This window comes from Magnolia sinica, chromosome 10 (genome assembly GCF_029962835.1).
Source record: "Magnolia sinica isolate HGM2019 chromosome 10, MsV1, whole genome shotgun sequence".
Taxonomy (NCBI): domain Eukaryota; kingdom Viridiplantae; phylum Streptophyta; class Magnoliopsida; order Magnoliales; family Magnoliaceae; genus Magnolia; species Magnolia sinica.
Window position 1 is genome coordinate 80923973 of NC_080582.1, and position 72089 is coordinate 80996061.

The window sequence follows — 72089 nt, forward strand, 5'->3', positions numbered from 1 at the left end:
CGGAGGATAAGGTCAGCGGTGTCGTATCTTCCACGAAAGAGTCAATCATGTTAATGTCGTGGAAATCGTCATCATCCTCTGAGTTGCTGCCGTTATTGAAAAAAATATTTGACTCCAATGTCAAATTTCCAAAAGACATAGTCATGACACCATTCCTTCAATTGATAATTGCATTTGACGTGGCAAGGAATGGGCGACCAAGAATGACAGGAATCTGAGTGCTCATGTTATTGATGGGTTCAGTGTCCAGGATGATAAAGTCTACAGGGTAGTAAAATCTATCGACCTGGACTAACACATCCTCAATTATCCCTCTTGGTACACGAACAGAGCGATCAGCAAGTTGTAGTGTGGTTAGGGTGGGTTTTAATTCACCCAAACCTAACTGTTTGTATACCGAGTAGGGAATCAAATTGACACTCGCTCCTAAGTCAAGAAGTGCGTGATCAATTCGATGGTTCCCGATTACACATGATATGGTTGGGCTACCGGGATCCTTGAATTTCTGTGGCACGTCTTGCTTCAGGATGGCACTCACTTTCTCAGTCAAGAAGATTTTCTTTTAAATAGTTTTCCGTCTTTTGGTCGTGCATAAGTCTTTCAGGAATTTGGCACATGAAGGTATCTGTTTAACGACATCAAGTAGAGGAATGTTGACTTTCACCTGTTTCAACACCTCTAGGATATCATGAGAGTTAGAGAGAGGTTTTGGTGAAACCAACCGTTGGGGGAATGGAGCAACTGGCTTCTCTAGAAGTTCCGGTTCTACTTTTTGTGGGGCATCACTGGATCCATCATTGTTGTCCTCTTCTGGTTCTTGAGGCTTTTCGGGCCTAACCGGAAGAGTTTTATCAATGATCTTCCCACTCCTAAGAGTGGTGATGGATTTAGCATGCCCCATCTGATTTGAAGAGCTGAGATCATTATTCTCGTACTGCGGTTTAGGATTGGGGAGAGGTTGTGCAGGAAGCATCCCCTTTTCTATAAGCGTCATACGAGAATCTATCTTTTTCATAAAATCTGTAATTCCCCGCATTGCCTGAGCCAGCTCTTGTATGGGATTTTGAATTGGTTCCTCTTGAGGTTTCACTTGATTTGGATTTTGATTGAAGAAACCTGGAGGAGTAGCCGTCTGTCCATTCCTCCAACTAAAGTTTGGATGATTTTTCCAGCCAGGATTGTATGTATTGGAGTTAGGTCCAGTAAAAGGTCTTTGATAGTTATTTACGGCATTGGCTTGTTCATTCAACACTCCTCGAAAGGCAGGTATTGTAGGACAGTTTTCAGTTGTGTGAATGTTGCAATCACAGATGCCGCAAACAATTTCATTGACCTTATCCTTCTTTCCTTCCATGGCCTCAACTTTCCTTATGAGCGTAGTCACTTTACACTTGAGATATAATCCACCTTTCTCCTTTAATTGAGTCGGCCTAGACGTGGTGTTCGCCATTGGGTAATAGTCGCATGATTGTATTTTTTCAGCGAGACTATCGAGGTAATCCCATACCTCGTCAACATCTTTGTTGATGAACTCTCCATTACACATTGTCTCGACCATTTGGTGCATGGAAGATGTCAGTCCATCGTAAAAAAAATTTGTAATGCGCCACGTTTCAAATCCGTGTTGTGGGCAAGAACTGACCAAATCTTTGAACCTTTCCCAACATTGGAAGAATGTTTCATCTTCCTTTTGGGCAAAGTTCATGATCGCTTTTCTGAGGGTAATCGTTTTATGATGTGGGAAGAATTTTTTTATGAATTCCCTCTGCATGTCGTTCCATGTGCCAATGGATCTAGGACGCAGTGAATGTAACCACGTCTTAGCTTTCTCTTTTAAGGAAAAAGGAAAGAGTTTCAGCCTAATTGTATCCTCAGATACATTAGGAAAACATAATGTAGCTATAATCTCATCGAACTCTTTCAAATGTAAATATGGACTCTCTGATTCAAGTCCATGGAATTTGGGAAGGAGTTGGATAACTCTTGGCTTGATGTCCATTTGTCCTGTGTTTTCAGGAAAAATCATGCATGATGGCATACTCACTCCTGCCGGTTGTAGATAATCTCGTAAAGTACGAGGCGGGGGTGCCTGTTGCACCTCATTTTCACCTCCACCCTGGGTGGAAGTAGAGGAGGTTGGTCTTCAGCCATAACCTCAGTTAACTCAGGGAATTTCGAGCGGTGTCTAGTCCTGCGATGGATAGTTAATCCCTCAACCAATCCTCCTTCAGTCAAGAGACGTCGAGTGTTGTCACGGGCCCACTTGGGCATGAAAACACTCGCAGCCCTCAATTAAAAACCTAATCCTAAGAAAGGAAAAGAAAATCTAGAAAGAAAGAGAGAGTTGGAAAGAAATTACCAAATTGAAGCCCCTAAGTTAAGGACCTGCAAAATAAAACAAAAATAAGTTAGATTCTAAAAAAGAGAAAAACAATCCTTTAAAGGGAAGATAACAGTAAACTGATTTCTAAAAGAAAGTGGAAACTTCTAAAATAAATTAGGAAAGTCCTAAACTAGAAAGTAAATTACTAAAAGAGAACTGAAAAATAGAAAGTAGGGAAGGAGCTTACCGAATTAGAAATTTCTATCTTAAAGGCCTACAAAATAGAAAGGTTAGTTTCTAAAAAGGGAAAGAAATAACCTAATTTCTAAAAATAAATTATTTCCTACAGAAGGGAGGATACTAGAATTAGAAAATTTCTAAAATTTAAACCCTAATTCTAAAAATAGGAAAAAGTAGAGAGATTAGGAAGGAATTACCAATTTAAGAACTTATGTCAGGATCCTACAAAACAGGAAAACAGGTTAAGCTCAAAAAACAATAGAATAAAATAAAATAAAAACTTTTATCCTAAAGTAAGTAAAATCTTAATCCTAACCTAATTCTAAAACTAATTAATTTCAGAAAAATCGTAACCGTCAGTCCCCGGCAACGGCGCCAAAAACTTGTTCACTCCCCAAGTATAGGGTTGTGATGTAGTAATAAACTCGGTAAGACCGAGGTCGAATCCACAGGGACTGATACCTGTACGTTATCTGAAACTAGGTAGAAATAGAACTAGCCTAAGATGTAATCAAAATCAAATGTAAATTTAAGGAATAATTGTGGAATAATTATCTAAAACTTAAGGAATTCAGAGAAAGGAAACTAGGGATTCAGAGGATCCACTTGTAGAGATCAGGGAGATCTTATGCCTGCATCAAGAATTATGGAATTTAAACTGAACTTACTTGATCTGGGTTTCAAGAGATGAAAGGTATATGAATTAGAATGGATTCCATCACAAGACCATGCCCATGAGACAAAGCAAACAACAAAATCAACCCAATTCACAGCCAATCTGAGTGATGAATGAATGTCAGGAAGAGTTCCATCATCCAACCATGTCCAAGGGGCAATGGTGGACAACAGAGTTTCCCAACTGCATAGTCACAATAAGGGAATGGACATGCTCAAAGCCATTGTAAATATATTGTAATTTAAGTCACAATAAATCATAAAAAAAACTTGAAAACATTCCATTCAATCACACTAGAATCAACGTCAGTTTGTCACATACATCCAGGCCATAGGATCAACCCCATCACGCCACAAGCTTCACCCCTTATCCCTAGCTAAGAGGTTTAGCCACACATGAATAGACTAAAATAAACAAATAAACCAAAGAAAAGGAAGAAAGGAAACATAGCCAGAAATTTAAGTAGAAAAAGAAGAAACAAACTTCTCCTCTCTTTCTCTCTCTCTCACGTTCAGCCCTCTTGCTAAAAAGACCACGGCCTCTGCTCCAGCACTCCCCTGCCGACGTCCAGCAGCCAACGTGCCAGCAACAAACTTTTGCTCCCTTTCCCTCTCCGTTTCTCTTCCTTCAACCGAGCACAAAACCAAAACCGAGCACCCTTTCTCTCTCCCTTCTCCTTCCTTTTTAAAGATCAAAAACTCCCTCTGGCGCTGCTGTGGAGTCCTGAAAGGATTAGGCTGCGGAAACAGTCCCTCCGCAGCCTGGAACGCACGTCCCTCTGCTGTGAGGTGCCTCACGCAGTCCGGGATTCCGCGTCTTGGTTCTTGTTCTTCTTTGCCTTCTTTCCAAAAGGACAGCGTCCTCTGGGAGATTTTTGGCCCACCTACATGATGAACGGTTCAGATCAGCCGTCCGACCGCCCTCAAGGGCGTACAACCCGTCGCGAAAGTCGGACGGCGTCCGGCTGCGAAACAGAGGGCGTTACGCACATACGCTGTCCGATGGTGGGGTCCACAATAGGCTTCAAATGATCAATCCAAGCCGTCCATTGAATTCCTCTCGGAATTTCAGTCAAGATGGGTTGGTTTTTGTTAAGTTTTGACGTGGTCCACAGATTTTTCTCGCTGCCGTCCATCCTGCGTTTAGACTGTTGAAATCTGATCCACGTTATTTTTCTGGAAAAATCCACCTAGGTGAGGGTCACGCCCTCCCTCTAGACTCAATGGACGGTCCAGATTGATGCTTTGGATGAAAACTGAGCCCCACTGCACAGAACCGGCGGACGGTGTGAATACGCTGTCTGTATTTGATTTGGAGAAGAAGACGTCGGTCAGCGTGCGCTGACCGACTTTGAGGAGTTCCGTGCACGGTTGGTGCATTTATGTACCGTGCACACATGATGCACATGCGGTCCTACGGAGATGTTCGTGAGAAATCCGCTCCATCCATCCGTATTGTCAGCCCATTTAACGCGTTGAGACTAATTTTTAAGCACATCTAGATAGCAGGCGGGCCCCATATCACTGTTTTGGTGGCTGATCTATCCGTTGAGCCACTTTTATTGGGATCTGAGGGCTGAAATTTGATGCGTACGGTTAATTCATGGTCCTCAGGCCACCTATGAAGTTTCGACTTGATCAGATGGTGGGAACCCTATGATCTTGCATTTTGGACATCTTTTAGGCCTGTTTAAGATGAGTGGCTGGACTTTCTCTGATCTCTGACATGTAATTCTATCGATCTTGGGTCTCTGGAGTCCGTCCCATGCTTTGAGAGCGTTAAGTCCATGCTTTAAGCACCCTTTTTGGTCCAGGCTCGTGAATACGCCCTGCATCACAAACATGATTAAATCAAGCTGTTAAATCGTACTATGTTCGTAAATCCAGGCAGTAACTGGGTCTGATATGCAATATTTGACCCTCAACAGTCCGATATTTAGATGGCCCTATGGGTCCATTTTGGTTGTTGAGGCGGTTTTGATGGGCTTCTGGCTATGAAATTTATAGAATAGGTACCCCATGACCCGATGAAGGGCCGTGCAAAATTTAAAGGCAATCAGACTCGGGGTTTTACCGTACAGGTCCGATCTGCGATCAACGGTCACCGTTTCATGATCAGTTCCAGATTTTGTGGACGAGCGTAGAAAAATACTTTAGGCTTTCATTGTAAATGTAGAAGAGATCCGACAGTTGTAAAACCTAATATCTCAGTTTCATTTAAAAGTGCCAGATTTCAATTCTAGCCATGGGTCAAGGCTAGGGTGAGTTACGTTTGGCAAGTGCCGTTTAGACGGTGCGAATAAATAAATTTTTACGCATCTACTGAGTACGTGGTCCACGATGGACCATAAGCCCAGTGAGATCTGCGGTTTTTTCAATTTTTTTTTAAAATTTTTTCTGACCTTTCTTAGCCATTGCACAGCCCGCACAAGCTGCTGCCAAGCACAAACAGGTTATCTGGCTTGACGGCCCGCACACGGTCCGATCATAACCAGAATGGTCCATCCTAATGGGCTAACCAGGGTTAATTTGTTGGTGGTACCTCACACACAAGCGGTTTAAGCGAACGGTCCTGCGGTAAATCCTACGTGGACGCCTTAGGACACTGTTCTAGTTGAACAGGACGTTACATCAAAGCTGAAGTAATAGGCGATCTCATCATGGATTACTCGGAGCTCCGCATATGTGTTGGAAGCTAGCTTGTAGCTTGCTGAAAACACAAAAATAAACTCACCATTTTCGCCCTTGCAAATGCCTCCAACCCCTGTTGGCCCTGGGTTTCCCCTAGCCGAGCCATCGATGTTGAGCTTGGACTAGCCCCTGCAAGGTTTCTCCTACTTGATGACTATAGGGAGAGAGCGGCAGTGAGGAGAAACAGAAATCCCCAGAAGAGAGCGAGAAGATTTGGTAGGAGGCGGGCACAGCTGGTCAGGGGCGCGTTTAACAAGCAAGGAGATCCAGCACTTCACCTTGACCACAATCTCAACCAACTACATAGCCTTGCCATCAAATTTAGCCGAGTTTCTAGACTTCCAAATCTCCCACAAAATCAAAGAGGGGGAAATCTTAAGAACCGGGGAGTGATACCGCTGCAATCCTGCTGGGTTCCACCATAGATCGAGGGTGTCTTGGATAGATATATTGGTGACGAAGGGAGTTCCGAAAGCTTGCCCAAAAACTTTCCATATAGCTGAAGTTGTCTCCCTGCTTAAGAAAAGATGATAGAAGGATTCAACATTATGGCCACCGGCTGCAATGCCATCGCAATAGACGCACTTGGAGGCCAAAGAAACACCACGCCCCTGAATGTCTACATCAGTAGGAATCGCCCGCTGCAGAATTCTCCATACGAAAAGACAAACTTTGGGTGGCAATTTTTCGTGCCAGACCCACCCCAACCAGGCCCTGCGCGGGTAGGCTGCCCTGCTGAGCTTCCACGCTGACTTGACCAAGAAAACACCTAATGCAGAACGGCCAGATACAGTGATTGGCTCTATCCAACGGGAGAAACCTCTCTGGAAAATAAAGTCTATAATACGCTGAGGAAGGAAGGCGAAGGTTGACGAAGGTAGGAGAGGCCCATTCTGCCCAAGCACCTCATTAACCGCGTCGAAAGCATGGACATGGCACGAGGAATGATATTCCAAGTTACACCCATTGCTCGGATTCGTAAGAAATCATTTAATGAGCAAACTGCATGGACACCTTTGCATGTATCCACTTATATGTGAATTCATTGGAATCCACGTCACTTATCTGAACCTTCCATAAGGTCCAGCCCAATCTTCTTCCTCTGCTAGTTAAAAATCGCTGCAATCCAACGCTCCTAAACATCCATGATAACCAGACCTATCTTCTATGAGCAAGAAACCGTTGGGTTGAATGCCCACCAATGAAACCTTCATGGGCCCATAGTCATTTTGTATCAAGCTAACATTTGATTTTTTTTTCCTTCATCCTAGTGAGAATAACCTTACGAACCGGTTCGATGGCATTTAAACATTACAGTGGGCCGTGAGAAGGCTTCAATGGGTAGTGTTTCTTTACACATTGTTTCCTCTGGTGTGGCCCACCTGAGTTTTAGATTTGCCTCATTTTTGGGCTCATTTTCTAACATGATTTTCTTAAACTGATGGATGGCAAGGATGACTCACGCGAGGATCCCAATGATCCCCATAAAGCTTTTGATTACTCCACTACAACTTACAGATTTTCTTTTCTTCGTTTGCCAATCTCTACAACTGCTGTAGGCAGTGTGTAACACGGACGCTGATGGTGACCTGAGTATGACTGAATTTGATTGAGCCACGTATCAGTTTAGCAACTTCCAAACATTGTTTGTCAGGATACAGATAAGTGTGGCCCATAAATCCCATCAAGTCACTATATACATCAATGGTGGCAGGGCCATGACACAACATGCATTCAAGTAAAAGGTAATCAAATTGGATACTGCCTCTTCTTGTAATGGGCTCAACAAAGGTACAGGTGTAAGTATAGTACGCTATAATTAAAAAAAAAAAATAATTTCGACAACTATCTGTCATTCAATAAAAAATTTTATGTTACATCTTGGAATTAAAAAAAATAATGCACATTGTGGGGACGTTGTGAATGGAAGGTCGATTATTTTGTGGGATCATCTTGCAGTGTATCTTTTATCAAACCCATTAATCAGATCAAATTCAATAAGATTGAATGAAAGATATAGAAATCAGCTAAAATTAAAAGAATAAAAACCATTGGAGGCCCTATGAAGTGAACTTCGTAGTTTAAGAGCAATTTTACATTGTTGATCAATTGATGGGCCTAAAAGAGTTTTGAATTGTAATAATCTTATGTATGTGTGGTGCAAATTAATAATGGTTCTCATGTGATTAATGGAGTGAATTTTATATATACAATATGTGGACCCCATTAGACTGGTCACATTGTCTGAGTCTCACCTGACTTGCCTGAGTCACTCACCCTACTTACCAAATCATTGTCCCCAGTCATTGGCTTGGATCTTTTTCAATGGTGGGCTCACCGTTCATGTTCCATATCTAATCATTAGGTGGTTGAAAAATGATTTTTCGGTCCATCTTTAAACGTGATTGAGTTTAATCGATCTATTCCCTATTTCGGGATGCACGTGGAATCTCTGTGCCCGCCCGCATATATAGGCAAGCAGATTGCATGGCATGGAGACATTCCTGTGGCCCTTGTTGTGGAAGCTATGGGGTTCACAGATATGCCTGTGACAAATCCACTTCATCTATCAGTTTTTTTAATAGCACGATAAAACATGAGTCTAAAAACTAGGTAGATCCAAAATTCATGTGGGCCATATGCCGGGATGAACACCCATCATTGGAAACTCATAGGAGCCACGAAAGTTTTGTATTATGATGATATTAGTTGTGGGGGAAACCAGATTGGCCCACTTTACGAGGAATACAACCCATCATAGAAGAAGGTGTACTTTGAAGCTGGGTCAATTACAATACTAGGACAAACTTCTCAAGCCGGTGAGACGTCGGCATAGAAACAAGCCCTGGGCCAACCCTTGAGCTGACTTGCTTAAAGGCAGGGTTCAGTAATAGGACTCACCCCCTGAGTTGATGAGATTGACTTCGACCTGAGAGACGAAAAATCTAGAAAGAATTCCACCTCGAAACAAGAAAAGAAAGATTTGATGAGATTCTATAACCGAATATCACATAGACCGAGGTAGGCTCGATGATACTTTCAGAAGTAGATCCCCATCTAAATAAGGACCCTTCAACGAATACAGCATATCCCCCTAAGATACACAACTCCAGAAGCTGGCTAGGCATCGATCCTAAATAAGGCCACTTTCATTGGAGAGAGGTAAGCACCACAAACTCTGACTCAAGTCACACTTCGACTTGACTTAGCAATTAGAGGAGCTGCTGACTGAATTAACCGAGCCGAGCTGGCCAGTCAGGCTCGAGGACCGAGCCGAGCTGAGTTCGAGCAGAGGCCAACTCGACTCGGTTCGATTCGATGTACACCCCTACTTTTCACTGATATTGATAATTAAAAAAGTAGGACTGAAAATGTAGGTAGTGATCCAACTTATCTATTTATTGGGAAAATTAAGAGCTCGAAGAGCTACCAGGAGGAAATTTCAGTTGATGGAATCAAAGGTTTTTCTAATGTGAACCTTAAGGCACAGTCTGGTGAGGCTCGAATCAAGATTGATCCCATGAAGTAAATCATGACTAAGCAGAATATTGTTAGAGATAATCTTGTAAGTGAGATGGGTCTCAAGTCCTTAGGAAAGGAGAAATTCGGATTTAGGTATTAGAGCAATTAAATTGTTATTTTATTACTTTAGCAAATTAGACGATTAAAGAAACTAAATATCACCTCACAGACATCTTTTCATTTCCAAGAATAAGCCAATAAACTTAGGAATGTAAATAGGTGCACAGGGAATTCCCCTCTTCTTGAGTAAGAAGATTGATGTTGTCCATTAGGCTTAAGTTGGCTTGAGACCCATAATGCTCACTAGAGTTAAGGATATTCTTGAAATGGTCAATTACAATGTCTTTAATTTCTATAGGGTTAGTACAAGTTATACAATTTCAATCTTTTAGTTCCCATATCTTCAATGAGGCTTGCCTAACCATAATCGAGGAATAAAAGAATTTTAATTGGTATCACCAAGATTAAGGCTAGTTAGCTGACATTTCAAGATTTTGAAGGCAAACTAGCGTTCGCTTCTCTTCCCTTTTTAATATTGGCGCTTGATGGGTCGGATTAGATATTTAATTAGATCCAACCACAGGCATTAGCCACGGTTTAAAAAAAGTCACTCTAAATTGCTCCAATGGCCAAGCAGAAAATTTCCAACCTGTCATATGTGTGCAACGTCCAACCCATTAAAAATATTGGCCCACCATCAGATCATCTTGTGCAAAAAGTGGGCCATACACCTCTGGCCTGCTTCATTAGAGGATCTCTTTTTATTTATTTATTTATATATATATATAGACACACACGGATGGGATTTACAGATGAAGGATTTTGAGATTTTGATTGAATTTCAATGGAACACACTGAGAGCCTCCTTGCTTTTGCCCATGAGGGATAATACAGTGGCCGCTATGTGACAGGAAGTGAGGCCCGCTTCTTGGATCTGGTCCTTCGGCGATCCATGATCGATGTATCGGTCTGGAAGCATCATAGCCCTCCACTGCACCATAAAACACATTCGGATCATGATGGTCCTTCACAGAAGACAGATGATATAGTGTGCAATCGTATCTGTTGGATCAGATTGTGTAGTGGAATAGACACACCGGGATTATGAACTGAGAGAAATCAATGGCTATGGCTTCTGGTGGAGCAGCATTCAGAATAGGTTTGTAATATACATGGTCCATTCATCAGGTGGGCCGGCCCATATTCCCTGCTGTGGTCCACAAATCAGTTATGGACCAAGAAAATGAACGGTTGTAGAGAGCGGCTAGCGTTACACATTTGATGCATTTGTGGCCCATTCATGAATGGAAAGGCTTGATTTCCAGCCCATCACACATACAAAGTGGGGCCCACCTGATTATTTGTATTATTTGGGCTCAACGATGTAACGGTGCATGGCCCATCAATCAGCTCCGAATTTCTAAGGGGCGGTGGGCCCATCATTCCAGCACGCATCGTGATCCAACGATAATTGAAAAAGAAAGGAAAAAGTATAGAGAAGGTGATAAAACTACCTTTAGATTTCCATCTAAGAGTCCATTCAAGCCCAAGAAATGTGATACATGTGATCCGAACCCTCCTATTGATCCTTCTTCAACGGTGATCAGGATCTCATGCTCGCGGGCCAGCCTTCTTATTAGCTCTGTATCCAACGGTTTGCAGAAACGGGCATCAGCAACGGTTGCAGAAATGCCAAGCTCTTTCAGAAGCTGCCCTGCATGTATGCAATTCTGCACTGCAGTTCCAAAGCCCAAAATGGCTACCCTACTTCCTTCAATCACCACCCTTCCTTTTCCCACCTGTTTTTAGATCATCAACGTTAGCAAAAATATTGTCCACATTTTCGGCCCATGAGGCCCACATGATGGCCGGACCAGATCTCACGAGAAAATAAATTGAAGTAGTACCTCTAATGGTGTTCCCTTGTTGTTTGGTGGGGGGAGAGATCCAATGCCGTTCCCTCGAGGGAACCGGAAGCAACTGGGCCGATCGTCGATGGCTGCAGCTGTAGCAACCATGTGCATGAGCTCAGTCTCATCAGAAGGGGCCATCACCACCATGTTGGGCAAGCATGCCATGAAGGTGGTGTCGAATGCCCCGCAATGGGTGGGACCATCTGCACCCACCAGGCCTGCCCTGTCCATGGCGAATCGCACCGGTAGCTTCTGGAGATCTACATCATGGACCACCTGCAATACCATATGATAGACAATGTTAGTGCTCTGAAGAGAAATGATCCATTGTCGAGTACTTGATCATCAATGATCATATGATCACTAGATGTAGAGCCCACCATGATCTAAGTGGGACCCACTTCTTATCATGATTAGATCGAGATGGACCCCGATTCAGTAACACCAGCCAGAATTGAAAAATGGGGTGACTCGATCCGACTCGGCTAAGCCACTTGACTCAGGACCAAGTGAATTGAAACAACCACCTCCCACATTTGGGCGCAGTTACCATCAAGTGGTTAGGATCGTAGGATCATCTGATAAGTCTATTGTTACTGATTTTGGCCCATCAAAGATTGGCCTCAGCCAATGAACGGTCAGGATCTTGTATTCCACCTTATGTTCCATTACACTTGATTGTACAAAAATCTCATTTGATATTAGCATTATTTTCCTTGATTAATCACCTGATCATAGCCTCGTTGTAGGAAAGAAGAATAGATTGCACAAAAGGGCTTGAGGCCCTCCGTTGCCAGGCCCGCCGCGAATGTCACTGCATGTTGCTCAGCGATCCCAACGTCGAAACACCGATCAGGAAATTGCTTCTGAAATAGATTAAGACCTGTCCCACCTCCCATCGCGGCATGGATGGCTACGATGCTATCATCTCTCTCTGCTTCGGTGATCAACGACTGGGCAAAGTACTGAGTGTATGTAAGAGTAGGAGTTTTGGGTTTCATTTGCTTACCCGTTTTGGGATCAAACTTCACAACACCTGTTAATTAAGATAAACAATATCAATAACTAGCTGTTGGTCAGCTGAGTCGACTCAACGAGTCTCGAGTCATTAGTGAGTTTGCAGTGACTCGCTCTAAATCCCACTAAAACTATGGTACCACTATTAGGTGGACCACATCTTGGGGTGAATTCGGCAAGAAATAGGAGCTCGAAGGAAAATGGACCACTTCAGGCTAGTTGTGGTGGGCCCATAATTGAGCTCTAACAATCCTTATGGCTCAACCCAAGCCCAGATCAAAGCAGCATTTAGACAGGCTGGCCCTGGCCAGAGAAGCCTAGTTCCAACCGCAGTTGCCACTCGCATATTAGAAGAACTCTAATGGTGAATTGATGCAATCCTCACCGTGCATTTTGTCAGCGGCCACTTCAGCTGGAGCATAGCCTTTTCCCTTCTCGGTGATGACGTGTATGAGAACCGGGCCCGACGTAGGTGTGGCCTTCACCTTGTCCAAGATATACACAAGCTCTTCCACATTGTGGCCATCAACAGGTCCTATGTAGTAGAGTCCCAGCTCTTCGAACAGGGATGCCCCGGGACCGGCCATCATCCCCCGTGTGAATCCATCGACCTTCGCGGCAACTTCATGCATCTTCCCTCCGATCGTCTTCGTAATGCCCTGTCCACCAATCCAAACTGTTACTCCAATCGTCTCAATTTCAACAATATTACGTTTGCACACATCTCGCACCCCATTCATAGTGATCAAGGCCGTTCATCTAACTGGCGGACCTTCGATCGGTAATGATAGGGACTACTAGATGAATGGTCTGGATCACCTATGGTGCAGTAGAAGAGTGGAGCAACACTATTTCATCTTAAGTGAGAGATTATCCATTACCTTGGCGACTTCTCGGAGTTGCCTGAACTTTCTGCTGGATTGGAGCCTTGTGAGGGCCTTACTGAGGGCCCCAACGGGTGGGGCCGGGCCATCTATGGTAGCGGTTGGAAGTGAAACTTGCCTGTTGTCATTCAAGATGATGATAAGATTGGAATCAAGATAGCCTGCATTGTTCATGGCCTCGTACGCCTGGCCCGCCGTCATGGCTCCATCACCGATCACTGCGATCACATGATTATCCTTCCCCAACAAGTCCCGGCCGACCGCCATTCCTGTAGATGAAAAAAAAAATGATAATTGAATTAGGCACAGTTTAAGCTAGTGGACCCACGACCCTGTGATTTGGACTTTCCACCTAGTGGACCCCATTGTGGATGTGCCATGTTTCTGATAATCTTGATGTTTTGCTGATCCTAACCATCCAATCTTATCTTTCAAATAAATGGTCAAGATAGAATTCAAATAATATCTAACATAATGTCAAGCCATCCAACTTAATCTGAGATAGAGTCGAGTTTCGACTGAGTCGCGACCAGATCGAGTTTTTCTAGTCTTGGTGAAATCTGGTCGATTCTATCTGACTCTCGTGACTGGAGTTGAGTTTTTTTTCGAGTTTTTAAACTATGTTGTAGCTCAAGAGATCATGGGTTGAACCTGTACTGAATCGTTGGGCCAAACAAACAATAATCAGTGTATAAAAACAAATCTCAACCGTTCAATCTGTGGACATGATTTTCAAGCCATACCTAGCCCAGCTGAGATGCTTGTAGAACTATGTCCAACTCCAAATGCATCATACGCGCTCTCATCCCTCTTTGGGAAGCCTGCTAGGCCTGATGTCTGCCGGATCGTATGCATTCTAGACCTCCTTCCCGTCACTATCTTATGCGCGTAAGCCTTCAATACCAGAATCGCCAGAAAACCGTCGAGATAATTAGTAAAAATCCAATGCATTACATCAGAATAATCATGAGGTGGGCCCACATATGTATGTCAAATGAGGAAGACAGGTCGCTCTATCATTAACTGTTCATTTAGTCGTCCACGTGGCTGGCCGAATGACTAGAGTGGCCTGAATTTTGGGCCATGCTGCATACATGGTGTGGCCCACCAGATAAGATCATTTGAAATTCTCATGAAAACCAAGCTAAACATGTTTACCTGGTGACCCACATCCCAGATGATCTTATCATTGGGCGTGTCGAATACATGGTGCAATGCCACCGTCAGCTCCACCACACCGAGGCTTGAGCTCAGGTGACCGCCCGTCTTTGACACCGTGTACACTATCTCCGACCGGAGCTCATCGGCCAACGTCTTGAGGTCCTGGACAGTGAAAATGAATCAGGTTTACGACGAAAACCCTAGAAATGTTTCAGAGCACTTAAATGCTAAGAAGGCCTCTACAATTACTTCGGTAGAGAGATTCTTCATGTGAATTGGGTAGTTGATAGTGTTTAGAGTTGGAGTTAGAGGCTTTTCTCCGGAGAAATCAAGCGATGGACGGTTCTGATGATGTTGGGGGCCATCTTTGGTGAATGAGATCGCTCTGCCGCTGCCTGAATTGCTGTCCTTGGCAGATGCAATGGTGTAGAACTGCACCCAAAAGAGAAATATGGATTGGGATATTAGCTCAAAAAGTTCCAAATGGAATGTTACATGTGAAAAACGACTTTTGTCGCAACAAATACATGAAAATAAAGGGTTTGCACGGGTGCGTTTGGTTGCACCAAATATCATGATATTTCAGGACTAAATAGTCTAATTTAGTGCAAAATTTCAAGATACTTCCTTAAATTTGGTACAGCCAAACACATCCCACGAAAAAATAAGAGTTCATCACGATTTTAAACCCCACAGTTTTCACTGCCGCAGGTGTATCGGCCCTTATAATGCATGAGATAACATACCGATAATGGATGCGGTCCGTGGGGCCCGCTGTGATGTATGTGTTTTATCCATGCCATCCATCTGTTTTGCCAGTTCATTTTAGGCCATGAGCCCAAAAATGAAGTAGACCAAAGGCTCAAGTGGACCACACCATAGGAAACGGTGGAGATTAAATGCTTGCTGTTGAAAACTTTTTGGGTGGCCACAGAAATTTTGGATCAAGCTGATATTCGTTTTTTGTGGGGCCCATAGAAACTTTTTGGGGGGCCACAGAACAACGGATAGAGGGCGTGGATAAAACACGTACATCAAAGGTGGGCTCCACAGAGTCGGACCGGGTCTCCAGGCAATCCGTGTTAACCGGAAACGGATTGGCTACTCCCCCTGCCACCAGCTCCGTGGCTGATGGCCGGTGCTCTGTGGGCCCCAAAATGATGTATGTGTTTCATCCATTCCGTTCATCCATTTTTACAGATAATTTTATGGCTTGATACAAAAAATTAGAGGGATATAAATCTCAGGTGGACCACACCACATGAAAAAAATTGATTGGATATCCACCATTAAAATATTACTAAGACCTACTATACTGTTTATTTGATATCCAATATGTTGATTAGGTCATACAGGCCCAGACGAAGAGAAAAAACAAAGATCAGCTTTATCCAAAACTTTTATGGCCCCAAAAATGTTTTTAATGGTTTACCCTCATTCAACACTGTTTCCTGTAATGTGGTCCACTTGATATTTGTATATACTCAAATTTTGGATTCATACTGTGAAATGATCTCTAAAAATAGATGGATGGCATGGATGAGACACATACATCATGGTGGGGCCCACAAGCACCGACCACCAGCCATTGGCTGGTGTCAGGGGAGTAGCCAATCCGTTTCCGTGTTAACCCATTTACGCATGGGACGCATGCATCATGTATACCACCCAACCAGCCACACTTTTTTGGGCTCGCGTCATAACATGAGCTGGCACAAATGATGGATGGGTGGATGTCAACCACACAATAGGATGGGCCCCACAGAACTTATTATTGCGTCGGGCTCTCTACAACAGTTGTAGGAAATTCATGTCCGGCATGGTTCTCTTCCAAGATAGATTTCTGAAATGGGGTTTGAATTCCCGCCCATTATATGTGTGCACTGATATATTCTTGTTGCTATTCTTTAAGGATTGAGTATGGAATTTTCTGTAATCGAAAAGGGAAGAAAATAAGGTGAAAATGGAGAAAGAGATTTAAACCTTGCACTTGTTATTGTGAAGAGATTTGCGGGTCGAGCCTAACTTTCTCAATGAATTCTCCAGTGCAAAACCGGATAGCACAAAGATACTGCTTTGCGTGAACACACCAGAGACAGCCATGTATCTACCTTCTACAGAGAGAGAGAGAGAGAGAGAGAGAGAGAGAGAGAGAGAGAGGTAAATGTGTTGGGATAGTGGGAGTGGAGGGGGTTTTAAAGGCAGTGATGGAGAGAGAGAGGAAGGGAATGAAGTGACCATGAAAGTCGGTTCCTCTCGCACGTTGGATTTAGAAACATAAAATATAAAAAAAGAAGTCAGCTTCTCTTATCGGCTCGGATCCGGCTCATCTCACTTTGGCTCAATTGAAAAATGCATATTATTTTTTAAAAAGAAACTTATAATTTTAATATAATCTGGCTTGGTTTTCACAAGACCTTTCCCTATATACCTATGGCTTATGATTTTACTAATGTGGTCTATAAAAGACCTTTCCTTATGTACTAATTATGGCTTACGATTTTACTGTTTAAGTGATGGTCTAGCTATATGTGATGCACTGAGAGATGATGGGCATCAATTGCCATTTTGTTCAAACGTTAGAGAATATAATGCAGTGACAGACGTTTTAGCCCGAACAAGAAGCTTGGGTGTAGGCCACAGGCTACTGCAAAACCGTTCTGATGTCCCGTGGAGGCTAGGGGTGGTTTCTCCATGGACAGGGCCGGTCTAGGGACTGCCCGATGCAGATAGCTTCTGATTGTTGACGTAGGGATGAACATGATGAGGTTGCGATCACCGTCTTCCTCTAGATAACTACTTCGAACCCACGAAGCTTCTCTAGACTCCACATAGAGACTTTTCAACTCCATGAGGAAAAAGTAAGAAAATAGAAATAATATTCATGAAAATTCGTACATTGATTGTTAGATAATAAAAACAAATTCACAACCCTTTAAATAGATATACCAAGCTTTAGAATAAGTTTCGGAATTAAACTACAACTAAAACTCCCTAAAATTCATAACTTACTATAAATAGTAAATTTACTATTTATAGTAATTATCTTATGTGGCTTAACCACGTTATTTTCCTAACTTTTCTAAACACTTTGCATGTTGTACACAACTCCTAAACAAGAAATTCGATCGTCAATCTGATGGCATCTCACAAATTTGACATGGGCAAACCAGCTATGCGGGATTGGTTGGCTAAAGTAGCTCATCCTATCCAAAATCATATATGGTACGTCAACTAACTCATTCCGATTTGTGAGATATGTCTATTTTAAGGTTCTGATGGTCTTGATGATTTCTGCCTCCCATCGGTCCTTCTCTGGTCCATCTTGGACATGAGAGTGTCCGCGACCCGCTCTACATCAGTCCTTTCCACTTCAAAAGAACTCATCCTGCTTCGGTTCATGATACTCGGTTAGGTGCGCCCGGTAACGATACCCGGATTAAAAGTTATGATTAATTTACGGTCCACCTTCTTTTGATCCAACCATGCTAATGTATATGTATCACGTTATACATCAATTGTTTAAAACAATATTGCTCAGTTGCTTTAGGATTTTTTTTTCTTAAATTGTATTTTTTAGGTTAAGGGATCCCTCATGAACGAGCACCAATTGAGGAATTTTATTTTTATTTTTACTTTTAAAGTTTGTTTGGGTTGGGGATGCAGACTAATACTTTGGCTACAGGGTGTTGTAGTTGAAGGCATGTTTTGTTGATCATTTGAGAGCGGTGCAAACCATCCAGGTAGAGAGTTCGGTCAACCGAGGGGGGGGGGGTGACTTTTTTTTTTTTTTGGGTGGGGCTATTTTGATATTGCATCAGCTATCTAAAAATATATAAAAAATCTGTTGTTGGGGCTTATGGTGTTGTCCCATTTAATTATATACTTTGGTTTGATGCAACTGTTTTTTTCTTGGCTACATTTTTTCTGCTGCCATTTGTAGGAGAGTGAATTATTGGGCAGATTTTGTTCCTTGGCATGTAGCTGAATAATGCATTATTTGGGTGTGATATCAGAACTCTGCCAGACAGTAGGCCTCAGGCATTTCTCTGAGTGCTGTTATGTTTTTGGTGGCTGAATTTTTTAAAGAAACTTTGCTACCTTTTGCTTTGGAGGAACGGGCGGCCTTATGTTGTTAACTATTGTCGTCCAAATGTGGAAGAGTTGGTGCCTTGGTTTTGATTTTTTTGCATGTGGCCGCTCGGTTGGTCTGATATGATCATGTGTTGTGGCTAGGAGACTGCCTGGTGGTGTGCTGTCCCACCTAAATTCAAAGTTTTTCTATTAAAGATTTTTGTTAAACTTCTGCTTATATACACTAATATGTAATGGTTCAGGTTCAAAAGATACCATTATTTATGCATATAATTATTTTATATGCCCATAATCATAATCATATTTTATTTTTTTAATGGAGGATTATTAAATTAGTTTTTAAATTTTCGATCTCTAACCTTTGTTTTGAAAACTTGTTTTAGTTGTTTTAATTCCACATCAGAAGTGAAGTGAAGTTGAAATGTGGTTTATATAAGACATTTCCCGTATGCATATTCCTTAAGATTTCACTATGTAAATGATGGTCTAATGAAGTGTGAAGCGTCGAGTGCACATGCATGCATGGGTAGTGAGTATTGGGCTATGGGGTGCCTAGGATAATTGTGGCATGTTTAATGGCCCACTTGGCACTTTCATGGGTTGTGGGTTGTAGGGTTGCTTGGGCGCATTGTAGCGCACTTGATACTTAGCATATTATTGTGCGGGGCTTGGCCAGGCTATTGGGCTTTTATTGTGACCCAATTTTTCTAGATTGATCTATCCATTGGGCCTCAAGCCCAATGAGGTGGATGACAGGTCGTAAAGTCTCCAAACTCACCTGGAAAGATGAAAATTAGTTTCTTAACCCAAAAGCATCCCACAATTATTGCATTATATTGGGACAATATTTGCATAGTTAATATCCTTTTATAAGAGAAGATGGAGATATGTGATGGAATCACTTCAACTTTGTGTTACTTCCTTTCAATTCGTTTTGGACATTTGAAGCAAAGGTCAAGTATTGTGTCTTTAGTGAGTAGTGCAAACTCGTTTAATCCTAAGGATAATGTCACCAAATCTCTTGTATATTTGAGAGGCTTTAATTATCTTCAAGAAGCCTATTTAGTGGTATACACATTTAAGTTACTCTAGATATTTTGAAAGTACAAGGACATTTTTTCGATCTTACTTTTACACACGTGATGCATGTAACATTTTTCACGCAATATCCAATATGTTTATGTACTCCAAAGGTGTAGTACATGTATTAATATAAAAAATGATATGTCACTCATCTATGAAATTCTAAAATTCATAATGAAAGACTACGTATCAACTAATCACTAACTTGTGGACAGTAAGATCTCACAATTTATACAACTTTATTTGATATATTAAAAATAAAAGACAAGAGACATAAAAAATTATATAGCTGATGATATGCCTATATCTATAAGGTAGCTAGATCCTTTTTTCTTCACTAAAATAAAAAAAAAACAGAATTTTCTTCTTTACTAAAATGAGAATAATAAACGAAGATAGAAAGAGAGACGTCTTTAACATGGAAATGTCACATGTCAAATGTCACAAGTAAGACAAAGAGAGACGAACGAGAGACGTCTCCCACACGTACACCACGTCTTTCAATGAGAAATGTGGCCCCAAAAGTCTCATTTACTATACAATCATAATCTTTCATTTCAACGCATAGAATTTCTTGGCTAATAATAGAAATTTGATGGGAAACAAATCAAATAAAGATCCTTATTAAGGTGTGTGAAAATCATGGTCCAATTATAGAGATTCAGGTTGTACCTACATACCCAAATGTCCAATTAGCGACTATGCTCAGCAGTGAAATTTTAAATAAACCATATCATTGAAATAATATGGTGAGATTTTCAAAATATCATTTATTTTAATTTTCATATTTTTATGATAAAAATTTCAATAATAACATACTACAAAAATAATCTAATTCATCGTTTAATTACATATTTTTAAAATTTTAATTATTATTTTATTTTGTATTATTGACGATGCTGTTACTATTCAGAGATAAACTTCAAAATTTGAGAATCTCCCCATTAGCCCCAGGCAACGAGATTTGTCAGTCACAGAAGGAAAACTTGTCCACATGCGTAGCATGTGCGTACACACAGGACCACTCGTTTAAAAGTATACTCCAAATTGGATCTGAAATGTCGAAAGTAACACGACAGGCCTTTTGATTCTGTTTGTAGTACACTGCACAAACGTTTCATGCACGTGAATGGGCCACACCTGCTCGCTGGTATTTAGGAACGCGGATTGTGTAGTTAGGAGTTCACCACGCTATAGTGTGGTGTAGATTCCCAGTGGGGCCCACCGTGTGTATGTGTTTTATCCATGCGGTACATCCATTTTTAAATCTCATTTTAGATAATGAATCTAAAATCGAAGTATATCCAAAGTTCAACTGGAACACACCACAGAAAACAGGAGGTCAATGGCGTCCACCGTTTAAACCTTCTTAGGGATTACAATGATGTTTATTTGTCATCCACCCTGTTCATATGGTCAAAGATACCTGGATGAAGGGAAAATACAAATATCGGCTTGATCCAAAACTTCTGTGGCCCGTAAAGGTTTTTAAACGGTAGGGATTTCAATCCCATTGTTTCCTGTGGCGTGGTCCACTTGAGCTTCGTACATGCTTTGATTTTGGATACATCTCCTAAGATGATGTGGAAAAACATTTGGACGGCGCAGATAAAACACATACCTCACTGTGGTCCCACGGAGAATGCACGCCACACTATAGGCGTGTGAGCTCCTCACTACATAATCTGCGTCCCGCTAATTACGTCCGTACCTTTGACAGGTGACAAATTACTGTCCACTCATAAGCAGTGGATAGTTCATCCTCGTATGCCGCCGGCCTAACAAAACCCACATCTGGAGGAGGTTTTTTGAAAAGTTCTTTTGAAAGGATGGTCCTGACGTACAATTGATTTTTTTAATTGAATACGAAGCATTATAAAATTTTTATTTTCAGTGGTCCAGATTCAACTGTAAATGCCTATGGTCAGAGCCATCCGTTCAGCGTGTGTGTATACACACACATGGGAAATGGTACTACGAGGTCCAACTCACGGGAACTTCACATGAGGTCGAGCTGTGTGGGACCCACCCTGATGTGTGTGGAACATCACTGCCGTGCATTTTAAGATCATTTATACAAAAATAGTTCCAATTAACAATTCGATCCTTTTATTTGTTATGGATGGTCAGGGATTGCTTATTTTTTAAAGAACCACCTTTTCTAGTCAATCGTAACCATCTAATTCATAGCTTGGGAAAAAGATGGCTATAGAAAATAAGACCAAAAACGAGGATGTATTAGATCATCTGATTAGTGTGATTTTTCATTAATATATATAGTAGGAAAAAACATTCTAAGGCGGTTCACATTAATTGATTGGACTGTCCAATTGAATTGATGCAACTAGGAGCCTTAGAGAATTTCTCAAATTTACTTTTATCTGTTGAGCCATGAGCCATGCAAAGCTCCGCTCTGACTCATGCAGCGAGCCAAAACCAGGTTTCATTTTCATTGGACGTATAAGGAAGACCGGGTCCAAACGTCGGCACGTAGAATAGACCCATCACGTGAACTTCGTGCTTTTCAAAGGTGAATTATTTAAAATATGGCCCACGACATGCATGCAACATGAGAAACACGGCCGTTTGAAAGATCACCGTCCATATATATAAGTAGGTCAAAGAGCAGGATTCGGGTCCAGTACTCCCAAATTCGAACCCGTTTTTTTAATTGTATTTGCGTCCTATCTATGGTTAATAGACTCGGTGACTCGGATGGATTTATTAAGCACTGAGTCAAGTTGTGACTAACCCAAGTTGAGGCTGAATCTCCCTGACTCGCTAACTACTCTTGTGCTAAACGGGAGCTGATCGGGTTTTACCCAGGTAATACCGTAGGGGGTTTTTTCCTGGTCATAGGGCCCGCCTTGATGTATGTATTATATATCCAGGCCGTCCATCAGCTCTTTTCAGCTCATCTTAGGGCATGGTCCCAATTCCGATCCCTAATCCCAAGTAGTGAGCTAAGGGCAACAAATGAGCCACATTACCAGAGTCTCTCATGATTCACTCGCCCGAGTCACTCACCATACTTTGTCAAATCATTGTCTCGAATTGTTGGCTTGGATATCAATTCAGATTCCTATTTCAAGGGAGGGACGCACATTGCGTCCTACCTAGCCCGCCTTTGGGCCCAAATGGGTTGTTTTGTGTGCGGGCCTACCATGATGTATTTCTATATCCAAGCCAGCCATTCCTTTTCTCATATCATTTGAATGCATGAACAATAAATTGAGGCAAAACCAACGCTTAATTTGACCACACAAAAAAATAAGCTTGGTTGCATTAAATGCCAATTGTTGATGCAGTTTTTCTGCAGACCATGTACGTATGTTTTTCTTGAATCTGCACAAGCAATGGTGAGAGACAAATGAGGCCCTGGTTCATTTGGGAGACTTTCCGATGCCTATGTCAGGCTCGTGGTCTAAGAAGGATCTCCAAAAAAAAAGATCAACGTGGTGATTAGGGTTTTGTGAATGTACCTTTCTGGTGAAGCGCATCACTATGTTTATAGGAAAGGGAGAGATACACCGCAGAGGGACTCTCTCCAATTGCATTGGAGATTTGATATGATACAGGATCTTTCCAAGATTTTAGAATCTCGAGAACATCGTGATCTGATCTTATCTCTTCGATATCTTAAGAGAGATCATCTTCGGGATTCATAAGATTCTTCAAACGTTGGCTCGATTTTGGGTCGGATCTGGGTTGGGAGCCGTTTTGGAAGACTCAGCCCTCCTTATAACTCAAGCTTTAAGATCTTTCAAGATGCCCCAACCATGCCGAGGAAATTATTCTGGATTATGACAGATTTGTGACTAGGCTATGACCGATCTGTGATCATCTTATATTCAATTTTCAATCGATCTATGGTCGATCTATGACCGAGCTATGGTTGGTCTATGATCGTCCTGTGATCAATCTATAGATGACCTGCGATCGGCCTATAACCGAGATATGGTTAATTTGTGACTGATCTTTGATCGAGCTATGGTCGATCCTTAATCGACCCTTCGCCGACCCATAAATTATGTCGGTCTTTTGAGCCCTTTTTGGGCTTTCAGGGTGCTCGTGTTGGCGGTTGGCCTGCTCTTACATTTAGGGGTCGTACTAAGCTTGGACCATAATAGGTCCGGGTCATTTTAAAAAAATTGGTCTATTTCATAAGCATCGAACTTGCATATTTTTCCTCAACACCAATTACATAAAATGCAAGAGCCATCCTTGGTGTGGTCCATTTAAGCGTTGGATCTGAGTATTTTCGTGTTTATGTCTTAAACTGTTATGAGAAAAGGGATGGACGGCATGGATAAATAGACACATCACGGTAGGCCCACCCACATAACTGCCCCGTTCGGGGCTAGAGACAGGCGTCATATTCCGAGATGCCCACAGCATTCGTGTGAGAAATCATTTAATAGGCCAACTGCATGGAAACCGTACATGCATACGTGAATTCCTTGGCATTGCCATCTGTATCTCCACCCATCTGGAACAACTATTAAATCCCTATTTAATAACCATAGCAATCCATCGGTCCTAAACATGCATGTTGACCAGACCTATTGTCTATGAACAGGAAACCGTGGGATTGAACGCCCACCAATGAAAACCTTCTTGGGCCCATAGACATTTTGTATCAGGCCGAAATTTGTGTTTTACCTTCATCCCTGTGAGAATGACCTTGCGAACGGGTTGGATGGCATATAAACATTACGGTGGGCCACAGAAAGGCTGTATGGCCGGTGTTTCCGTCTCCACTGTTTCCTGTGGCGTGGCCCACTTGAGTTTTGGATAAGCCTTATTCTTTGTTTTGTATCTAACACGAGATCCTTAAGCCAATGGAAGGCATGGATGACTCACACAGACATCACAGTCTAAAGCTTTCTCCATCCGAGGAATCACTGCACAACTGTTTTAACCGAGAGCGGATTAGGTGCACCCCAGGCCTCACCCAAGACGGTGCATCCCTTACCTTGGGCCCACCTTAATGTATGTATTATATATCCACACCGTCCATCTATTTTTTCATATCCTTTTAGGGTTTGTGCCCAAAAATTAAGAAGATCCAAATCTAAAGTGGATCATACTATAAGAAGCAGTGATGATTCAAAACCCTACCATTAAAAACTTTCTAGGGTCGACCGTAATATTCCTGTAATTTTTATTTTCCATCCAACTTAGATGAAAGGAAAAAATAAATATCAGATATATTCAAAAGTTGTGTGGCTCTGGTCAATCACTATTATTTAATAGGATAAAGTTCATAGATTTGAATCTTCTTCGTTTATGAGACCCTGTGATAAACGGATATACTGCGAGGGTGGGGACGCACTTATTCTGTTACTGTTTTAAATTAACAACGTGTAACATGGACGCTGACAGTGACTTGAGTGTGATGGGATTTGATTTAGCCGCCTAACGTGTAGACGTAACAACTTTCAAACATGTACTGACAGCCTACATGCAGCCCAATTCAATGCAGTCATGTCAGTGTGACATCAACAGTGTCAGGTCACAGCATAATAAGCGTTTTAAGTAAGAAGCACTTGACAAATAACAAATATCACCTGGCAGGTTTTAATGGGATGATAGCAATATCAGAGCCAGGCATGCCATCCACCTCCGACTGAGTAAATTCTGTCATGGCCTGTTTGATTTTCTAATAATGAGTTAATTCAAAGTAAATGGTTAATATTTGGTTAGATTTTAAAGGTGATGTTAACCGCCACCTTTCCTTTATAACACTTCTCACGTCATGCGTCACCGGAGAAAAATGTTAAGTCATGGGATCCAACATGATTTGCTTGTCTTAAACACACAGTCCATCCCTTTAGCCGACTCATTTTAGGGCATGAGACGACAAAATGAAGCAGATCCCAGGATCAAGTGGACCACAACATAGGAAACAATGGAAATTGAACTCCAACCATTGAAACCTTCCCGAGGACTCCAAAAGTTTTGGATCAAACTGATATTTTTGTTTCCCTTTTATTCGTGACTATGTGACCATATGAACAGGTTGGATGACAAATAAACATCAATGTGGGCCCCAGGGAGAAAACCGCTTTCAACCATGTGATAAGGCTGCTTTTCAAAACGTAATTCTGGATGAATTTCAAACAGGTGAGGAAAGTAATAATTACTTATTTCCCTATATTTACAAAGAAAAATAAAAATCAAACAACCTTTAGCCCACCCTAAATGTATGTGGTTTCTCTGCACTGTCTTTGTGTTTCCCAACTCATTTAATTAAGGGATTAGGACCAAAATTGAAGAATATCAAAAGCTAAAGTCAACCATACCATAGGAAACGATGATGATTTGGATAGTGGAAACCATGCTAAGCTCTGCAGTAATGTTTCTTTGTCATCTAACCTGTTTATAAGATCATAAAAGCATGAAAGAAATGGAAAACACAAATATAACCTTGATCTAAAACTTTTGTGACCATCAAGAATTTTTCAATTGTAAATGTTCAATTCACACTGTTTCCATGGATGGTTCATTTCAGCTTTGGATATGCTTTATTTTTGGACTCAGCCACTAAAATTATATGGTAAAATGAATGGAATGAGTGGATACAATATATAAATCATGGTGGATCCATGGAGTTTATGTTATATTTTGTTTTAAAATAATATTAAAATTTGAATTTTCAAATTTTCGGTGATTTTCCTCCATTTTTGAAAAGTTGTGGTACTTTTGAGTTGTGAGTTTTGTCCCACATCGAATTTGACAAAGTAAACTATCTTGTATATAAGATAGTATTTTTGTCTAGGGCTTGAGCCCCTTTCAGGGGGCATGTGGATTTGGTCCTGTGGAGGGGATATGCCAATAGATCTAATTTATGCCATTGACCACACACGCGCGCGCGCCGAGCCGAGTCCGTGTGCGTGTGCGTGTGCGCGTACGTGACGCGACGCGACGCGACGGGCTGGGCTGGGCATGAGCGCGGGTGCGGTGTGAGTGTACTCGCGTGGGTGTGTGTATGGGTACTCGCAGGACTTTATGTGAGAGAGTGTACTCATACTTGCGCCTTTTCATTTTAAACCAGAGAGATGCATCCTTTTCGGTTGGTCGCCCCTGTTGGGTTTAAACCCAACGGACCTAACCTTTTGTAAAGGGTGCTTATGCACCATTTCGGAGTCTATATAAAGACTACCGATTCCAGTTTCAAATATACGAAAAATTCTTCTCTTATAAAACGCTCTCTGATATTCGGTTTTAAGCATTTTTCTACTGAATAAATCGCTGAGTCAACTCAGTACTTTCGGATTAAACTGCAAGTGGTTCGAGCCCGTGTACAGTGAGTGCACCGCTGGGACCGGGTCATAGTCGTTGTATCCTAGAGGTCAATTGCTCTGGAAACCTGTTGCACTTGGGACGCTGTCCAAGGGGAGCAAATTCGATTTCAAGCCGAGTGACTCAGTCATGCCTCGACTTAATTCAATAAGTTCTTCTTTCTCAAAATTTTATTTTTCTTTTTTGGTTCTCGATTTTAATAGTCTATTTAATTCAACCAAATATTCCAACAATTTACCCAGTATGCGTAAGGCTTGTTTGGCCGGATGGATCCCATGGGATTAGGAGGGATGGGATGGATTTTAAGGTAATGATGATGGTGTTAGAGGATTGGTTTAAGATCCATGGGATTGCTATATCCCGAGACAAGTTCACCAAGTCTGTTTGCTATGCTCGGCATATCCCGAGATTTTACCTTCCAATCCCTTCCAATCCGTCCAACCAAACACGCCCCAGGCACGATTGAACAAGATTAGGAGGGATGGGATCAATTTTAAGGTAATGATGGTGATGTCAGTGGATTGGTTTAAGATCCATGGGTTTGCTATATCCCGGGACAAGTTCATCGAGTCTATTTGGCTCATTTGGCATATCCCGAGATTTTACCATCCCATCCCTCTTAATCCTCCCGGCTTTAGTTACTCACTATGCAATCCGATTCCCTGACTGACGGGAAGCGAATTGGCTACCACACACCACTAACATGGGCCGGTGTGGGTGTGTGTTGTGCAAAGGCTGTCATTCCTGCTCAGCTCCAGTTATACCTACTGTTCAAAGGATATCAAAATTACATGGGCCCTACTATTATGTATTTATTTATCCATACTGTTAATTCATTCGACATGATGATTTAGCTCGTGAGCCCAAAAATAAGTCATATCTAAAGCTTAAGTGAACCACACCATAAATAGCATTGGGGGTAATAATTCTCACTGTTAAAACATTTGTAGCGCCATCATAATGTTTATTTTCCATCTAATTTGTTTGTAAGGTCACACAGACGTGGACGAGGAGGAGAAACAAATATCATATTGATCCAAAATTTATGTCACCCCCGAATGGGTTTCAATGGTAGACATTCAATCTCCACTACTTTTTTGCAGTGTGGTCCACTGGATCTTTGGATCTATCTTATTTTTCAGCTCAAGCCTTATGATGAGCTCGTCGAATGTACCAACAGTTTGGATATAACACATGCCTTGTGATGTGTTCACTCCCCAAGTATAGGGTTGTGATGTAGTAATAAACTCGGTAAGACCGAGGTCGAATCCACAGGGACTGATACCTGTACGTTATCTGAAACCAAGTAGAACTAGAACTAGACTAAGATGTGATCTAACCAAATAGAATTTTAAGGAATAATTGTGGAATAATTATCTAAAACTTTAAACAATTCAAGGAAGGGAAACTAGGGATTCAGAGGATCCACTCGTAGAGATCAGGGAGATCTTATGCTTGCATCAAGGATTATGGAATTAAGTTGAACTTACTTGATCTGGTTTTCAAAAGATGAAAGGTATATGAATTAGAATGGATTCCATCATCTAACCATGCCCAGGCGACAAAGCAAACAACAAGATTAAACTAATTACCAACCAATCAACAGTGCATGAAAGTTAGGAAGGGTACTATCATCCAACCATGCCCAAGAGACGATGGTGAACAACAGGGCCTCCTGACGTCATAAACATTTAAAAGAGAAAAAGAAATATTCAAAGCCATTGCAAACCCATTGTAATTTCAATACAACAGACCATTAAAGACCGAGAAAATATTCCTTTAATAATCAACTTAAAATCAAATTAAGTTCGAAATTTAAATTAAATGCATAGAATAGACTCTCCCATCTCGCATAGCTTCACCTCTTAGCCCTAGCTAAGAGGTTTAGCCACACATGAATGGCCTGAACAAATCAAATAAAAAGAGAAAGAAAAGAACAAGAAGGAGAGAAAAGAAGAACCAGCTTCACGTCCAGCCCCCTGTACTCTCTCCCGCTCCTTCACGTTTTCTCTATCCTTTTGTCTTGCTTCTCACGTCCCTGCCCCAAAAAAAACTGTTCCTTTTCTCTCCTTTTCTTCTCTCCTCTTATACGCAACCGAAGATGGTGGCTGACTGATTTACGCAGAGAGCTTTTTCCGCAGCTTCTTTCACAGCCGTGCGCAAGAACAAGAACCGACACTTCTTGGCGCCATTATATCTCTGCAAAACGGAACCTGCTACTTGATCTGATCCATTCAGTCAGCTTGGCATCAATCGGTTGCACCTTGAGAGGTGTTTGGACGGCCAGGATCATTGTTCTGAACCTGGCCACGATCGCCGAATGGACTGGAACGTCCGGGTCTCTAGGACGCTGTTTCCATGCGTACACGCGTATGGTTCTGAAAAAACACCATGTGTCCGGTCTTGTCTACCTCCTGGGATGAATGGACGGTCCAGATGGACGGGCCGACCCCTGCTATGATCACAGAATGGCCCCGATTGGTCGGGCGTGCGCGGGCTGCGTAAACAGGGCCTGAGACTATCGGCGCTGGACTCTCGGTGGGGCCCACTTACCTTGTCGCTTGAGAAATCCAAACCGTCCACCAGATTCCCCTAAAAATTTCGGTCGAGTATGGGTTGTTTGGATCGGTTTTGGTGCGGCCCAGAGAATCTTTCTTGCTACCGTTTGTTCTGTGTTTGAACTGCTGGAACCCTATCATTACTGTTTTATCGCATTTTGCCACCTAGGCCTTAATGGCATGGGCCATATGAATCTCATGGACGGTCCGGATCAGCTCATTACATCACGGTGGTGGGTCACAAGAATCACCCGCAACCTCTGTTTCTTCCGCAGGAACGAATTCGAGTTGGAGAGGGAGAGCTCGGTCAAGAGACGGTTTGACCGAGCTCTGCATTGCCGTGCACGGCCAGTGCACATGTACACCATGCACACTCGTCTCATATGGGGTCCACGTATGAAGTTTTCGAGAAATCTGCACCGTCCATCTGGTTCTTCACATGATTTAAGGTGTTGAGACCGAAGATGAGGTGTATCTAAAGATCAGGTGGGCCCCAGATCAGTAATTTGTGGGCTGATCTGTCCGTTGGGCCACTTTCACAGTGATCCAGGAGCTGAAATTTTACGTGTACGGTTCATTTATGGTCCTCAGGCCACGTATGGAGTTTTGAACTGATCAGATGGTGGGAACCCTATGATCTTGCATTCTGGACACTTTTCAGGCCACTTGAGTTTCAATTTCTCGATTTTCTTGGATCCCTGGCGTGCAAATCTGTCGATCTTGGTCTCCTAGGGTCCGTCCCATGCTCTGGTGCTTTCAGACCGTTAAATCCATGCTTTTAGTAACCTTTCCCAGTCCAGGCTCGTGAATACGCCCTGCATCACAAACATGATTAAATCAGGCTGTTAAACCGTACTATGTTCGTAAATCCAGGCAGTAACTGGGTCTGATATGCAATATTTGACCCTAACACAACCCCCAACCAGCATCTTGCTAGTCCCGAGCAAGGTATGCGAAAAATAAGTTGAGAAATACAGGACAATTTCTACAAACTCAAGAGATTTATGAAAAACAATTCAGATACTCGAATTCTAAGATTCATGAGTGTTGGCATTACTTTCTCCTGAAATCAAGCTCACAGTAAACTTCATAATCAAGCTCAAATATTAATCCATTAATTAGAACGATTCTAAATATTTAGTTCCATGGGTGTATCGTGTAATCTCGGCTTATCATTAAGGTTCACTTCTTAATTTTATGATATTATCGGTAAACACTAAGATAATTCATAATAACTCAAATTTTCCTCACGGATCATCTTTTCATTAATCGACCTTTGATATATATATTTTTTTCATTAAAATACCGCCAAGGGGGGGAATCAAATCTTCACCTGTAGGGAGCAAACTTATGATGAAGACCATTGCCCACCCCTTTCCGCCGGCTACTTTGGGAAATTGAACCCTCACCTATAGGGAGCAAACCTATGGTGAAGGTTATTCACCTAATCCCTTCAATTTTCTCAGGCCGGTTCCTTTCATGCTTAGTGAGTACCAAGTAAATCCTTCAATATCAAACTGAAACCTTAATGAAAAGCGAGATGTGACATGTGAGATTATAACTCAATCAATGTTTACAACTTCTAATTCTGGATTAACAATTCAAACTTAATTATGTAATCCAACAGATACTGAATCCAAGAGTCTTAAATTTCCAACATCATGTATCTTGAATATTCCGAGTGCCCTAGACGGCTGTCAAAATCCATTCGAATTCACGAGAAAGTTCAGAAAATTAAAAATTTTCACAACTTTTGCTCAAGACCAAGAAAACACTGATTAGGAAACCTAATCTCCCACCCCCAACCAAAAATCTACATTGTCCTCAATGTAAAAGAAATAGACATGCAATGCACATGGGACAACGAAAATATAGGAGGAGTGATGGAAAGATAATACCTGGACGAAAGAATCAAGAGGCTTTTCAAAGATATCTACGTAAGAGCGGGTTAGCACTGTTGAGGGTCAAATATTACATATCAGACCCAGTTATTGCCTGGATTTATGAACATGGTACCATTGAATAGCCCATTTTAATCATGTTTGTGTTGCAAGGTGGAATTGCGAGCTGAGACTGGATCGGGATGCTAAAAGCACGGATTTAACGTTCAAAATGTACCAAGGTAAGGGACGAACTCCAGGGGACCAAGATCGACGGAACTACACGCCGGGGATTCGCGAAAATTGAGAAACTGAAGCTCAAGTGGCCCGAAATTGGTCCAGAATGCAAGATCACAGGGTTCCCACCATCTGTTTAGCTCGAAACTTTATACATGGCTCGAGGACCAAAAACTAACCGTACACGTCAAATTTCAGCCATTGGATCCCTCTGAAAGTGGCCCAATGGACAGATCAGCCCCTTTAATCGTTATGTGGGGCCCGCCTAATATCTGGATATGCTTCAAAATTGGTCTAGACGGTCTAAATGATATGACAGAATGGATGGACGGAACGGATTTCTCACGAACATCACGATGAACCCATATGTACATTGCATGTACATAGGGTACATGTGCACGAGAAGTGCACCGGACGGAGAGTCCGGTCAAACCACGGACTGACCCGAAGTCCGTTTGTTTAAAAGAAACAGCGTCCGATGCTGTTTCGACGGACGATCTCTGTGGGCCCCACTCGCTCTTAATTTCGATGATCCGACCCGTTCACATGCCTTATAAGATGGCCAAGACCAACGCCTAGGTGTCTTTTTGGCCACTATATAAGTGTCTTCATGATCCCAGCCGTTAAACGCAGGATGGATGGCGGAGTAGAAGATCTTGTGTACCCCATCGATTTCACTCCAAAAATCACCATTCCCGAATGGTTTTTCACAAGGATTTCAATGGACGGTGTTGATTTCTCAACCAAATTCAATCATGGCCTCCACCAACATCCCAGCGCAAGAAGCGCGCAAGCTCTGTTGCGCGCAGCCGAGACTTTCGGGCCATTCCCTGATCAAGATGGTGATCGGATCAGCAATCCAAACCGTTCATTCTCATCAACAGGGAGCCGTGACCACCACCAAGAAGTCTGATTCTGATTTTGGACGATCAGTCGTCCAAAATCTCAAGCCAAACGCGGGTTGATCGCGGGTCCTCCGCCTGTTGCTGCGAAAGTTTTTTTATTCCGACTCCAACACGTTCTCTTGTGCGGAAGACTTCCGCCTAGAGTGGGGAAATTCGGCTCCGACGAGTTCTATAAAGGGAGATGAATGGAGGTTTTGCAAGGAGGACGGGGGCGGGAGAGAGTACAGGGGAGGCTTGCTACTACACGTGAGCTTGGAGGGAAGCTGGTTAGCTTGGTGGTCGGCTGGAACGTTAGACAGGGGGCTGGACGTGAAAGGGAAGCTGGAGCCGTGGAGCATGCTGGGAAAGAGAGGCTTTGGACAGGAGCAAAAGGGGAGTTTTGGCTAGACGTGAAGCTGGTTTTTCCTTTCCTTCTTGTTCTTTTCTTTCTCTTTTTATTTCTATCTTCATTTGCTTTGTTCAGCCCATTCATGTGTGGCTAAACCTCTTAGCTAGGGCTAAGAGGTGAAGTCTGTAACGAGATGGGAGATACTGTTTCATGCGTTTAATTTAAATTTCTGAACTGAATTTGATTTTAAGTTGATTATTAAATGAATATTTTCTTAGTCTTTAATGGTCTGTTGTGACTGAAATTACAATGGGTTTGCAATGGCTTTGAATATTTCTTTTTCCCTTTTGATGTTTATGACGTCAGGAGGCCCTGTTGTTCACCATCGTCTCCTGGGCATGGTTAGATGATGGTACCCTTCCTGACCTTCATGGCATGTTGATTGGTTGGTAATTAGTTTAATTCTTTTGTTAACTTTGTCTCCTGGGCATGGTGTGGTGATGGAATCCATTCTAATTCATATACCTTTCATCTCTTTAAAATTATATCAGAAGAAGTTCAGTTTAATTTTCATGATTTTTGAAGCAGGCATAAGATCTCCCTGATCTCTACAAGTGGATCCTCTGAATCCTTAGTTTCCTTCTTCTGAATTCCTTAAAGTTTTAGATAATTATTCTACAATTATTCCTTAAATTCTATTTGGTGTAGATCACATCTTAGTCTAGTTCTAGTTCTACTTGGTTTCAGATAACGTACAGGTATCAGTCCCTGTGGATTCGACCTCGGTCTTACCGAGTTTATTACTACATCACAACCCTATACTTGGGGAGTGAACAAGTACAAGAGAGAAACCAACATAATAAAAAATAAAAATAACAAAAATAAAATCCTACCTATACCACTTTCGCAGGTGCTCTCGATTGCATTTAGCGTATGCAATAAGCCTTTAAACCCCTAGGTTGCCCCTAGTGGACGAGTTGTAGTCTCGTGAGGGTTTGAAGTAATGTTACCCACAAACATTGAAATAACTAATGAAATGAAGAGCTGGGTTGCCTCCCAGGAGCGCTAAGTTTACCGTCTTCAGCCAGACAAATAAAGCAACTACCCTAATCCTATGAAAGCGATAAACTTACCTGCACCTCTATCAGACTAGGAGATCAATCCTGGTAAATAGGAGCAGTCAGAGGTATGGACATGTCCTCTGAATCAAATTTCTCGACAAATGATTTCAATCGATGTCCATTGACTTTAAACTCCTTGCCATTGTCGGGATCTCTAATTTCAACGGCCCCATGAGGAAAAACAGTAACAACAATGTAAGGGTCGGTCCAACGGGATCGAAGCTTACCCGGAAAGAGATGTAATCGAGAATTGTACAAAAGGACCTTCTGACCAGGCGTGAATGATTTTCGTAAATTGTGTTGGTCATGAAATACTTTCATCTTGTCCTTGTAAATTCTTGAATTATCGTATGCATCATTTCGGATTTCCTCAAGTTCATTCAATTGAAGTTTGCGTAGCGAGCCAGCGTTGTCCAGATTGAAATTAAAATTTTTGATCGCCCAGTATGCTTTATGTTCCAGCTCCACAGGCAAGTGACAAGCTTTCCCATAGACAAGTCTAAAGGGAGACATTCCAATAGGGGTTTTAAAGGCAGTACGGTATGCCCATAAGGCATCGGTCAATCGGATTGACCAATCCTCATGGTCAGGGTTAACCGTTTTCTCCAAAATATGTTTAATTTTTCTATTAGAAATCTCAGCTTGCCCACTTGTCTGTGGGTGATATGGGGTGCTCACCCTATGAGAGATACCGTATTTCTTCATTAAGCTCTCAAATGGTTTATTACAAAAGTGTGAGCCCCCATCACTAATGATGGCTCGAGGCGTTCCGAATCGAGAAATGATGTTTTCTTTTAGGAATTTAATGACCGTGCGATGGTCATTAGTTCGACACGGAATCGCTTTGACCCATTTAGTAACATAATCCACAGCGAGCAACATGTACAGATTTCCAAACGATTAGGGGAATGGTCCCATGAAATCGATGCCCCAGCAATCAAATGCTTCAATGATAAGGATGGGGTTCAAAGGCATCATATTTCAACGGGACAATGCTCCCAATTTCTGACAACGCTCACAAGCTTTACAAAACTCATGAGTGTTCCTAAACATGGTGGGCCAGTAAAAACCATACTGCAGAATCTTGGCCATGGTCTTTTTAGTAGAAAAGTGACCACCACAGGCCTGTGAGTGACAGAAGGAGATGACGCTCTGATGCTCATCGTCTGGTACACATCTCCTTAGGATTTAGTCTGGGCAATATTTAAATAAATAAGGATCATCCCAGAAGAAGTTGCGCACCTCGGTGAAGAATTTCTTCTTATCCTGCGCAGTCCACTGTGTCGGTATGGTACCTATAGCAAGATAATTAGCAATATCAGCGAACTAAGGTGAATGGGAGACTCTGAACAGTTGTTCATCAGGGAACATGTCGTTGATATGGGTCATCTCAAGGGGATCAGAGGTATTAAGGCGAGAAAGGTGATCGGCCACAACGTTTTCTACTCCCTTTTTATCTTTAATTTCCAAATCAAATTCTTGGAGTAGAAGAATCCATCGTATCAAACGGGACTTAGAATCATTCTTAGAGAAAAGATACTTAAGTGCCGCATGATCTGTGTAGATAATAATCTTAGATTCGATCAAGTAGGACCTAAATTTGTCCAAGGCGAACACTACAGCTAAGAGTTCTTTTTCCGTAGTCGAGTAGTTCACTTGGGCAGAATTTAAAGTTCTACTCGCGTAATGAATGACGTAGGGCCTCTTATCTTTTCTCTGGCCTAGGACCGCCCCAAGCGCATAATCAGAAGCGTCGCACATAAGCTCAAAAGGAAGGTTCCAGTCGGGTGGCTGCATGATAGGTGCAGTGGTTAACGTGCCCTTAAGCTTGGTGAAAGCTTCCTGGCATTACTCAGTCCACTCGTACGGAGCATCCTTTTGAAGAAGATTACATAAAGGATGAGAGAGGAGACTAAAGTCCTTTATGAATCGCCTGTAAAATCCTGCGTGTCCTAAGAAGGATCGCACGTCTCTGATGTTCTTGGGTGGAGGTAGGTTAGAGATAAGATCGATTTTTGCCTTATCTACCTCGATTCCCTTGGACGAGATGATATGCCCAAGGACAATTCCCTTCTAAACCATGAAATGACACTTCTCCCAATTAAGTACCAAGTTCTTTTCTTCACATCTTTTCAGCACACATTTAAGACTTTCTAAGCACTTGCTGAAAGATGGACCATAAACGGAGAAATCGTCCATGAAGACCTCTAGCTATTGCCCCACCATATCAGAAAAGATACTAAGCATACATCGCTGAAAGGTGGCAGGGGCATTACATAGTCCGAATGGCATCCTTCGATAGGCAAAGGTTCCGTAGGGACATGTAAATGTGGTCTTTTCCTGGTCTTCAGGGGCTATCTCTATCTGGTTGTAGCCCGAATACCCGTTAAGGAAACTGTAATAGGAATGACCAGCTAACCTTTCCAGGATCTGATCAATGAATGGTAAAGGAAAGTGGTCTTTCCTCGTGACGGTATTCAACTTCCTGCAGTCAATGCACATTCTCCAACCAGTAGTGACTCTAGTTGGTACGAGTTCATTATTGGCATTAGCTACGATGGTGATTCTAGACTTCTTAGGGACCACTTGAGTTGGACTCACCCATTGACTATCAGATATAGGGTATATGATACCCACGTCCAATAGTTTAAGAACCTCAGCTTTAACCACTTCCTTCATGTTTGGATTTAGTCTACGTTGTGGTTGCCGAGCAGTTTTTGCATTATCCTCAAGATATATGCGGTGAGTACAAATCGAGGGATCGATTCCCTTGAGGTCCGCTATCGTCCATCCCAGGGCTCCTTTATGCTTAATGAGAGTGGATATGAGCATACTCTCCTGTTCTTTCTCCAGGTGGGCAGAGATCACCACCGGGTATGTCTCATCTTGATCTAAATAGGCATATTTCAAATCAGAGGGCAAAGGTTTTAGGTCAAGCTTTGGCGGCTTGAGGTTAGACGGTAGAGGCACTATATCGGTTTGTGGCAATTCTTCAAATTGTGGCCTCCACCTGTTAACTTCAAGTACCGGTGCAGTATCAAGCAAGGCGCACGTCTCCCTAATCATGTCATCATCAAAATCATGGGAGTGGGCCAGGCACGTCTCTAGATGGTCGGAAGATAAGGTTAGGGGTGTCGTATCTTCCACGAAAGAGTCAATCATGTTAATGTCGTGGAAATCGTCATCATCCTCTGAGTTGCTGCCGTTATTGAAAAAAATGTTTAACTCCAATGTCAATTTTTCAAAAGACAGTCATGACACCATTCCTGCAATTGATAATTGCATTTGACGTGGCAAGGAATGGGCGACCAAGAATGACGGGAATCTGAGTGCTCATGTTATTGATGGGTTCGGTGTCCAGGATGATAAAATCTACAGGGTAGTAAAATCTATCGACCTGGACTAACACATCTTCGATTATCCCTCTTAGTACACGAACAGAGCGATCAGCAAGTTGTAGTGTGGTTAGGGTGGGTTTTAATTCACCCAAACCTAACTGTTTGTATACCGAGTAGGGAATCAGATTGACGCTCGCTCCTAAGTCAAGAAGTGCGTGATCAATTCGATGGTTTCCGATTACACATGATATGGTTGGGCTACCGGGATCTTTGAATTTCTGTGGCACGTCTTACTTCAGGATAGCACTCACTTTCTCAGTCAAGAAGATTTTCTTTTGAATAATTTTTCATCTTTTGGTTGTGCATAAGTCTTTCAGAAATTTGGTATATGAAGGAATCTGTTTCACGACATCAAGTAGAGGAATGTTAACTTTCACTTGTTTCAACACCTCTAGGATATCCTGAGAGTTAGAGAGAGGTTTTGGTGAAACCAACCGTTGGGGGAATGGAGCAACTGGTTTCTCTAGAAGTTCCGGTTCTAATTTTTGTGGGGCATCGCTAGCTCCATCATTGTTATCCTCTTCTGGTTCTTGAGGCTTTTAGGGCTTAACCGGAAGAGTTTTATCAATGATCTTTCCACTCCTAAGAGTGGTGATGGATTTAGCGTGCCCCATCTGATTTGAAGAACTGGGATCATTAATCTCGCACTGCGGTTTAGGATTGGGGAGAGGTTGTGCAGGAAGCATCCCTTTTTCTATAACCGTCATACGAGAATCTATCTTCTGCATAAAATCTGTAATTCCCCGCATAGCCTGAGCCAGCTCTTGTATGGAATTTTGAACCGGTTCCTCTTGAGGTTTCACTTGATTTGGATTTTGATTGAAGAAACCTGGAGGAGTAGCCGTTTGTCCATTCCTCCAACTAAAGTTTGGATGATTTTTCCAACCAAGATTGTATGTATTGGAGTTAGGTCCAGTAAAAGGTCTTTGATAGTTGTTTACGGCATTGGCTTGTTCATTCAACACTCCTCGAAAGGCGGGTATTGTAGGACAATTTTCAGTTGTATGAATGTTCCGCAAACAATTTCATTAACCTTATCCTTCTTTCCTTCCATGGCCTCAACTTTCCTTATGAGCGTAGTCACTTTACACTTGAGATCATCCTCTTCTTTCAAAAGATATAATCCACCTTTCTCCTTTAATTGAGTCGGCCTAGACGTGGTGTTCGCCATTGGGTAATAGTCCCATGATTGTATTTTTTCAGCGAGACTATCGAGGTAATCCCATACCTCGTCAACATCTTTATTAATGAACTCTACATTACACATTGTCTCGACCATTTGGCGCATGGAAGATGTCAGTCCATCATAGAAAAAATTTGTAATGTGCCACGTTTCAAATCCGTGTTGTGGGCATGAACTGACTAAATCTTTGAATCTTTCCCAACATTGGAAGAATGTTTCATCTTCCTTTTGGGCAAAGTTCATGATTGCTTTTCTGAGGGTAATCGTTTTATGATGTGGGAAGAATTTTTTTATGAATTCCCTCTGCATGTCGTTCCATGTGCCAATTGGAGGCCCTCAGTTGCAGACTTGCAAAATAAAACAAAATAAGTTAGATTCTAAAAAGAGAAGAATAATCCTTTAAAAGAAAGATAGAAGTGAACTAGCTTCTAAAAGAAGAGAGCCCTAAACTAGAAAGTAAATTAAAAAGAGAACTGAAAAATAGAAAGTAGAGAAGAAGCTTAACCGAATTAGAAATTTCTATCTTAAAGGCCTACAAAATAGGAAGGTTAGTTTCTAAACTAAAATTCTACAATTAGAAAGTTACTAAAAATAAAAATAGAAAGTTAATTTCTAAGAAGGGAAATAACTAACCTAGTTTCTAAAAACAAAAGAGGAAAATTTCTAAAAATAAACTATTTCCTACAAATAGGAAAATACTAGAATTAGAAGATTTCTAAAATTTAAACCCTAATTTTAAAAGTGGAAAAAGTAGAGAAATTAGGAAGGAATTACCAATTTAGGAACTTATGTCAGGATCCTACAAAACATGGAAACAAGTTAGTTTCTAAAAATAAAATAAAATAAAAATCTTTAACCTAAAGTTAGTGAAATCCTAATCCTAACCTAATTCTAAAACTAATGAATTTCAGAAAAACGTAACCGTCAGTCCCCGGCAACGGCGTCAAAAACTTGTTCACTCCCCAAGTATAGGGTTGTGATGTAGTAATAAACTCGGTAAGACCGAGGTCGAATCCACAGGGACTGATACCTGTACGTTATCTGAAACCAAGTAGAACTAGAACTAGACTAAGATGTGATCTAACCAAATAGAATTTTAAGGAATAATTGTGGAATAATTATCTAAAACTTTAAACAATTCAAGGAAGGGAAACTAGGGATTCAGAGGATCCACTCGTAGAGATCAGGGAGATCTTATGCTTGCATCAAGGATTATGGAAATAAGTTGAACTTACTTGATCTGGTTTTCAAAAGATGAAAGGTATATGAATTAGAATGGATTCCATCATCTAACCATGCCCAGGCGACAAAGTAAATAACAGGATTAAACTAATTACCAACCAATCAACAGTGCATGAAAGTTAGGAAGGGTACTATCATCCAACCATGCCCAAGAGACGATGGTGAACAACAGGGCCTCCTGACGTCATAAACATTTAAAAGAGAAAAAGAAATATTCAAAGCCATTGCAAACCCATTGTAATTTCAGTCACAACAGACCATTAAAGACTGAGAAAATATTCCTTTAATAATCAACTTAAAATCAAATTAAGTTCAGAAATTTAAATTAAATGCATAGAATAGACTCTCCCATCTCGCTACAGGCTTCACCTCTTAGCCCTAGCTAAGAGGTTTAGCCACACATGAATGGCCTGAACAAATCAAATAAAAAGAGAAAGAAAAGAACAAGAAGGAGAGAAAAGAAGAACCAGCTTCACGTCCAGCCCCCTGTACTCTCTCCCGCTCCTTCACGTTTTCTCTATCCTTTTGTCTTGCTTCTCACGTCCCTGCCCCAAAAAAAACTGTTCCTTTTCTCTCCTTTTCTTCTCTCCTCTTATACGCAACCGAAGATGGTGGCTGACTGATTTACGCAGAGAGCTTTTTCCGCAGCTTCTTTCACAGCCGTGCGCAAGAACAAGAACCGACACTTCTTGGCGCCATTATATCTCTGCAAAACGGAACCTGCTACTTGATCTGATCCATTCAGTCAGCTTGGCATCAATCGGTTGCACCTTGAGAGGTGTTTGGACGGCCAGGATCATTGTTCTGAACCTGGCCACGATCGCCGAATGGACTGGAACGTCCGGGTCTCTCGGACGCTGTTTCCATGCGTACATGCGTATGGGTTTCCATGCGTACATGCGTATGGGTCTGAAAAAACACCATGTGTCCGGTCTTGTCTACCTCCTGGGATGAATGGACGGTCCAGATGGATAGGCCGACCTATGATCACAGAATGACCCCGATTGGCCGGGCGCGCGCGGGCTGCGTAAATAGGGCCTGAGACTATCGGCGCTGGACTCTCGGTGGGGCCCACTTACCTTGTCGCTTGAGAAATTCAAACCGTCCACCAGATTTCCCTAAAAATTTCGGTCGAGTATGGGTTGTTTGGATCGGTTTTGGTGCAGCCCAGAGAATCTTTCTTGCTACCGTTTGTTCTGTGTTTGAACTGCTGGAACCCTATCATTACTGTTTCATCGCATTTTGCCACCTAGGCCTTAGTGGCATGGGCCATATGAATCTCATGGACGGTCCGGATCAGCTCATTGCATCACGGTGGTGGGCCACAAGACTCACTCGCAACCTCTGTTTCTTCCGCAGGAACGAATTCGAGTTGGAGAGGGAGAGCTCGGTCAAGAGACGGTTTGACCGAGCTCTGCGTTGCCGTGCACGGCCAGTGCACATGTACATCATGCACACTCGTCTCATATGGGGTCCACGTATGAAGTTTTCGAGAAATCTGCACCGTCCATCTGGTTCTTCACATGATTTAAGGCGTTGAGACCGAAGATGAGGTGTATCCAGAGATCAGGTGGGCCCCAGATCAGTAATTTGTGGGCTGATCTGTCCGTTGAGCCACTTTCACAGTGATCTAGGAGCTGAAATTTTACATGTACGGTTCATTTATGGTCCTCAGGCACGTATGGAGTTTTGAACTGATCAGATGGTGGGAACCCTATGATCTTGCATTCTGGATACTTTTCAGGCCACTTGAGCTTCAATTTCTCGATTTTCTTGGATCCCTGGCGTGCAAATCTGTCGATCTTGGTCTCCTAAGGTCCGTCCCATGCTCTAGTGCTTTCAGACCGTTAAATCCATGCTTTTAGTAACCTTTCCCAGTCCAGGCTCGTGAATACGCCCTGCATCACAAACATGATTAAATCAGGCTGTTAAACCGTACTATGTTCGTAAATCCAGGCAGTAACTGGGTCTGATATGCAATATTTGACCCTCAACATGATGGGACCCACATAACTTGGTGACGTCAACACACAACATGGTGTGTACACACCTCGACCAACTATTTTTAATAAGAGTCTATTGTCTAATGAAAACCTGCATAATGGTACCTATGCTATATTAGGTAAAGTTTAGAGTAGTACACAATTTTAGTGATCATTGAACACCCACCATTAAGAAATTCCTAGGGTCCACCATAATTTTTATTTGCCATCCAACCGGTTTATAAGGTCACATATACCCAGATGAAGGGAAAACTTAAATATCATATTGCTTCAAAACTTTTGTAGTTCAAAAAAGAGTTTTTAATGGTCAATTACCACTAGATGTTAGTCTAAAATTTGTATGTTCCTCAATTTTTTTTACCATAGCCTAAAATAAAGTGGCAAAATGGATGGACAATGTAGATATACAATTCATAGATCGAGGTGAGCCCCATGGTCAGGGTCCCACCCACCTTAGTGGTTTGGGGTTACAACCAAGTCACATTCAAGTAAAGGATTTGGACACACTCCATCCAACCGTAGTGAAAAGGCACCATATGCATGAGACTAATAATGAAAAAGTAAAAAATTCTCTACATAAAATGGTATTTTTGCTCTTTTCACTGTAAGCTCTATGCTTGCACATACGCACATGGCCCTTTTCCATTTCACCGAACATGATGCATCCAGTGCCCTATTGGATGCAATCCACATCTTGGAAAGGAAATAGTCGTCTCTACAATTCTATCCCTCTCCTGCTTTTTTTTTTTTTACTTAGGTTAACTCCATCAGACACCCTATATTGCCCAAGTCTCACCTGACTCGCCCGAGTCACTTACCCTATTTATCAAATCATTATCCAGAATCGATGGCTCAGATTTTTCTCAAAGTTGGCCCCACCCAAGAAAGTTTTAATTGTTAACCTTGTTGGGATTTGTTCTGCGGAATCACATGGAGATGGATCTATGATAGCAATCCAAGAGCACCAAGCAAACACAAGAGAACACAAAGATTTAACGTGGAAAACCCTTTCAGGAAAAAACCACAGCACAAAGCGACAGAAATCCATTATGAAAGCATAAATTACAAAGGGAGAGGACTTACCAAATTCCAACAACCTCGAATCTTACCCTTACTACACCCTTTGAAAACCCTAAAACCCTTTTAGAAACCCTTGAAATACTTTTAGAAAGCCTTAGAATACTTTAGAATGACCCTAAGGACTCCTATTTATAGTTGGGGAACTCCCACTTACGCACATCCCTAGAAACCGCCTCAAATTTACACAGTCCGTGTACAATTTGCATAGCCTTCAACTAGTCGAAGACCTCGTGAATTTCAAATACATTGGTGCTAGACTTCGAGTCGAACTTTTTCAGATTTAAGACATCTTTTAACAATAATCTCTATCATGTCTTCATTCCTCAAATGTGTAGCTTCATGCCCTCTTCTCTTATCTCTATTTCGCATCATAGCTTCAATCAATGCTTTTCGTACACATTTTGTCATTCTTTTATGCCATCGCTGTTGAGTGTCGAATATTGCATATTAAACCCCAGTTATTACCTGCTTTTACGAAACGTGATATTGTTTAATGCCATATTTTAATCATGTTTGTGCTGTAAGGTGAATTTAAGAGCTTGGACTGAAAATGGGTACTAAAAGCATGGAATTAACACTCCAAAGTCACTAAGGCAAGGGAAAGACTCTAGGGGACTGAGATCGATGATTTTACAAGACCAAGATTCAAGAAAATCACGTGTGTCACACTAAAGAGGCCTGAAAGTCATTAAGAATTCAAGATCACAGGGTTTCCCCCATCCAATTGGTTTAAAACTTTATATCTAGCCTGAGGACCATAAATTAACCGTACATGTTAAAATTTATCCCTTGTATTCCTTTAGAAGTGGCCCAATAGACAGATCATCCCACATATCAGCGATCTAGAGCCCACCTAATCTCTGGATATGCTTCAAAATTGGTCTCGACAGTTTAAATAAGATGAGAAAATGGGTGGACGGATTGGATCTCTCATTAACATCATAGTGGACCCCACCTTAAGTGGAGTGTGCATAGTGCACATGTGCACTAGCTGTGCACTGCAACTCAAAGTCGGGTCAAACCGACTTTGACCTGCAGCAGCTACCAAAAACGGAAACTTCCGTTTCTTCTGCATGAAATAGGGGCACCGTTTGAAAGTCGGTGGGCCACCATCATGGCCCACATGTACAATCCAATCCGTCCATCATGAAGATGAGCTCGAGCAGGTCAAACCCAAGTCGACCATGTGCAACCGTGCACACGCACACACCCGCTACAGTAGTCACAAGAAGGCCATTCCGCTGCATTCAAAGCAGTACAACAAATGTGATTCTTTGGGCTACACCAATTTCATATCAAAAGCTTGGTTTTTCAGGCCAAGATTCCACGAGGCAGCTAATGGACGGAGTGGATTTCTCCATCAACATTGATCATGTGCCCCACCACTCGTCAGCATAAGAGAATTGCGAAGACTGCGCGCGTCCACAAGAAATGGTGCGATTTCATTACAAAAAGATGGGCTAGGAGCATAGGATGATGATCTTAGACCATTTAGTGAATGCAGCACACGTCCATTACCAGAAAACATAGGATTTCAGATGTTGGAAGGAAGATTTGCATGGCGATGACGATCGAATGAAGAGCCATATGGGATTAACAGCAGAGAAAACAGAAGCCAAAACAGATTAATCAGGCCAATCCAAACCGTCCAAACCCTTCACATGGGGCAACCGATCATCACCAAGGACTCTGAATGGGATAAATCATCCAATCAGATCCTTCTCTTATGCAAAATCTCAGTCACGTTTGTGCGTTTCTCGCTGTCCAAAACAGAGTTTGTACAAGAACCTACGTAGCTTGGAGTCGGTTCTCCAAACCGACCTAGCCACCGCCCAAGCATCGAACCAACTCTCTTCCAGCCTCCCATACACCGTCTTTCACATCTATTAAAGAGAGGGAAGAAAGGGAGAGAAGCATCCATTCTTTAGGACTAGTTTAGAATTTTCTTTATTTCTTTTTTATTTTAATTTTGGGGAGTTCCAGCTGCATCATGGCTAGCTAAACCTCTTAGCTAGGGCTAAGAGGTGAAGCTTGTGGCTTGATGGGTGGTACTTTACAGCTTTGATTCCTGTTATGAACTGATGTTGATTCTAGTTTGATTAATAGGAATGCCTTTAGTTTTTAATGGTTTGTTGTGACTGAAATTACAATAGATCCGTGATGGCTTTGAGTATTTCCTTTGCATTATAGGGTTTGTGAATTTGAGAACCTTGTTGTTCACCATCGTCTCTTAGGCATGGTTGGATGACGGAATCCTTCCTAACATTCATACATCCCTTAGATTACATGTGAATTGGTTTAATTCTGTTGTTTGCTTTGTCTAATGGGCATGGTTTTATGATGGAATCAACTCTAATTCTCATACCTTTCATCTATTTGAAAACTAGATCAAAAGAAGTTTAGATTGAGTTTAGTGATATATCTTCCAACTGGATGAAGATGGGACTCGAAGTCCAGTTGAGTTCATGAATCAAGCGTAGATCTCCCTGATCTCTACAAGTGGATCCTCTGAATCCCTAGTTTCCCACCTTTAGATTTTTTAAGTTTTAGTTAATAATCCACCATTACTCTCTTAATTCTTTCTGATTTAGATTACATCTTCACCTAGTTCTAATTCAAGTTATTTTCAGAATACGTACAAGGTTCAGTCACTGTGAAGTCGACCTCGGTCTTACCGAGATTATTACTACATCACAATACTATACTTGGGGGGTGAACAAGTTTTTGGCGCCATTGTCGGGGACAAACGGTTATGTTTTTCTGAAATTAACTAGTTTTAGAATTAAGATAAGATTAGGATTTTCTATCTTTAGGTTTAGATTTTTCTGATTTCTAGAAACTAACCTGTTTTCCTGTTTTATAGGACCTTGACATACACATTCTAAATTGGTTCTTAATTTAAGACTTCTATTTTGGTAACTTCCACTACCAAAAAAATGGGTAAAGGCTACGGATTTAATCCGTAGCCATAGGCCTAAGGCTACGGATTAAGTCCGTAGCTAGTCCGTAACACGACCGTCGTCGTAGGTGCCATAACGATAGGTCTGGAACCTATGGCTACGGATTTAATCCGTAGCCATAGACCTATGGCTACGAATTAAACAGCTATAGATATTATTTGTAGCTGAAAGTCCGTAGCAATAGGCCAAAATTTAAAAGGCTACACCTATCTGATTATTGGCTACAGATTTAATCCGTAGTTATGTGTCAAATAGCTACAAATATAATCCATAACAATTATATCTGTAGCAAAAACTTCAAACAACTACGGATATTATTTGTAGCTGAAAGTCCGTAGCAATATGCCAAAATTAAAAAGGCTACACCTGTCTGACTATTGGCTACGGTCAGTATCCGTAGCTATTTTGTACATTGAAAAATTAAATCACCTGTTCATTCAATTACCACCTGTTCATTCAATTACCACCTGTTCATTCAATTACCACCTGTACAATCATTCATTCATTCAATTACAATCATTCATTCATTCAATTACAATTACAATCCTTCATTCATTCAATTACAATTACAATCTTTCATTCAATTAATTACAATTACAATCAATTACAGTTACAAATACAATAATGCTGAAAATACAAATCTTTGGCTTCATTAGAGAAATGTGCTCGACTTCACCGAATTTCAGCAGCTTCGTATATTCCATCATCCTACAAACAATCATGTCATTCATAAATTAGAATGCCCATTAGAGAAAAGAAAGACAGTGAAAGAAGTGCATCACGTATAACCACTTTTTTTTTTCTTAATGAATTAAAAAAAAAAACTCAAAGAGGAATGAAATTGACACAAAAGAAATGGTCTCACCATATGATTATAGGTTTAGGTTTAGGTTAAAGGTTTAGGTTAAGGTTAGGCTATAGGTTATAATTAAGTTTAGGTTATAGGTTAAGGTTTAGGTTATAGGTTTTGGTTTAGGTTTAGGTTAAGGTTTAGGTTATAGGTTATAGCTTTTGGGAACTTGATTACAGGTTAAGGTTTAGGTTTAGGAAATCGGGTTCGGGTTCGGGATCGGGTTTAGGTTTGGGCTTTCAAGTTTAGGTTTAGGTTAGGGAGTTGAGATTAGGATTAGGTGTAGGTTTGGGTATAGGGATAGGTCAAGGTTTAGGTTAGGTTATAGGTTATAAGTATAGGTTTAGGTTAGGTTATAGGTATAGGTTTAGGTTAGGTTATAGGTTATAAGTATAGGTTTAGGTTAGGTTATAGGTATAGGTTTAGGTTATAGGTCAAGGTTTAGGGATTTGAGTTTAGGCTATAGGTTTAGGATTAGGTCTAGGTTGAGGTTTAGGGAATTGAGTTTAGGTTATAGGATTAGGTTTAGGTTTAGGTTGAGGTTTAGGGAATTGAGTTTAGGTTATAGGTTTAGGTTTAGGTTTAGGTTTAGGTAATAGGTTTTGGGATTTGGGAATAGTTTTAGGTTATAAGTATAGGTTTAGGTTAGGTTATAGGTCAAGGTTTTGGGATTTGAGTTTAGGTTATAGGTTTAGGATTAGGTCTAGGTTGAGGTTTAGGGAATTGAGTTTAGGTTATAGGTTTAGGTTTAGGTTTAGGTTGAGGTTTAGGAAATTGAGTTTAGGTTATAGGTTTAGGTTTAGGTTTAGGTTTAGGTAATAGGTTTTGGGATTTGGGAATAGTTTTAGGTTATAAGTATAGGTTTAGGTTAGGTTATAGGTTAAGGTTTTGGGATTTGAGTTTAGGCTATAGGTTTAGGTTTAGGTCTAGGTCTAGGTTAAGGTTTAGGGATTTGAGTTTAGGCTATAGGTTTAGGTTTAGGTCTAGGTTTAGGTTAAGGTTTAGGGATTTGAGTTTAGGCAATAGGTTTAGGTTTAGGTCTAGGTTGAGGTTAGGTTATAGGTTTAGGTTAAGTTTAGGTTTAGGTGTCGGTTTCGATTTTGGGGATTTGAGAATGGGTTCGGGTTTAGGTTATAGGTTTTGGTTTTGGTTTAGGTTATAGGTCTTGGGATTTGATAATGGGTTCAGGTTTAGGTTATAGGTTTTTGATTTGAGAATGGGTTTAGGTAATAGGTTTTGGGATTTGGGAATAGTTTTAGGTTATAAGTATAAGTTTAGGTTAGGTTATAGGTCAAGGTTTAGGGATTTGAGTTTAGGCTATAGGTTTAGGATTAGGTTTAGGTTGAGGTTTAGGGAATTGAGTTTAGGTTATAGGTTTAAGTTTAGGTTTAGGTTGAGGTTTAGGGAATTGAGTTTAGGTTATAGGTTTAGGTTCAGGTTTAGGTTTAGGTAATAGGTTTTGAGATTTCGGAATAGTTTTAGGTTATAAGTATAGGTTTAGGTTAGGTTATAGGTCAAGGTTTAGGGATTTGAGTTTAGGCTATAGGTTTAGGATTAGGTCTAGGTTGAGGTTTAGGGATTTGAGTTTAGGTTATAGGTTTAGGTTTAGGTTTAGGTTTAGGGAATTGAGTTTAGGTTATAGGTTTAGGTTTAGGTTTAGGTTTAGGTAATAGGTTTTGGGATTTGGGAATAGTTTTAGGTTATAAGTATAGGTTTAAGTTAGGTTATACGTCAAGGTTTAGGGATTTGAGTTTAGGCTATAGGTTTAGGATTAGGTCTAGGTTGAGGTTTAGGGAATTGAGTTTAGGTTATAGGTTTAGGTTTAGGTTTAGGTTGAGGTTTAGGGAATTGAGTTTAGGTTATAGGTTTAGGTTTAGGTTTAGGTTTAGGTAATAGGTTTTGGGATTTGGGAATAGTTTTAGGTTATAAGTATAGGTTCAAGTTAGGTTATAGGTCAAGGTTTAAGGATTTGAGTTTAGGCTATAGGTTTAGGATTAGGTCTAGGTTGAAGTTTAGGGAATTGAGTTTAGGTTATAGGTTTAGGTTTAGGTTTAGGTTGAGGTTTCGGGAATTGAGTTTAGGTTATAGGTTTAGGTTTAGGTTTAGGTTTAGGTAATAGGTTTTGGGATTTGGGAATAGTTTTAGGTTATAAGTATAGGTTCAAGTTAGGTTATAGGTCAAGGTTTAAGGATTTGAGTTTAGGCTATAGGTTTAGGATTAGGTCTAGGTTGAAGTTTAGGGAATTGAGTTTAGGTTATAGGTTTAGGTTTAGGTTTAGGTTGAGGTTTCGGGAATTGAGTTTAGGTTATAGGTTTAGGTTTAGGTTTAGGTTTAGGTAATAGGTTTTGGGATTTGGGAATAGTTTTAGGTTAGTTTATAGGTTAAGGTTTTGGGATTTGAGTTTAGGTTATAGGTTTAGGATTAGGTCTAGGTTGAGGTTTAGGGAATTGAGTTTAAGTTATAGGTTTAGGTTTAGGTTTAGGTTGAGGTTTAGGGAATTGAGTTTAGGTTATAGGTTTAGGTTTAGGTTTAGGTTTAGGTAATAGGTTTTGGGATTTGGGAATAGTTTTAGGTTATAAGTATAGGTTTAGGTTCGGTTATAGGTTAAGGTTTTGGGATTTGAGTTTAGGCTATAGGTTTAGGTTTAGGTCTAGGTCTAGGTTAAGGTTTAGGGATTTGAGTTTAGGCTATAGGTTTAGGTTCAGGTCTAGGTTGAGGTTAGGTTATAGGTTTAGGTTTAGGTTTAGGTTTAGGTTTAGGTGTCGGTTTCGGTTTTGGGGATTTGAGAATGGGTTCGGGTTTAGGTTATAGGTTTTGGTTTTTGTTTAGGTTATAGGTCTTGGATATTTGATAATGGGTTCAGGTTTAGGTTATAGGTTTTGGATTTGAGAATGGGTTTAGGTAATAGGTTTTGAGATTTGGGAATAGTTTTAGGTTATAAGTATAGGTTTAGGTTAGGTTATAGGTCAAGGTTTAGGGATTTGAGTTTAGGCTATAGGTTTAGGATTAGGTCTAGGTTGAGGTTTAGGGAATTGAGTTTAGGTTATAGGTTTAGGTTTAGGTTTAGGTTGAGGTTTAGGGAATTGAGTTTAGGTTATAGGTCTTGGGATTTGATAATGGGTTCAGGTTTAGGTTATAGGTTTTGGATTTGAGAATGGGTTTAGGTAATAGGTTTTGGGATTTGGGAATAGTTTTAGGTTATAAGTATAAGTTTAGGTTAGGTTATAGGTCAAGGTTTAGGGATTTGAGTTTAGGCTATAGGTTTAGGATTAGGTGTAGGTTGAGGTTTAGGGAATTGAGTTTAGGTTTTAGGTTTAGGTTTAGGTTTAGGTTGAGGTTTAGGGAATTGAGTTTAGGTTATAGGTTTAGGTTTAGGTTTAGGTTTAGGTAATAGGTTTTGAGATTTGGGAATAGTTTTAGGTTATAAGTATATGTTTAGGTTAGGTTATAGGTCAAGGTTTAGGGATTTGAGTTTAGGCTATAGGTTTAGGATTAGGTCTAGGTTGAGGTTTAGGGATTTGAGTTTAGGTTATAGGTTTAGGTTTAGGTTTAGGTTTAGGTTGAGGTTTAGGGAATTGAGTTTAGGTTATAGGTTTAGGTTTAGGTTTAGGTTTAGGTAATAGGTTTTGGGATTTGGGAATAGTTTTAGGTTATAAGTATAGGTTTAAGTTAGGTTATAGGTCAAGGTTTAGGGATTTGAGTTTAGGCTATAGGTTTAGGATTAGGTCTAGGTTGAGGTTTAGGGAATTGAGTTTAGGTTATAGGTTTAGGTTTAGGTTTAGGTTGAGGTTTAGGGAATTGAGTTTAGGTTATAGGTTTTGGGATTTGGGAATAGTTTTAGGTTATAAGTATAGGTTTAGGTTAGTTTATAGGTTAAGGTTTTGGGATTTGAGTTTAGGCTATAGGTTTAGTTTTAGGTCTAGGTCTAGGTTAAGGTTTAGGGATTTGAGTTTAGGTTATAGGTTTAGGTTTAGGTCTAGGTCTAGGTTAAGGTTTAGGGATTTGAGTTTAGGCTATAGGTTTAGGTTTAGGTCTAGGTTGAGGTTATGTTTTAGGTTTAGGTTTAGGTTTAGGTTTAGGTGTCGGTTTCGGTTTTGGGGATTTGAGAATGGGTTCGGGTTTAGGTTATAGGTTTTGGTTTTGGTTTAGGTTATAGGTCTTGGGATTTGATAATGGGTTCAGGTTTAGGTTATAGGTTTTGGATTTGAGAATGGGTTTAGGTAATAGGTTTTGGGATTTGGGAATAATTTTAGGTTATAAGTATAGGTTTAGGTTAGGTTATAGGTCAAGGTGTAAGGATTTGAGTTTAGGCTATAGGTTTAGGATTAGGTCTAGGTTGAGGTTTAGGGAATTGAGTTTAGGTTATAGGTTTAGGTTTAGGTTTAGGTTGAGGTTTAGGGAATTGAGTTTAGGTTATAGGTTTAGGTTTAGGTTTAGGTAATAGGTTTTGGGATTTGGGAATAGTTTTAGGTTATAAATATAGGTTTAGGTTAGGTTATAGGTATAGGTTTATGTTATAGGTCAAGGTTTAGGGATTTGAGTTTAGGCTATAGGCTTAGGATTAGGTCTAGGTTTAGGTTTAGGGAATTGAGTTTAGGTTATAGGTTTAAGTTTAGGTTTAGGTTGAGGTTTAGGGAATTGAGTTTAGGTTATAGGTTTAGGTTTAGGTTTAGGTTTAGGTAATAGGTTTTGGGATTTGAGAATAGTTTTAGGTTATAAGTATAGGTTTAGGTTAGGTTATAGGTCAAGGTTTTGGGATTTTAGTTTAGGTTATAGGTTTAGGATTAGGTCTAGGTTGAGGTTTAGGGAATTGAGTTTAAGTTATAGGTTTCGGTTTAGGTTTAGGTTGAGGTTTAGGGAATTGAGTTTAGGTTATAGGTTTAGGTTTAGGTTTAGGTTTAGGTAATAGGTTTTGGGATTTGGGAATAGTTTTAGGTTATAAGTATAGGTTTAGGTTAGGTTATAGGTTAAGGTTTTGGGATTTGAGTTTAGGCTATAGGTTTAGGTTTAGGTCTAGGTCTAGGTTAAGGTTTAGGGATTTGAGTTTAGGCTATAGGTTTAGGTTTAGGTCTAGGTTGAGGTTAGGTTATAGGTTTAGGTTTAGGTTTAGGTTTAGGTGTCGGTTTCGATTTTGGGGATTTGAGAATGGGTTCGGGTTTAGGTTATAGGTTTTGGTTTTGGTTTAGGTTATAGGTCTTGGAATTTGATAATGGGTTCAGGTTTAGGTTATAGGTTTTGGATTTGAGAATGGGTTTAGGTAATAGGTTTTGGGATTTGGAAATAGTTTTAGGTTATAAGTATAGGTTTAGGTTAGGTTATAGGTCAAGGTTTATGGATTTGAGTTTAGGCTATAGATTTAGGATTAGGTCTAGGTTGAGGTTTAGGGAATTGAGTTTAGGTTATAGGTTTAGGTTTAGGTTTAGGTTGAGGTTTAGGGAATTGAGTTTAGGTTATAGGTTTAGGTTTAGGTAATAGGTTTTGAGATTTGGGAATAGTTTTAGGTTATAAGTATAGGTTTAGGTTAGGTTATAGGTCAAGGTTTTGGGATTTGAGTTTAGGTTATAGGTTTCGGATTAGGTCTAGGTTGAGGTTTAGGGAATTAAGTTTAGGTTATAGGTTTAGGTTTAGGTTTAGGTTTAGGTTTAGGTAATAGGTTTTGAGATTTGGGAATAGTTTTTGGTTATAAGTATAGGTTTAGGTTAGGTTATAGGTCAAGGTTTAGGGATTTGAGTTTAGGCTATAGGTTTAGGATTAGGTCTAGGTTGAGGTTTAGGGATTTGAGTTTAGGTTATAGGTTTAGGTTTAGGTTTAGGTTGAGGTTTAGGGAATTGAGTTTAGGTTATAGGTTTAGATTTAGGTTTAAGTTTAGGTAATAGGTTTTGGGATTTGGGAATAGTTTTAGGTTATAAGTATAGGTTTAAGTTAGGTTATAGGTCAAGGTTTAGGGATTTGAGTTTAGGCTATAGGTTTAGGATTAGGTCTAGGTCTAGGTTAAGGTTTAGGGATTTGAGTTTAGGCTATAGGTTTAGGTTTAGGTCTAGGTCTAGGTTAAGGTTTAGGGATTTGAGTTTAGGCTATAGGTTTAGGTTTAGGTCTAGGTTGAGGTTAGGTTATAGGTTTAGGTTTAGGTTTAGGTTTAGGTGTCGGTTTCGGTTTTGGAGATTTGAGAATGGGTTCAGGTTTAGGTTATAGGTTTTAGTTTTGGTTTAGGTTATAGGTCTTGGGATTTGATAATGGGTTCAGGTTTAGGTTATAGGTTTTGGATTTGAGAATGGGTTTAGGTAATAGGTTTTGGGATTTGGGAATAGTTTTAGGTTATAAGTATAGGTTTAGGTTAGGTTATAGGTCAAGGTTTAGGGATTTGAGTTTAGGCTATAGGTTTAGGATTAGGTCTAGGTTGAGGTTTAGGGAATTGATTTTAGGTTATAGGTTTAGGTTTAGGTTTAGGTTGAGGTTTAGGGAATTGAGTTTAGGTTATAAGTTTAGGTTTAGGTTTACGTTTAGGTAATAGGTTTTGGGATTTGGGAATAGTTTTAGGTTATAAGTATAGGTTTAGGTTATAGGTTTTGGTTTTAGGTTATAGGTTAAGGTTTTAGGTCATGGGTTTTGGTTTAGGTTATAGGTTATAGGTATAAGTTAAGGTTTAGGTTTTGGGATTTGATTAAGTTTAGGTTATAAGATATAGGTTTAGGGAATTGAGAATAGGTTAAGGTTTAGGTTTAGGATATCGGGTTTGGGTTCGGGATCGGGTTTATGTTTGGGTTTTCAAGTTTAGATATAGGTTTAGGTTAGGGAGTTAAGATTAGGCTTAGGTATAGGTTTAAGTTTAGGGATTTGAGAATACATTTAGGTTATAGGTTTAGGTTTAGGTTTTAGGTTTTAGGTTAAGGTTATATGTTTAGGTTGAGGTTTAGGTTTAAGTTAATGTTGAGGTTTAGGTTATAGGTTAAGGTTTTAGGTCATAGGTTTTGGTTTAGGTTAAGGTTATATGTATAGGTTAAGGTTTAGGTTTAGGTTTACGTTTAGGTTATAAGATATAGGTTTAGGGAATTGAGAATAGGTTAAGGTTTAGGTTGAGGTTTTGGGTTTAGGTTTAGGTTTTAGGTTTTACGTTAAGGTTTAGGTTTAGGTTAAGGTTGAGGTTTAGGTTATAGGTTAAGGTTTTCGGTCATAGGTTTTGGTTTTGGTTACGGGTATGGTCCCTGCAAAGTAAATACAGATATAAACACGGCCATCCGACACAAATGTCAGGCCCTTCCAATGCTGTCCATAAAAAATGGACAGCTTCATCATGGTCATAATAGCGGTTCCCACCTTCCAGGGACCCCCGCTCATCCGGATAGCTCCGACGCACATCCGGGTTTGCTCCATTAATTTCGAGCAAATTTAATGGAATACGGCCTGTCCAAATGGCCAGGCCACTCCAATCATGATTCAAAGAAGAGAACTCGAGAGTTTTCCTTACCTTCCATTGTATGCTTCCAAGGTATGGATGACCCCTGAAAGACACATACATCCTGAGAATCGATCGCTTCTCAAAACCGCAGACTGTTTTGTTTTGAAACTCGTTCATCTCACCTAAAAACCTGTCACATAATGAATAACTGTAACCACAATGATAACTATTGTGAATGCACTATAATGAAAAAATTATTATTATTATAGATAACTGTAATTACAACATAGATATCATGAACACGATATCACATAATGTATTGTTTGATGAACTACACATATGCATTCTTGACAAGAGACGTACCAAATGCTTGAATCTGAAATATGCAACTCCAATCATCCCACATGCAACATCCACCTGAAAGGAATAGAACCTTTAAATGTACGCTGATTTTAAAAAAGGAATAGAACCTTCAAAATGTGCTGGATTAGAAGAGGAGTCTTGATAAATTTTAAACTCCTCCATCCTACAACTACTTGGAACTGGGTCTTTTATAGATGCCCACTTCTTCTAAAACCATGTTTATGATTCTCACCTGCAAATCCTTGTGCAATCTAACTAGCAATTCTGGAATGCTGCATTCAGCAAAAAAATAAAAGCTTCACAAAGCTATAATGGAATCCCCAATTGGCCAAGTGGGTCAACAAATCCTAAAGAAGCATGCACCACAAACTGTAATCACACTGCAAAAATTAAATTTCAAAAGTAACCTTTGCATGTGCCTTGTAGCCAACCAGTGATTTGGTGACCTTTCATGGAACAAGTGGCCAACCAGTAATAGGAACTGTTGATATGGTGGAGTCAAGCTAAAGGTCAAGATCATGTTAGAAAATTCTGACCATCCAGTTTGAGTATCACCAGGGGAATGTAGTTGTTGGGCCAGGGCATGTGTGGCCCAACTGATGAGCTGACTGGCCTTATTTTTGGGCCAGGGCATGTTAGTGATGGGACCCACCTGATGGAAGTGCAGATAACATCCGATGTTAGCATTCGTCCTTGAATTATAATGTTTTGATCCTCTCTTTTTTCTCTGACAAATAGCTGCTATTGTTGAGGACTGTTGGAATTCTTATTCCAGTTTATATAATGGCAAGAGCACTGACTATAATTCAACGCAGGCTCCAACAACAGGTAGCTCCCCTTTTCCAAACCTATAAGCGGGATCCAGGCTGTTCACCAGGTAGATCCCAGCAAATTAACCACAAACCAAAAATCAGGTCAGGCCTAGCACCAGGTATGCCACATTATATATGGAAAAAATGATGATATTTGAAACTCATCAATGGCTACATGTGGACCATCTGATGATCATGCTGCAGCACATAACACTGATGGGCCCCACCAATGAATAGCTTAGAGCTTGCATGGGGCAAGAGCACAACTTAAATTTGGGTTATGGTCATCCCTTTACTGCACATATATGGGTTATGGTCATGTGTCAATTGAGACCATCCATCCAGTAAGACCCATCTTAAATCATGTTCACTCTAATTTTTTATTTTGTTAGGTAATCCTAGCCCAAATTTATTCTCCTCTAACCAAATGGGGGCCATTGACCTTTTTTTTTTGGGGGGGGGGGGGGGGGGGGTGGTGGTGGAACCAGTATAGGATTACAGAGACCTTTCCATAGTACACATGATAGGGGTGACAAGCCAATTCAGTATTTTCATTTAATTGCCCTTGTTGATGATGAAATAGGATTAAAAATATAAATCATCTAATTTCTACAGTTAATATATTGGAAATGAATATCCTACAATCATATCCCATATAAAAAATAATAATAATAAAGAACAGATTTTTATAGATAATCAATGCATAGAAAGCTAGAAACAATAGTTGATTTCTACTTTCTAGAGAAGTTTGCAACAAAAGATGAATTCAGGCGGGAATTTCACGGGATCAGAAATAACACTTTATTTGGATAATAAGTGACATGGAATATACACCAAGTGTTCTAGATTAGTCGTGTTTTTTATTAGGACTGTCATTCCATACAAGTTGCCCTAAAATTCAGCAGGAGTGCACCCATGAAACTCAGCCCACCACAAAGATTTATTGAGACAACAAAGCAACCAAAAATGGAGTCCATTTAGCAATCCCCAAATTCAGGTTTCAGCTATTATGATGCATATAAATGTCTCACTATCACATGCTCAGAATTTTTATTAACAAATAGGAGAAGTGTCCTTTTACATTTACATGCATACACAGGTAATGGAGATTAAATCTAGGAGCTTGATCCAGAATCAATATTCAGTCCAAAGCATTGCAGGATCTTAATAGATTTTTCCAACCTTTAGAATGGGCAGATTATATTCTTTTTTTAAGCTTAAAATCTGATCAGTCCACATATAGATTTCCAACTAAAAATAAACAAACAACTAAAATATAATTTTCTCAAGATTTGCTAATTTAACTTCACTTGCAGCAAACTTTAATAAAAGGGAAATCATGAAGTGGTGCCCTAGAGCCACTGATGATATACAACCTTTTCATGATGTTAGCAAACATCCTACTGGAATGGAGAGTTAGAATTTCAATCATTTGATGATCATCCTAACTCACACTGTCACACATGTATGAATGAGTTGCATTTTTATTTTAAATATGATCGAGATGCAGCGGAAAACATACGGCGTCATAACAGAAATGCAAAATCAAATGTAATAGACATACTCCCATGGCACATTGCCAACAAGCATTCGATCTCCTTCATTGTCTTCATAAATAAGAACATAGTTGGGAGTTACTACCTTGCCTACTTCATAAATAAGAACAAAGAATTTCAGAATTAAACCATCAGATCTGATGAAATCAACATCAAATCGAATTAAAAAAGGAAAAAAAAAATCCTCAACCATAAAAATGCTATAAAAAACCATAAATCAACAGATTTCCAGCAGAAAAGGGGGATTGGGTCATTTTGAGGTGAGATCAAAGCTACAGATATATCCAAATTGCATTTGAATTCTTACAACTAAAATTAAATTATAGCAAATCTGAGCTTCTTATGACAAAATCAACTAACTAAACCAACCACTATAGTAAAAATCCATCTATCAGCCATCATATAGTGCTATCAACAATTTCTGCTTAGGCAACTGTCTTCAAGGAATGAATCTGGATTGTCCATAGTTGCAAACTTACAACCTATGGGACACCATGAAAGAATCACACCAGTCAGATGATCCTATCCACCTGAAAGCTAGCCATCTTCTATCTAAGTTGTAAGCCATATATGGAGGGTTAGGATCATTTGTTGAAAGTGATTCGTTAGAATCATAAGCAATCCATTATCCATGATGAGAACAAAAAAAAAAAAAAAAAACCCCTAATTAGGGATTTTCAATTTCGAGTTCCTCACCTCCAGACACGGTAAATGATGATCAACCATACAAAATCCTAATCCGGGATAGAGCTCCTCCAGAAATAAGGAATTACAAAATTAGAGATACCAATTACGGATTGAAAGTTCAAAAAGCCCCAATTAGGGATTTGGAATTTCAAAAATCCCCAATTAGAGATTTTTAATTTTGAAGCCCTATTAGAAAAAGAAAAAGAAGACAGAGAAGAGGAAGAGGAGAATACCACTGCCGCTGCCGAGAGAGAGAGCTGCTGGTCGTGAGGTCGGGAGCGAGAAGGAGATGGCGAGAGCGAGAAAGGACGAGGATTGCGTGATGACCCTGCCACCACCGACTGGATGTGGATTACGTGGTAGGGTGGAGAGATCAGAGAGAGGAAGAGAGAGACAGAGGGAGAGGAGGGAGAGGGTGCGAGAGAGAGAGAGAGGGTGCGAGGAGGCAGAGACAGAGGAGAGGGTGCGCGCGAGAGAGACAGAAAGAGAGTTTTGGGTTTGGGTTTTGGGAAGATGGGTGCGCGCGGCCAAGAGACAGGGAGAGAGGGTGAGGGAGAGCGGGAGATCGAGAGAGGGCAAGGGAAAGAGAGAGACTAAGTGCGAGAGAGAGAGAGAGAGAGAGAGAGAGAGAGAGATGGAGAGCGTCTCTGCGCGCGGGAGAAAATGGCGGACGGGGATGGGTTTTTTATTTTGGCGGGGGTTTGGATTATGGAGGGGTAGGTGACGGACGGCTCCTTGGGGACGTTGTGTTTTAGGACTGTGGGGCCCACTGTGATGTATTTCATATATCCACTCCGTCAATTAATTTTAAATTATTATTTTAAGTGCTTATACAAAAAATGAGTTAGATCGAATATTTAAGGAGACCACACAATATATTAACAGTAGAAATTTAATTTTAATTATTTCTTATAGTGTGGTCCACTTAGACATTTAATCTAAATAATTTCTGGGCTCATGCACTAAAATTATATATCAGAATTGTTGGATGGCTTAGATCCAACACATATATTTCAATGGATCCCATGGATCCCCTTAAGCACCATCTATGTTTAATATGGTTTAGGTGAGGAGGTATGCTTTAGCTACAGATTACTTAGGCTTTAGCTACGGATTAAATCCGTAGCTATATTACTACGGATTTAATCCGTAGCTAAAAGCTGTCAATGTCCATAGCCTTTGCTTGATTTTTTGGTAGTATTCCTTCTAACTCTTTTCTCTTATTTTCTAGATTTGTATTTCTTTCTTTCTCTTAGGTTTGGGTTTAGAATTTGAATTGAGTGTTGTGAGTGTTTCATGCCCAAGTGGGTTCGTGACAACACTCTATGTCTCAAGGAAGATTGGTTGAAGGGTTATCTATCCATCCCAGGATTAGACACCACTTGAGATCCTCAGAGTTAACTGAGTTTATGGTCGCAAATTAACCTCTTCTACCCCAACCTAGGGTGGAGGACATCTAGGATGAGAATGAGGTGCATCAAGCACCCCCGCCTTGTACTTTACGAGATTATTTACAACAGGCGAGGGTGAGTATGTCCTCATGTATGGTTTTTTCTGAAAATACGGGACACATGAATATCAAGTCAGGGGTGATCCAACTCCTTCCAAAGTTTCATGGGCTTGAATCTGAAAATTCCTATCTACACTTGAAAGAGTTTGATGAAATCATAGTCACTTTATACTTTCCTAACGTGTCTGAGGACACGGTCAGGCTGAAACTCTTTCCCTTTTCTTTGAAAGAGAAAGCTAAGACATGGTTACATTTACTACGTCCCCGATCTATTGGCACATGGAATGACATGACAAGGGAGTTCATAAAGAAATTTTTTTCATATCACAAAACGAACACCCTTAGAAAGTCAATCATGAACTTAGCCCAAAAGGAGGATGAAACATTCTTCCAATGTTGGGAGCGGCTTAAGGATCTTGTCAGCCCATGCCCACAACATGGATTTGAAACATGGCACATTTCATACTTTTTCTATGATGGACTGACATCTTTCATGTGCTAATTGGTTGAAACAATGTGCAATGGAGAATTTATGAATAAAAATGTCGATGATGTATGGGATTACTTGGATAGACTTGCTGAAAACACACAAGCATGGGACACTTACCCAAAATCAAATACCACTTCTAGGCCCACTCAATTAAAGGAAATGGGCGGAGTATATCTTCTAAAAGAGGATGATGATCTCAATTCTAAAGTGGCTAATCTCATAAAGAATTCGAGGCCATGGAATCAAGGAAGGACAAGGGTAAGGAAGTTGTTTGCAGTATTTGTGGTTGTAACAGTCACACAACTGAAAATTGTCTAACCATATCCGCCTTTCAAGAGGTATTGACTGAGCAATCCGATGCTGTAAATAATTACCAAAGGTCTTTCAATGGACCCACCTCTAACACATACAATCCTAGCTGGAGAAATCATACAAACTTCAATTGGAGGAATGAACAAACTACTACTCCTTAAGGTTTCTTTAATCAAATCCCAAATCAAGTGAAACCTCAAGAGGATTCGGTTCTAAAACACATTCAAGACCAAGAGCTACTTAATCAGAATACGGCACAAGCAATCTACGAAATTAGATCAGCAATTGGAATGCTTGTGTCGTTTGTCCAAAGGATGGAGTCACAATTAGCAATTGTGGGAAAGAGAATGCTTCCTGCTCAACCTCTCCCCAATTCTAAACCATAATATGAAATAAGTGACCCTAGCTCTTCAAATCAGATGGAACAAGCTAAATCCATCACCACTCTTAGGAGTAGGAAGATCATTGACAAAACCATTCCGGTTAGGGCTGAAAAGCCTAAGGATCCAGAAGAGAACAACGATGATAGACTTAGTATTGCTCCACATGAATTAGAACCAAAACCTCAAGGGAAACCGATTGTTCCATTCCCCCAACGGTTGATTGCACCAAAACCTCTCTCTAACTCTCAGGATATTTTAGAGGTGTTAAAACAAGTGAAAGTCAACATTCCTCTACTTGATGCCATAAAACAAATACCTTTATATGCCAAATTCCTGAAAGACCTATGCACGATCAAAAGACAGCAGAGTATTCAAAAGAAAATCTTCTTGACTGAGAAAGTGAGTGCCATCCTGAAACAAGACGTACCGCAAAAATTTAAAGATCTCGGTAGCCCAACCATATCATGTGTAAACGGGGACTATCGAATTGATCACACACTTCTTGACTTAGGAGCGAGCGTCAATCTGATTCCATACTCGGTATATAAACAGTTGAGTTTAGGTGAATTAAAACCCACCCTAACCACACTACAACTTGCTGATCGCTCTGTTTATGTACCAAGAGGGATAATCGAGGATGTGTTCATCCAGGTTGATAGATTTTACTACCTTGTAGATTTTATCATCCTGGACACCAAACCCATCAATAACATGAGCACTCAAATTCCCGTCATTCTTGGTCGCCCATTCCTTGCCACTTCAAACGCAATTATTAATTGCAAGAATGGTGTTATGACTTTGTCTTTTGAGAATATGACATTGGAGTCAAACATCTTTTTCAATAACAGCAGACGGTTAGAGGATGATGACGATTTCCACGACATTAACATGATTGACTCTTTCGTGGAAGATAGGACACCTCTGACCTTATCCTCTGACCCTCTAGAGATGTGCCTAGCCGACTCCCATGATTTTAATGATGACATGATTAGGGAGATGGGTGTCATGCTTGATATTGTACCAGTATTTGAAGTTAACCGGTGGAGGCCACAATTTGAAGAGTTGCCCCAAACCGATGCAGTGTCTCTACCGTTTAACCTCAAAGCACCGAAACTTGACCTAAAACCTTTACCCTCTGATTTAGAATATGCCTATTTAGGTCAAGAAGAGACATACCCAGTGGTGATTTCATCCCGCCTTGAGAACAAATACGAGGGTATGCTCATTTCTACACTTGAAGAAGATAAAAGAGTTATTGGACATATCATCACAGATCTCGATAGGATGAATGAACTCCTTTCAACTGAATGTTTCAACTCTTTGGATGATTGTTTGGCACACTTTACAGATTCAAACAATCCCGTGATACAAGAAATAGTGGATGTCTCGCAAGACAATACCTCGGTAGTTGTCACGGACCAAGAGAACCCTTATTCTGAAGTACCTCCTCCCCCAGATCCTAAATGTTTACCATTAAAGGAGGAGGAGCTGAAAATTGAACTGAAGAATGAAACTTCGGTGTGTGTTGAGACTACACCACCTATTACAAATTTTTCTGAATTTCATCTACTTGTAGTCTCTGATTCATCATGGTGTACTAACTTCGAAATTTTTTTCTGCCATAGGTGAATCATATGTACTTTGGACACTTCAGATGATTAAAAGAAAACTTTATGCTGAGGTCCCTCAATTTCTCTGGACATTCACGCTCCAGGACATCCAAGCCTACTGCAAAATGGGCTTTTGGATGATCTTGTTGAAAAACTTTCTGAGAAATTTATCAAGATACTGGCCAACGAAAGAACCTAGATGCATGATTGAGCAGATTTTCCTTGCTTTCACAATTGAGGATTAGAATTTACTGCTTTCATAGGACTAGGGTAGTTTGTTTAATACTGTTATGGTTAGTCGATTTCATGCCATTAGGTTAGTTTGCTTTCATTGGTTTCACTCTCGTGCTGACCGGCTTTCATGCTACGATCTCTTGGAAAGTCTCTCTGGATTCGTTATCCAGGTACTGTCTTCCCATCACTTCTCATTTACTTACGATGTCCCATGTGCATTGCTTGCTCATATCTTTTACATTGAGGACAATGTAGATTTTAGGTTGGGGGTGGGAGATTAGGTAACCTAATCAGTGTTTTCTTGGTCTTGAGCAAAAATTGTGATTTTTTTTTTTTTGAATTTCTTGTGAATTCGAAGTGATTTTGACAGCCATCTTTGATTTAGAATTGTGAGATACGTGATGTTGATAATTTATGTCTCTTGTATTCAGCCATCTATTAGACTTCACAGTTAAGTTTGAATTGTTAATCCATAATTAGAAGTTGTAAACATTGATTGAGTTGTGATTTCACATGTCACATCTCGCGTATACATTAAGGTTTCAGTTAGATATTGAAGGATTAATTTGGTAATCATTAAGCATAAAATGAACCAACCTGAGAAAATTGAAAGGGTTGGGCGAATGGTCTTCATCATAAGTTTGCTCCCTATAGGTGAAGGTTTGATTCCCTAAGGTTGACATTCGGAAAGGGTTGGTCGAATGGTCTTCACCATAGGTTTGCTCCCTATAGGTGGGGATTTGATTCCCCTCCTTGGCATTATTTTTAATGGAGAAATCATCTGCAAGGAAAGTTTCAGTTTAGGTTTTGGTTGTTATGAATTCTCTTGATGGTTACTAATGATATCATGAAATAGAGAAGTGAATATTACTGTTGATAAGCTGAGATTGCACTACACACTCATGGATCTTAATGTTTAAAATTTTTCTAATTGATGGATTAATACTTTGAACTTGATTATGAAGTTTACCGTGCACTTGAATCTAGGAGAACGTAATACCCAACATTCATAAATCTTAGAATTCTCGTATCTGGATTGTTTTTCAAAAATCACTCGAGTTATAGAAATTATCTTGTAATTCTCAACTTATTTTTCGCATACTTTGCTCAAGACTAGCAAAATGCTGGTTGGGGGTTGTGTTGAGTGTCCAATATTGCATATTAGACCCCAGTTATTACCTGCTTTTACGAACGTGATATTGTTTAATGCCATATTTTAATCATGTTTGTGCTGCAAGGTGAATTTAAGAGCTTGGACTGAAAAGGGGTACTAAAAGCATGGAATTAATACTCCAAAGTCACCAAGGCAAGGGACAGACTCCAAGGGACCGAGATCGATGATTTTACACGGCCAAGATTCAAGAAAATCACGTGTGTCACACTAAAGAGGCCTGAAAGTCGTCAAGAATTCATGATCACAGGGTTTCCACCATTCAATTGGTTTAAAACTTTATATCTAGCCTGAAGACCATAAATTAACCGTACATGTTGAAATTTAGCCCTTGTATTCCTTTAGAAGTGGCCCAACGGACAGATCATCCCACATATCAGCGATCTGGGGCCCACCTGATCTCTGGATATGCTTCAAAATTGGTCTCAACAGTTTAAATAAGATGAGAAAATGGGTGGATGGATTGGATCTCTCATTAACATCACAATGGACCCCACCTTGAGTGGAGTGTACATAGTGCACATGTGCACTAGCTGTGCACTGCAACTCAAAGTCGGGTCAAACTGACTTTGACCCACAGCAGCTGCCAAAAACGGAAACTTCCGTTTCTTCTGTGTGAAACAGGGGCACCGTTTGAAAGTCTGTGGGCCACCATCATGGCCCACATGTACAATCCAATCCGTCCATCATGAAGATGAGCTCGAGCAGGTCAAACCCAAGTCGATCATGTGCAACCGTGCACACGCACACGCCCACTACAACAGTCATAAGAAGGCCATTCCGCCACGTTCAAAGTAGTATAACAAATGTGATTCTTTGGGCTACACCAATTTCGGATCAAAAACTTGGTTTTTCGGGCCAAGATTCCACGAGGCAGCTAATGGACGGAGTGGATTTCTCCATCGACATTGATCATGTGCCCCACCACTCGTCAGCGTAAGAGAATTGCACAAACTGCACGCGTCCACAAGAAATGGTGTGATTTCATTACAAAAAGATGGGCCAGGAGCATGGGATGATGATCTTGGACCGTCTAGTGAATGCAGCACACGTCCATTACCAGAAAACATAGGATTTTCAATGTTGGAAGGAAGATTTGCATGGCGATGACAATCAAATGAAGAGCCATACGAGATTAACAGCAGGGAAAACGGAAGCCAAAACAGATTAATCAAGCCAATCCAAACCGTCCAAACCCTTCACATGGGGCAACCGATCATCACCAAGGACTCTGAATGGGATAAATCATCCAATCAGATCCTTCTCTTATGCAAAATCTCAGTCGCGTTTGTGCATTTCTCGCTGTCCAAAACAGAGTTTGAGCAAGAACCTGCATAGCTTGGAGTCGGTTCTCCAAACCGACCTAGCCACCGCCCAAGCATCGAACCCACTCTCTTCCAGCCTCCCATACACCATCTTTCACATCTATAAAAAAGAGGGAAGAAAGGGAGAGAAGTATCCATTCTTTAGGACTAGTTTAGAATTTTCTTTATTTCTTTTTCGTTTTAATTTTGGGGAGTTCCAGCCGCATCATGGCTGGCTAAACCTCTTAGCTAGGGCTAAGAGGTGAAGCTTGTGGCGTGATGGGTGGTACTTTACAGCTTTGATTCATGTTATGAACTGATGTTGATTCTAGTTTGATTAATAGGAATGCCTTTAGTTTTTAATGGTTTGTTGTGACTGAAATTACAATAGACCTGCGATGGCTTTGAGTATTTCCTTTGCATTATAGGATTTGTGAATTTGGGAACCCTGTTGTTCACCATCGTCTCCTAGGCATGGTTGGATGACGGAATCCTTCCTAACATTCATACATCCCTTAAATTAGATGTGAATTGGTTTAATTCTGTTGTTTGCTTTGTCTCATGGGCATGGTTTTGTGATGGAATCAACTCTAATTCTCATACCTTTCATCTCTTTGAAAACTAGATCAAAAGAAGTTCAGATTGAGTTTAGTGATATATCTTCCAACTGGATGAAGATGAGACTTGAAGTCCAGTTGAGTTCATGAATCAAGCGTAGATCTCCTTGATCTCTATAAGTAGATCCTCTGAATCCCTAGTTTTCCACCTTTAGATTTTTCAAGTTTTAGTTAATAATCCACCATTACTCTCTTAATTCTTTCTGATTTAGATTACATCTTCGTCTAGTTCTAGTTCGAGTTATTTTCAGAATACGTACAAGGTTTAGTCCCTGTGGATTCGACCTCGGTCCTACCGAGATTATTACTACATCACAACCCTATACTTGGGGAGTGAACAATCGCCAAGCCCAGAGAAGTTGCATAGAACTTAAACATCTCTATAAGAATGACCTTGGCGAGCATGTCTGCTGGATTCACACTGGTGTGAATATTCTCCAGAGTTACACCTCATTCTTCAAGCACCTGTCGGATAAAGTGGTCACGAACATCAATATGTTTAGTACGTGAGTGATAAACAAAATTTCTAGCTAAATTGATAGCGCTCTCACTTTCACAATTAACCGACACGGCCTCCTGCTGAAGCTCCAACTAATTTATCATGCCTCTTAACCAAACAGCTTCCTTAAACGCTTCTATCACTGTCATATATTCTGCTTCGGTCGTGGAAAGAGCCATCACGGACTGAAGCTTCGACATCTAACTAATTGTTCCACCCGCTAGTACAAACGAGTAACATGAAGTCGATTTTCTAAAATACATACTGCCTGCGTAGTCTGAATCCACATACCCTACCAACTTTGCTCTTGTCTTCTCAAAAGTTAAGACGTAGTCTTCTGTACCTCGAATGTATCAAAGTAACGATCTCACTGTCTCCCAACGTTGCTTACTGGGGTATTTACTCACAATACCGATTGCCTATGAAATAATTGATCTAATACAGATTATGGCATGTACTGCCAACCACATTTGAATAAGGCTCATGAGACATATCCTGCTTTTTCTCATCTATTTTGGGACATTATCCTGAGGAAATCTTGAAGTGAGCCGCGTAAGGAAAGCTCACCGGCTTTGTCTGGTCTATCGCATACTTGATCAATACCTACTCAAAGTATTCTGCCTGTGATAACTAAAGCATACTCCTCTTCCAGTCTCTATGAATATCAATGCCGAGAACTATCTCTGCAGCCCCCATATCCTTCATCTCGAATGTCCCTGTTAACTGAGTCTTCAGTACGTTGATCATTACTAGCAATCAACATATCATCAACATACAATTCTAGGATGATGAACATATCATCACTCAATGTCTTGCAATAGACACAATGATCGTATTCACTCCTAAAAAATTTATGACTCATCATGAAGAATCAAATTTATATACCACTACCTAGGCGACAGGTTGTACAACGACTTTCTGTAAACCTTGTTTTTTGCTCTTTTAACTTCGAACTGCTTTGGTTGCTTCATGAATAACAAAACTTCTAATTTCTCGTGCAGAAGTGCAGTCTCCACATCCATCCATTCCAGCTTGAGATCACATTAGGCAACCAACACTAATACGAATCTAATAGACACTTGCTATACCGCCAGCGCGAATATCTCTAAGAAGTCAATCCCTTCTCTCTGAGCATGTCCATTCGCTACTAGTCGCGCTCTGTATCTATGTTGTATCCTTTTGAAGATCCACTTGTGTCCAATTTTTTTCTAACCCACTGGAAGCTCCACCAGCTCCCATGTGTCGATCTGGTACAACGGGTCCATCACATCGTCCATAATCACCTTCCACTTCTCAGCACCAGACTCACCTACCTGCGATTATGTGGTATGATTCTTCTCATAGGTGGCTGCTCCACCTGCTCTGTATCTTTGTTCACGCGTCTCAGCCTTCATGCTCTGCTCACTCATGTGGTCATGCCCAGCATGTCACACATGTGCAGAGGTGGAATCTGTTATAGTCGTTTCAGCTCCACTTTTTGAAGTGCTCCCTATCGACCTGTAAAGGTCTCCGTGCATTTGCGCTTTCATGATTACCAGTGCCTCCTTAGATACTTTAAAGACACCATCAAATCTGGTGAACTTGCAGCCTATTGCCTCAATTACACCAAGAGAAATCAGATTCTTCTTTAAATCAGGAACGTAACTGACATCGGTCAAGTTACGCTTCACCTCATCAACATCTTGATGTGCACAGTACCAATAGCCACAGCATTATAGGCAATGCTATTGCACATAACAACCCGTCCACCGTCGCATTCTCTATAACTGGTGAACCAACTTTGTTGAGTAGTTATGTGATACGACGCCCCCGTGTCAAGGATCCATTCGTCTCTACAATCATCGAATAAGTGTCCAATCATAAACACAGACAATACATCACCTGTGCTTTTCTCTTCATCACATGTGACAACATTGGCCTCCCTAGAATAAGTCTAAGAGTCTTCTCTCTTCGATTTAGGATTAGTACAATCATTCTTCATGTGTCTAGTTATCCCACAGTTCCAGCACTTTAGTTTTCCCTTGCCATTACCCTTCGATTTGGATCTAGATCTTAAAAATGATATACCTTACTCAATATTTCTTTGCCTTGTAAACAATACATTGAAGGATGTCTCCATGTCATCATTTAGCTTTCTTATGGTCTTCCCTTAAAGGGCTAAGATAATGGTGTCGATACTTAGGATTTTCATTGCGGTGCACATTGTGTCATTGAATGACTCATACGATGCCGAAAGAGAATTCAAAAACATATATGCTTGTTCCTCATCTTTGATCACTTCCTTCATATCCAGTAGTTTGCAAACAATTTTATTAAAGTTGTTGATATTGGCCTCCAGATCTCCACCCTCTGCCATCTTGAAGTTATACCATTGTAGCTTCAAGTGTAGGCGATTTTCAGATAATTTTTTTGCATAGATATCCTTTAACTTCGCCCATAAACTAGCTGCATGCAGTTTTTTTTCCTCAAAACATTGTAGAGAACCTCATTTGAGACATAAATAGATTGAGGATAAGGCCTTCTTATCAAGGGTATTCTAATCATTATCAGTTATAATAGACTTTCGCTCCTCAAGAGCACCATCTTCACCTTGCTTGGTTAAGGAACTGATCATCTTAATCTTCTATAACTCAAAGTTATTTTTTCTCGAATACTTTTCAATATCATACCTAGTGCTTCCCATTAATGCTAATCTTGTAGATGTAGATCTGTATCCCAACGATTGCTTTGATACCACTTGTTGGGATTTGTTCTGCGGAATCACACAGAGATGGATCTAGGATAGCAATCCAAGAGCACAAAAAAAAAACATAAGAGAACACAAAGATTTAACGTGGAACACTCTTTTGGAAAAAAATCATGGCACAAAGCAAAGAAATCCACTATGAAAGCATAAATTACAAAGAGAGTGGACTTACCCAATTCGAACAACCTCGAATCCCACCCTTGCTACATCCTTTGAAAGCCCTAAAACCCTTTTAGAAACCCTCGAAATACTTTTAGAAAGCCTTATAATACCTTAAAATGGCCTTATAGACTCCTATTTATAGTTGGGGAACTCCCACTTACACATATCCCTAGAAACCGCCTCAAATTTACACAATCCACGCACAATCCACGTACAATCTGCGTAACCTTCGACTGGTCAAAGGCACCTTCGACTGGTCGAACCTGTCCTTTGACTAGTGGAAGACCTCAGGAATTTCAAATACATTATTCTTGGACTTCGAGTCGAACTTTCTTAGAGCTAGTTGAACTTTTCCAAATTTAAGACATCTTTTAGCTCCAACTTGATTTGGAACATTTAATAACAAGTTATTACATACAACAATGATTCACGATCCCTTCCATTACTAACACTCCAATAAATCATTTGAGGTTTAATTATAAACAATTCATCAACAATGAAGGTTAGACTTAGGCCATTATCGCTCAACACATGACAAAAGAGGATTCTACCACCATCTGACCACTAATATAACATGCCATAATGTTGATGTTGGCTGCTTCAAAAATCTTCAAGAATGAAAGATATCATCATCATCATCATCATCAAATCCTGATCCCAACTAATAAGGGTCAGAGATGGTCATCAGTTGTATAAAAAAATTAGAAGAGTTCCATGTTAAATAATAATAATAATAAGAGCTAGACTTGGCTTGGGATCCGCAGAGGTGATGGATCCTTAACTGTGAGGCCCACAGTGATATATGATCTTACATCCAAGCTGTTCATCTGTTTCTCCCGCTTATTTTAAGACATGAACTGAAAAATAAAACGGATCCAAATCCTGGGTAGACCACATACATGAAACTGTGGTGATTGAATGCACACCATTAAAAACTTCTTAGAAATCTATCCAACCTGGTCACACAGACCTGGATATGGGGACCACATAAAGATCAGCTTGATCTAAAATTTAGATCGGTTTTTGTAGCCCCCCGAGAAGTTCTTAATGGTGGGGTTTAATCACCATTCATGTAGCATGGTCCACCTGAGATTTAGATCTGCTTCATTTTCAGACTCATTCTCTAAAATGAGCTAGCAAGACGGATGGACAGCATGGATATAAGACAAATACACCAAACTGAGCCCCACAATCAGGGATCTACCTAGGTCGGGGATCCATGAACCCACGCCCAGGGATTGCCCATGCCAGAGCCTGGGGCTGCGTGGGGTCCACAAAGATGTCTGTGACAAAGGCCACTCCCTCGATCTGTTTTGAAACACTATAATAAGACAGAATTCTAAAACTCAGGCAGATCCAAAACTCAGGTGGGCAACACCAATGAAACATTATAGTGGGCCACAAGAAGGCTTCAATGGCTAGTGTTTCTATCCCCACTGTTCCTGTGGTGTGGCTCGCTTGAGTTTTGGATACGCCTCATCCTTTGACTCTTGTCCTAACAAGATTTTCTTAAACTAATGGATGACATCACATTATGAAGTCTTCGGTTACAATGACTGCATTTAAGTAGTGTGTAACACAATGCGGCTAAGGACCTGAGTGTGACAGGATTTTATTTAGCTACCTTACGTGTGCAACTAACTAGTTTCAAACATGTTTACCTTGGACTAGGGCTTCACGTGGCCCAAACAAATCCCATCAGATTATAATGACTTCAGCGGTTGCAGGATCACCACATAATCTAGGGCTTCATTATGACGTCGGTGGTTGCAGGGTCACCACACAATACACCTTTACCTAAAATCATAAACCCTATTTACCGAATCATTGTCTAGAATCGTTGGCTCAGATTTTTCTCAAAGTTGGGCCCCACCCAAGAAAATTTCAATTATGGACCCTGCCATATATTCTACCATGTCTAACCATTTAGTGCGGGACAAATGACTTCCAGTTCATCTTCAGAACCGATTGAATTTATTTCTATCTACTCTCTATTCCGAGATGCCCTCGGACTTGTGAAAAATCATTTAATGGGCAAGTGCATGGAAACCTTCCCATGCATCTATTTACATGTGAATTCATTGGCATTGGTATCCACATTGCTTATCTGGACCATTCATAAGGTCCATCCCAATCTTCTTCGCTCTTCCTCTACTATTTAAAAACTACAGCAATTCAACGGTAATAAACATCCACAATGACCATACTTATCTTCTATAAACAATCTCAATGATCCATTCCATTGACCGGGCAGTTTTGATTATCCAGTATATGATTATTTTTCAAGACATCCTATACAAATTAATTGTGGGTCAACCAAATGGACAGTCCAGGTTGATGCTGTGAGTTATCCACACATCCAAATAAGAGCATGATCCAAACCATTGATATAACAGGCCATAACGTTGATGTTGGCTGCTTCAAAAATCTTTAAGAATGAAAGATATCATCATCATCATCAAATCCTTATCCCAACTAATAAGGGCTAGAGATGGTCATCAGTTGTATAAAAAAATTAGAAGAGGTCCATGTTAAATAATAATAATAATACCAAGAGACTTGGCTTGGGATTCACAGAGGTGGTGAGGGCCACAGTGATATATGATATTACATCCAAGCTGTTCATCTGTTTCTCCAGCTCATTTTAAGACACGAATCTGGGAATAAAATGGATCCAAATCTCAGATGGACCACATACATGAAACTGTGGTGATTGACTGCACACCATTAAAAACTTCTTGGAAGTCTATCCAACTTGGTCACATAGACCTGGATTTAGGGACCACACAAATATCAGCTTGATCTAAAATTTAGATCAGTTTTTGTAGCCCCCCAAGAAGTTCTTAATGGTGGGGTTTAATCACCATTCATGTAGCATAGTTCACTTGAGATTTAGATCTGCTTCATTTTCAGACTCATTCTCTAAAAGGAGCTAGCAAGACAGATGGACAGCATGGATATAAGACAAATTCATCAAACTGGGCCCCACAATCAGGGATCTACCTAGGTCGTGGATCCACCAACCCACGCCCTAGGATTGCCCATGCCAGAGCCTGGGGCTGTGTGGGGTCCACAAAGATGTCTATGACAAATCCACTCCCTCCATCTGTTTTGAAACACTATAATAGTACAGAATTCTAAAACTTAGGCAGATCCAGAACTCAGGTGGGCAACACCAATGAAACATTATGGTGGGCCACAAGAAGGCTTCAATGGCTAGTGTTTCTATCCCCACTGTTCCTGTGGTGTGGCCTGCTTGAGTTTTAGATACACCTCATCCTTTGACTCTTTTCCTAATAGGATTTTCTTAAACTAATGGATGACATCACATTATAAAGTCATTGGTTACACTGATTGCATTTAAGTAGTGTGTAACATGATGCGGATAAGGACCAGATCAGTGTGACAGGATTTTATTTAGCTGCCTTACGTGTGGTATTAACTAGTTTCAAACATGTTTACCTTGGACTAGGGCTTCATGTGGCCCAAACAAATCCCATCAGATTATAATGACTTCAGCAGTTGCAGGATCACCACATAATCAAGGGCCTCCTTACGACGTCAGTGGTTGCAGGGTCACCAC

The 72089-nt window shown here is 40.6% G+C and overlaps 1 protein-coding gene and 3 non-coding genes across 4 annotated transcripts; 2 read left to right on the forward strand and 2 right to left on the reverse strand.

Annotated features, from left to right (window-relative positions):
* Positions 1 to 1616: 1616 nt before the first annotated feature.
* LOC131217753 (small nucleolar RNA R71) lies at positions 1617 to 1723 on the forward strand. The gene has a single exon (XR_009157344.1). It is a non-coding gene; the product is annotated as a small nucleolar RNA R71 (small nucleolar RNA).
* Positions 1724 to 10229: 8506 nt separating this feature from the next.
* LOC131217131 (probable 1-deoxy-D-xylulose-5-phosphate synthase 2, chloroplastic) lies at positions 10230 to 16595 on the reverse strand. The gene is made up of 10 exons (XM_058211905.1): positions 16410 to 16595; positions 14676 to 14858; positions 14424 to 14588; positions 14009 to 14159; positions 13263 to 13534; positions 12767 to 13040; positions 12093 to 12400; positions 11359 to 11640; positions 10966 to 11250; positions 10230 to 10442 (listed from the first exon to the last, which is right to left on the reverse strand). The coding sequence occupies exons 1-10, from the start codon at positions 16527 to 16529 to the stop codon at positions 10293 to 10295; spliced, it is 2190 nt and encodes a 729-aa protein (XP_058067888.1). The 5' UTR covers positions 16530 to 16595; the 3' UTR covers positions 10230 to 10292.
* Positions 16596 to 38673: 22078 nt separating this feature from the next.
* Positions 38674 to 38780, forward strand: LOC131217737 (small nucleolar RNA R71). The gene has a single exon (XR_009157328.1). It is a non-coding gene; the product is annotated as a small nucleolar RNA R71 (small nucleolar RNA).
* A 20535-nt stretch (positions 38781 to 59315) lies between these two features.
* On the reverse strand, positions 59316 to 59422 carry LOC131217796 (small nucleolar RNA R71). Its single transcript, XR_009157386.1, has one exon. It is a non-coding gene; the product is annotated as a small nucleolar RNA R71 (small nucleolar RNA).
* Positions 59423 to 72089: the final 12667 nt, after the last annotated feature.

Bases quoted from the DNA above. Each gene is read 5' to 3' on its own strand.
- LOC131217131 (XM_058211905.1), bottom strand. From the start codon at position 16,529: ATGGCTGTCTCTGGTGTGTTCACGCAAAGCAGTATCTTTGTGCTATCC. The intron at 14,859-16,409 runs GTTTAAATCTCT...TTTTGGGTGCAG, and splicing joins TTCACAATAACAAGTGCAAG to TTCTACACCATTGCATCTGC. The intron at 11,641-12,092 runs GTGATTAATCAA...ATGGTATTGCAG, and splicing joins TACAACGAGGCTATGATCAG to GTGGTCCATGATGTAGATCT.